Here is a 72089-nt window from a genome sequence, read left to right on the forward strand (position 1 = left end):
TTTCTGAATAATTAAATGTGACTTTTAACAATTTAGGGGAGTTAAAAGAGAAAGAAGAGAGAGAGAAAAAAAGCAACAGGTTAACTGAAAAAAATCATTAATCTTTCAGTCTGTTTTTTTTTTGTCAGTTGTTTTCCAGTTGTTATTTTCTGCAACTCTTTTCAGTGAAATATTTGACCAGTCCATGTCTTCTATTTGATCTAATATTTTGTTTGATCTTATAAATGTCGCAGCAGATTCAAGATCAACTCAATGATTTTAGGACCATCATGGAGAAATATTTTCAATGTAGCAGGAAATAAAAGGTGTACCTTGATTTGATTCTTTTTAAGTTCTTTGATCAAGGGCTGGAAAATTGTTTTTAGAAGTAACAGAAGTTGAGAAATTATTATCAAAACAAACAATATTGTCTTTTATTCTGATAGGTGATTTAGCCCAAGCAGATTTCAGCATTAGCTTTTTGTCTTGAGTAGACAGAAATCTCACAATTACTGGACTAAGTGAAAGACTGTTTGTGGATGAGGCTAGTGATCTGTGTGCCCTTTCAATTCCATATAAAACAGCTTCTGGAAGATCTAATACAGAGGGCAACCAAGAAGTTAAAAACTCACCACATTGTTCTCCTCAATATTATCCAGAAGACCAAAAATCCATACATTATTCCTCTGTGACCTATTTTCCGAGTCATCCAGCTGTTTCTGAAGAAAAGTATTTTGTTTTAGTTAAAAATTCTATTTTATTCTTCCCTTCTTGAAGCTATCCATCTATGTCACTCAAGGATTGCTCAATAACTGAAATCTGAGATTTCTGTAGCTGTAAGTCTTCATGTATCAGCTCCATCTTCTTTGAACATTTCTCTTTGAAGTCATCTATTTTTGTGTCCATTTTGTCTAACTTCAGAGACAGTTCCTGTATATTTGTTAATAGAGAATGAAGTTTTTTCTTGAATGAAGAGTCCAGAGAATTAGACTTAGAATAACTCATCTTTTAGTCAGGATGATGACAGAAAGTTGTCAGGAAGTTGTTTGACAGGAAATATCCAATAAATGTATATAATTTTTTACACAATCCCAGATTATACTTAGAGGAACCAAATTTTAAATAGATAATTCAATTAAGATTCTTTAGGAATATTAAATCCTGTCAGAAATGTTTAAAGTGGCTGAGCTAGAGAAAACTGTTGCTAGTCAGTGCACATCTTGGGCATGCCCCCTCCACTGTAGAATTTTTGTCTGCATGATTGGTCAAGAATTTTGGGAAGGGATCTAGGAAATGGAGGACCACATACCTCTTGACTTTTCTCTTTTCCTAGTGGGCACTTGGTATTTGGAAGAGATCCTTTGTTAAATGTGATAATTCAGTCTCTCATACACAGTGTTCAAAAACAATAAGTGTGGGAGAATTATGAACACTGCTACTGTCTTACACAATAAGCATCCACAGATTCCATCCAACTGAACCTCCTGCAAACTACAGAACAATCTTTGACCTGCTCCTAAATAAAAGAAAAATACTAGTGGTCTCCCAAAAAGAAAAAAAGGTACAGCTGAACTGTGCATAAGCTGACCACCTTCTTGCTCAAAATACAGACTTATACTTAAACTAGCCAACATTTAGCTTAGTACATTGTTGCACTCAAATACACATATTGAATAACCATTATATTTCTGTTTTTATCCTAATCCCACATAAAACATTATTGAGACTGCCATTATAAGTACATCGTATTTTCCTACTTGCTTGGGCATCTTCCCCAGGGAAGCTGGGCTCACCATTTGAGAAACAGTTCTCAACATCATGGAAGCTGGGTGGATTCATGGCCACCTGTCATGATCTTGCTCCTGGAAGTGCCCAGTCACTGGCATGTCAAATGACATATGTGCCACACATCTTCCTCAGCCTTCAGGTTAGCTATCTCAGACTGACAAGGTAAGTAAATCTATAAGTCAGAAGACATATTGTGGGTTTGAGTTCCATCTGAGATGATATAATCTTGTGGCACACATTTGGGTTGCATGGCTAGGCTTATAAAGGCTCTAGTGGTCGTTAGCTTAGTATTCACCTATGAACCTATTCCCAAGGTAAAAACAGTTGTGCATTTATGAGCAGAGGGAGGGAAGACCTTTAGTACAAGATCAAAAGTACAAAGAAAGCTGCATTTCATAAAGAATGCAATTGAATTCAGTTTTAATAAGGCTTGCCTATTTTCCAGCCCTGCCACAAATTACTTAGCCTTCCACAGTCTTGATCAGCTGACCAAAGGAAATCTTTACAAAAGTCAGACCTCCAACAAAAATGGTACTGTTTTATTCTTGGATGAGGTGAGTTGCTATTTTATTATTCATTTTGTGTCTCCTTGGTTCATCTATGTACTTACTTTATACAGCAAAAATGTACCCACAGATAGAGTTGTGAAGGATATTTCTCTGCCATCAATCTCATACTATACTAATGGGCCCATACCTCCTAATTAGGTCTCAACTATCAACAGTGACTTTTTTTATATTTCATATAATAGCTCACACTTCCTTTGCTCATTGTGCAACAAAAGCTCAAAAATCAGGAACAGTTTTTAAATATTACTCAAATTCACTTAAAATGTTAATAGAACACAGGTTTTGTATCAATGTGCATTTCTTGAACAATAAGAAATAAGAAACTCTAACGTCTGGCATTATTGACTGACTGTAATCCTCAATGACTTACCAAAAAATTATCAGGTTTATGACAGAGTAAAACTATAAGGAAAAGAATCAGAGACATTTTGTAAAATCAAAAACAGTTGAGAAGTATGCTTTAATGCAGTGTTTTACAATGCAACATCCAAACCATGACCATACTCCAAGCTAAGTTCCAGCAACTCCTTCTTTCTGCTCTGGGTATATATTAATCATCATTCCCAAAGACTACATTTAGGAGAGGACTGTGCTTATTCCTCATGCAAGCCTGAAGGTTGTGCTAAGCTAATTGCAGCTAGGAATTTATACAGATATTATATCTATATAATACTATATATTCTTTCAAATCATCATCTTTGTTACCAGATATAATGGTAAACATTTGGGGAAATTTTTAATTTACTTTGTACAAATAATAATGATGTGATCCCAATTTTATTATGTATGATAAAAATGCTGTCTGTTTCCATGAGAGCCTACAGTTAACCAAGGCACCAGCTTCATCTCACTACCAGCATTCATGACATCTCCTTAGCCATCACCACCCAGTGGTAGGCAGCTTTATTATCCATCTCCAGGCACCTTTTTATTGATAAACTGTAAAACTCATTCTATACAGTGGTTCTCTATCAAAACAAGAGCTCAGCGATATTATCACAGCAATTAATGAAAGAAAGGTGAAGGGAATAAGAAAAATAGAATAAAACAACAAATCATCTCAGGACCTTGATTTATGGTTCTCAGAAAACAAAATTACGATTTTATGGGGTGAAATCAGGGAATCAATCCTATGATTTTTAAGTGTAATTTCCAGTCACTACTGTGATTTCATTATAATTTTCTAGTGTGCATGTGAATAAAATTAAGAGTGTGCAAAGCACTCAATAAAATTAGAATGACTGCTCTAGCCTAAAATGCCTAAAATGCCAAATTCCATGAAATTTGGCATTTACCTTATTTTTCTTAGAAATAGCTGTGCCCTCCATACCCCTCCTATTTAAATATGTCAATTCCGAGATCGCACTACAGTGCAGAAATTGGCAAATTTGATAATTTCGCCATTGTGTGTTTAGACTAATTTTATTTCAACATCTTGGTCATTGAATATAGTGTGTTCAACCAATTCAGTTCAACCATTTAGCATTCAACATTATGTCGGTAAACCTGTATATATATATATATATATATATATATATATATATATATATATATATATGTGTGGGTGTGTGTGTGTGTGTATATATATATATATATATATATATATAGATATATACATACATATACATATAAAGATAACAAGAAAACATTCTATAAATATTTAAAAAAATCAACAGCTGTTGGTAAAATGTACTGTACCAGCTTATAATACAAGGTTGACGTAACATAGATTACTTGATATCTTAAATTTAAATGTGGACTTAAATAAATTGCAAATAGTAATGTGCTGTCTTCTGTTAACAACTCCTATAAATATCAGTCTAAAACTGAAAACAGAAAAGAATCATCTTCTAATAGTTTCCTCCATTATAGTAGTGCACATCCAGAACACCAGAAAAAATCAGTTATAAAAGGTCAGTTGGTAAGAGCTGCCCGAATGATTACTAACTTTGGGGAATTTCAAATAGAATGTAATTTCTTACGAAGTATGTTTATTAATAAAAATTACCCATCAGTGTTAATAGATAAGTTAATTACAGAAGTAACACAAAAAAGATTAAATGGTCACTTTGTGCCAATTTTACATGGGCGAAATATTAATATTAATACCATAAGTAATGGAGACCAAAATATGACAGGTATTTTTAAGGAGGAAACTATAATAAATTCTATAGCTAATAGTAATTTAAGATTCCAAGATGAAAATGAAAATCAATTTACAAAAGCATTAATCATTACTTTTTCGCAGGAACATCAAATATTAAGGGAAATATTTAAGAATAATTGGGCAATATTAATGAATGATTCTCAATGTAAGAAATATATTGACAATTCCCCTAAAACAGTGTATAGAAAAGGGAAAAGTTTTAAAGAGTTACTAAAATCAAATACTCAAAATACAAAAAATAATAAAGCAATAAATGGAATGAAAAAGTGTGGTACTTGTAACTGGTGCCATAAAATTAAAGTAGGACAATTTTTTCACTTAAGAAATAAAAAAATATTAAAAAAAATATATATATATAACTATAGATCAAAAGCTGTAGTTTATTTAGCTATGTGTGATTCGTGTTCATTATTTTATGTAGGTAAGACAGAGAGAGCTTTGTCTCAAAGAATTTACGAACACGAATACGCTATTAAGAAAAATAAAGCGAATAACGCTTTAGCAAAACACATTAACGAGTATAATAGCCATCAGTTTTATTTTACAGTTATAGACCATGTAGAGATAAAAGATAGAACACCCTGGGGTTTAATACTTGAACAAAAAGAATTACAATGGCAAATTAAATTACAAGCAGATACATGGCCAGGTATAAATGAAAGAAGTACAATAACACCAATATTAAAATTGATGACATTAAATAGAAAGAAAATTAAGGATTAAATAATGTATTTTGAGTATTAATTGTGAACATCTTTTTCCATAATTTATATATTTAAAAATAAACTCATTTAAGAATCAATTTATATATTTGATATTTAATTTTAAATAATAAAAGATATTGGACATAAACTGATTTTTTATAAAAAAAATTTTATAACTTTTGTAAAAAAAATTTTTTATTAATATTGATTAATATATATTTATTTAATAAGATGGAGTTTTTTAGATGTGCATGAATATAAATGGAAATTATGAAAATGTTTTTAATGTACATAATAATAATAATAATAATAATAATAATAAATAAAGAATAATACTTTTTAATATTAATATTTATTGTTTAATTTTTACTAATATATAATTTATTAAGTAATTTAATAATGTTGTTAATATACACATATATATGTTTGTTTATTTTAATTGATCTTTATATTCTCAGATAGGCTGATACCATTCTTAAGCTAATTTTATTAAGATTATTTTTAACTAATTTTAAATTTTATTTAAGTTAAGTTGAAAGGTTATATTATAATATTTTCAGTTAATAATGTTGAAATTTTAATAAAAATTAACTACAGAAAATATTTTATAATATTTTATAATATTTAATATTATAGCTAGTACATTAATCTAAGACCTTTTAATTCCATAAGTTTGTAATCAGTTGTTCCATATATTAGTAAATTCTTGTATAAGTATAAATTCTGGTATTCGCGCAAGATATGAATTTGCAACCACATGATCATTAAGGAAAGTTAAAATATTTTCCAACAGGCATTTTAGTATCAATAGGCATGCGCATGGTGGTGCTGCGGTAGCATTGTCGCCTCACAGTTAGACGTTGCCCATTCGATTCTCAGTTAGAGCGTCTTCTGTGTGGCGACATGCATGAATAGGCGTTCCTTCATTGAAGGTTGTGCGTTAGGCCCGGCAAGCCAGCACGTAAAACTCTATTGCCAATCATTAGCAGACCGGAGTTCCGCTGTGGTGACCCCTAACCCGGAAAAGCCGAAAGACACAAACAAACAAACAAGGCATGCGCGTATTGCATGAGTCATGTGAGCGGGATTTTTTGAAAAAAAGAAAGTTATAAAAGGAAGTGATGCAATTAAACTGACTGTCTGATGAAGTTTAAAACTTTTTAAACAAAAGCGATATCTTGATCATTATTTTTAAAGTTTGTATGTCTGAAGCAGTTTGATCGTTACTTTTTAAAGTTTGTACGTCTAAAGTTCGTTGTTTATAATAAATTTATATCTAATCTGGTTGGTGGCTTTTTGCTTTTGGCAATTCAACAAATAGTAATGTGCTGTCTTCTGTTAACAACTTTTGAAATATCAGTCTAAAATTAGCAGTGTTACAGGAAGGCAATATTTGTTAAACTACTTTACAAAGGGAAAGTTTCTGAGCAATGGTAGTCAAGATCATGGAAAAGATGATGTAAGTTGTGTTACAACATTATTTACTTAATCATGGGCAGGGTGATAATCATCACTGTCATTATCACCATTTTAAGAATTAGAAAAGATCTGTGAAATCCTAGGAAGGAAAATAAAAATAGTGAATCTGACCAAAAAGGTGACTGATTCTTGTATAAGGTAGAATCCAGGAATCATTCCAAGTTATTTCTGTGGAATTATAGACAAACCAGAAGTGTTACTGGAGTGGTTTGTGCAAATGGGAAAAATTAGGGAGGAAAGAAATAAGGTATTAGTAGGTAGGGACTTCAACAAAGTATGTAATTCTGAGAAGGGCAGACTATATCGGGTAAACGAATTTCAAAAAAATAGTCATAAAGTGGTGATGGAAGGAATGTAACAATAAGAGATTTTGGGTGTAAGCAGAAAGATTTCAAAAGACAGGGCTGTAGGCTGAACATACGATTCACAGACAGTGAGACCTGGGTTGGGGTGGCTGATATAACATCTGTACAAAAGGAATATTTTGGATCATGCTACAGTTAAGATGGAATGGTAAGTGAAGGTACAGACCCCTTCAGGGTAAAGGTGGAAACTGGGATATTGGCAGGAGGCAAGAGATATCAGGTGGGCACAGGAGATGATGATTATGATTTAACATAGAAGATGGGAAGGATATTGGACTAAGAGAATGGCACAGGCTAAAAGTGGCTTGAATAGGTAGGATTATGGCAAAGATAGACAGAGAGAAAAGTCAAAGGATAAAGGAGATAAGGAAGATAAAATCAATGTCAGCAAGAGGTTGGGGGGGTTGAAATAGTGTAGTGGGGAGTGAACTACTAGTGATACAAATGCAATAGAAATTAAGGGAGTTGGAAGAATTGAAAATCGAAGCAGAATGCTCAGAATGGTTGCCAGATGGTGGGTAAATCGAGAAATGAAATGGAGGATGTTCGTGTGGAAGATTAAAGATCAAAGGAAAACATTCAGATAAGTGAGCAAGAGGTAGTCAGGAAAGTGATCAGATTTTAGCAGAATATTATGAGGAATTATATCTAAAGGGTGCAGACTAAAAAAATATTTGTTTTCTTTTGATGTTAATAAACTTAAATACGATGGAGAGGAGAAAATAAATAGGAAAGGGTGAAGTTATTGATGCAATCATATATCTGAAGGGAGGGAAAGCAAGTGGCCTATACATATACCCTATTGATTTCAATAACAGGGAGGGTTTTCAACATGGGGATATTTTAGTCAAAGTACTGAACAAAATATTAGAATCAGGTAAATTTGCAGCATCAATGGAGGAAGCTATTATCACACTTTTATTTAAACAAAAAGGGACAGTTATAAGGAATTACAGGATGATCTTGTTATCCAATGAAGATGTGAACAACTTTGCTCAAATTCTCTAAGCAAAGCTAGAAGAGGTTACTACAAAGTTGATAAGGAGAGAAAGTATAATTATGTAAGTAAACTTACCTTAACAGTAGACATTCAAATGATCACTGCTGCAGTAGCCTTAGCTACTGTATATAGGTTATATCCTGAAAAGGATATAACAGATGGGCATTTACCAAAGTTTAATGATACCTTCCATGTGCCCAAACCATTAAGCAGTACAGACATGAAGAAAAAAGAGCAGTCTGGGTACCAAGCTATTCAGAGCTTTCCTGTTAACTGAGAGGGAGGCCAGAGCATTGAAAACATTAATGCTATGAAACTAAAAATAAAAGTTTTCACTCTGCCAGCAAAAAGCATACAAAAATAATGAAGATGGGGGGAAGGAGTGCCCACTGTAGCAGTTATCATTCAACCATCTACTTATGGTAAGTGCACTTACATAACAGTACTACATTCATCATTTGATCACTGCCAAAAAGGTCAAAAGCCTGAACTAAACCATGAACTAAGCTCAGTAAATCACCCCCATCCAAAGTAACAAGAGAAAGGAAATTATAAATGTTTTACTTTCTGCTTCTTTTTAACAGGAATTTCTATAGAAACAGGCCAACTCCTTAGAGCATATCAACCTTGGGGGCAGCTAGGCAAAAAGGCATTACCTGCTCCTTCCTCTGAGATTAAATGAGTGGTCCTCCCTTGCCCACCAAGGACACTCCAACACCGTGCAGAAGATATGTCTAATCCATGGTCCATGATGGCTATAGGTAATACACCAGATGGAGCCAAGGAAAAAAAGTGAATGGCCTGAGGAATCATAAATGTCCACAGCAGAGTTACCCTTCTGTAAAAGAGGTAAATTTGCAGCCTGCTGAAGGGCAAAGGCTGTTTGGAATTTTTTGTGATAATAAGAAAGGAGAACTGAGAAACAAGTATTTTACTTTGTGGTCTATACTCAGCACCCTACAGACTGCTAAGAATTGACCTGCGTCTGGCATACAAGGCATCCTCCAACCCATTATTGATGGATTTAATACACATCAGCAAGTCCAATGGCATCAGAAATACTCGGTTTAGGGATTTAAACCTCTGAAATATCAACAGAATGGTTTGGAGGGACAGTTATATTTTTGTGCGGGATACTGCTGCATGGAACAGACTTCCCATCTATATAAAACAGAGTTCATCACTGGCCATTTTCAAGTACAGCTTAGATCTATAAATGGGAAACAGAAAATTTACTCCAGGACTGCCCTGTGTGCTACCAATGGATAAAGGTAGATCTTAAATATTTTATCCCATGCATGGGTCCCCTCAAATTATTTATGGTATGATCCCAGTTATTCTTATTAGGCATAATGTTTAATTATTGACTATGGGATGGGTAATGCCAATCTATAACCAAATGCATTATGTTATTTCAAGCACAAAAAGAAAAACTAGCTAGGCTTAAAACGGCCTGCAAGGGCAGCTAGCCTAGTACTTGCCTATGAACCTATGGTGAAACCCAAACTTATGCCTGAACCCTGGAGAAGAAAGGCAGCAGTAGTCAGTGTAACAGTTATGTATTAAAAAAGTAAATTTTCCTCCACAAACACAGTAACACACACTTAAAACACTTACCCCAGCCACTAAAAGTAATTTAATTTAACACAAGTTTTAGTCAGGAAAAACTTAGTTTAAATTAGTTTTAACAACTTTTTCCACAAAAAAATAAGAAGTCGTGGTTATTGTACTAAGTAACTGAAAGTCACGTGATAGTCCATGAAAACAATTTTCCTAGGTTAAAATTAATAGTTTTACAGAAAAAGTTCAGTTTTGTCATACTATTTAGGAGTGGAAGTTTTTATTTCCACAAAGGGAATTTATCTGTCCAGAAAACCAATAGCAGACTCTCAATCCTTGAAAGCCCACAAGAGGAAAGTTTATCTGTGGCAGGAAAGCTCTGAAGAGCTTGCAGCCCACACTTTTCTTTTTATTTAGCTCTGCTTGTTCAGCTTAACAGTCTGTTTGTGTGAAAGTTGTTCTTAAGCTTTGGAAACTGGACATCTGTTATATCCTTAGCAGAATATATAACCCATCTAGATAAGGCTACTTCAGAAATGATCAAATAACGTGAATATCAGGTAATTTTTTTTGGGGGGGGTAGGATATCAATGGCTCACTGGAGAAGGGTGTTGTTGAATCTTGTGGATTGGATAGAAAAGAAAGAGAATGGCAGTGCTGGAATAGTTCTTATGGAGATATAAATGGCCTTTGACTGTATGACCTTGGAATATATGGAAAGTGCATTGAAAACAGTCATAAGAAAGGTCATATGATTACAGGGTTCAGAAGCTTAATATAGGGCCTAATGGGTGAAATAATTTGTAAATCATGGGTTACTGGATAAAGTGAAACTGGAAAGGGCATACTCACCAAGGGTACCCCCTATCCCCTGGATTTTTTTCAATGGTTATAGAAAGCCTGCTGTAAAAAGTAAGACAGACTTGGCAGATTCAGGATAGCTGCAGAAGGAAGAATGATATTTATCTCTTTGATGATGAATGTATGTGGATTCTGGTGGATGTAGAAAGGCAGTTACCAGGGATATTACTGCTCTTCAGACCTTTTGAAGAGGAGTCAGAGTTGAAGCTCCATCTAATTAGCAGTTATCACGATTAGTGATAGAGGGTAATGTGGGGCTGCCAATTATGGAAGGTGGGAAAAATGCATAGGATTCAGGTTTGCAGTTCGGTAGCAAGGATAAGGGAAGAGAATTGGATTGATTTGAGGAGTAGAATAGGAAGCATGCTGCATTCATAGGTAGGTTGCTTTAAATTACTGGGGATGATTAGAAATAGTGCAGACCATAGTTCTGCCACATTTAATGTATCTATAACGGTATGTACAGATTAGGGTCCAGGATAAAATTATGGAAGAAATTCAAATGATATGTGACAAACTTATTTGGAAAGGTAAATGGGGAAATATCCATAAAGACAGGTTTTGTACTGACAGAAAAATGGGGGGGGGGGGTCACTCTAGATTTCAGGAGATATATTACCACTTTAAATCTTGCTCAAGGATTCCAAGGGTTAGAATTTACAGACTTTGATTTGGCACTTTAGAAAAATGACTGTAAAGGCAGTGGTTATAGAATGATGGCCAGGATAGAAGGTGACACAGATAGGATGGTGCAATAATATATGAATAGTGAGCTCTAACTAGATAGGCTGGAGGACAGAACTTTAATGGATTTGTGGAATGCTATGCCAGATAATCCGGAAAGAGGAGTAAGGTGGTGGAATGATTTAGATATCTGAAGAGTTGCTGACTTAACAAAATGAGAGCACCATTTACTGGTGTTAATTCACTGAAGTCCAGAAAGGATATGGACTGAGTAAGGAAGACTGGTTGATGTATTGGTGACTCGTGCCATTAATTAAAAGTGGGGAATACTTTATCAGATGAGAAAGTAGCAGTGGTGTAGAAGTGCAAGAGGTACAGGATTGAAGGGAAAGATGGAGACAAATAAAAAAGGTCAGAATATTATATATTTATAGGCAATTAGAAAAAAATGATAGATGCAAACTGCAAACTAAAAATGTAATCTGTTTTGAATAACTGTAAAAACAATAAATATGATAAAGACAAAAATAAGGAGCATTACCTTATAAAGAAAGGCTCAAAACCTTAACTGCATGCATCTTATGCTACAGAAGATTTGGGAGACACTATTAATAACTTCCAATGTTAGAAAGGATGAGTATCTTTGGGAGTGCTTTTGGACTGGCTGTACCAAAAAAAAAAAAAAAAAAAAAAGCAAGTGATGAATAGCATATTAGATTAAAAAAGAACCAGTGGATAGAAACATTAGAATAATAATGCCAAAGTTAGTCAAGCACTAACTCCGTTTAAACATGAAACAAGAAAAACATCTGGTGATTAAAAATGTAATCACTGGTAACAATGAGCTGTAAACCCCTCACTGCGCTTACTCAACATAATATTGTATTGTATTTTATTGTACAGTCATGACTTTCCGCTGTTCTTTTCTTCACTAGGTATCACAACTCACTGCCCCTTCCATACATGCTCACACCTTATGTACCCAACTTTCAGTCAACTGAGCCTCAGCTTCTCTGTGTACAAGGGAAGTCATGTGACACCAACTTCTCTTTCCCCTTCTCTGTCCATTCTTCATTCCACAACACTCGTAGTAATGATAGTGCTCTAGCTAACAAGCAAACTGACTGAATATGACATTGTCACTTTCAGTAACCCCCATGCTGACCACAGCATCACATCAGTCTTCCTTAAATTTACAGGCACACTATAGGCTGCTCTAAGACTACCCACCTGGCTGATGATGCATTTTATTCCACAATAAGTATCATCATGCATATTCACTCTGAAATTATGTAGCCACTGTTATCCAGCCTTTATCTGCACATGATTCCACACCATCAACTAAATCTGACAGGGTGGGATTTTCTGAGGTGCCATCTTGGAACTCCCTTATTACCTCAGCTGTCTTCTCAGCGTCTACATGTATAATGTCCTTTCTGACACTGGTTGCATCAGTTTCTTCTTTTACACCTCTGTTAGTAACCTGTTTACCACTCATCTGAAACTTTATTATTGCTCTCTTGAGGTGCATTTCTCTCCCTTGTGGTAAGTGGTTATTTTTAGAAACCAAAAACATACTGGTCACCTGCATAAACATTCAGTAAGAAAAACAGTGTTTCAATTTCCCTGAATCCTATAAATGAAAAATTGTACAGTGATGTAATTTGCATAGACTTAAGTTTAGCCTTTCATAGGGTCATACTCAAAACACTAATCAATGTATTAGATTAACTGGGTATTAATGTAATCTTGATAAGATGGATAGCAGCATATCTTACACAGAGAACATGGCAAATATTATATAACAGTTGGACAAGTGAAATTCTATGTTATAGTCAGGGTGTCCTGCAGGGTTCTTGTCCTAGGCTTATACTTGTTTAAGTCATATCTTTTAAATCTATCTTTTTCACCTAGGTGTTCTATAGTCTATATGCAGGTACTTGGAAATGGGTAAACTAATCACATCTGTTACAGATAAGGCATGTCTGCAAAAAAAAAAAAAAAAAAAAAAAAAATTTGAGCATAAAAGAGTAATATGCTGATATGTACATTAAAAACTAAGTAGATGAGATTTTGGAGAATAAACTGAATGGTGAATACTTAATATAGCGCACACAGTGGTTGTGAATTCATTAAGGACCTGAGTAGGATTCAGTTTTGTATTTTTCTGATCATATCAAACAATTGGTTAATGACATTTATAAAACTATAGGCTGCATGAAAAAAATATATAAAGTCTATAAAACCAAAACTGATGAAATCACTGTTTGTAAGTTATATTAGATCCAAACCAGAATATATAATAATAATATGGAAACCTTATACGAAAACTAGTATGAATAAGTTGGAAGGAGTACAGCAAAATATGTCAAGAGCATCCATGGATGTGAATGTGTAAGTTATTGCGAAAGATAAAATACTTTTTATGTTATTTTATTTTATCCTTTGTTAACTGGGTTAGTCAAACTAGGCTAGTAGCCTCCTTTCAGGAGAGACCTGAGGTAGTATTTATACTACTTGGGGAAATTTGGCCACAGCACTGCAGAACTTCCCTTACTAGTTGTTGTTGTGAGTGGGACTCATTTGCATGAACGCTTCCTGTTTCGATTCCAGGTGCAGAGATGGCCATGAGAAACAGGGAGACAGAGAGAGGAGATAATGGAGTGGTAAGAGAAATGGAGGAGAAAGCCAATATTAAGACCACAGAATGCATGATATTTCAAAGAAATCTGTTTGATGAAGTTGAGTTGGCAAATGATGAATGTATAATTACAGCTCTGCAGTCAGGAGGGTTGTAGGATGATTTATTTAAAGAAATGATGATGCATGGTGAGCCAGAAAATGAATGAGACATTTCCTGGGGGGACATTATGGAGAAAATACAAAAGGAGGATGCACTGACAATCCTGAGGAATAGTGCTGAGATAGAAAAGAAATTATATACAAAGAAAGTAAAATAAGGCAAAAGGGGAGTAACAGAAAAGAAACAGGCAGAAGAAAATGGAAAATGGAACTACATGGCAAGGATTCAAAGTAAAGAAGACAACAAAATAGACAGGTGTGAAGTATGGGACAATTTAATAACTCCGCTGGGTATAAAAGCACATGGTGTAAAAGCATATATTCGCATTAACAAAGACATTTTATGATATTAAATTTAACGCTGTTTTTTCAATGGAAATTTTTCTTGGAAAATATGAAAAAAGAAAGATTGTAATTTGTGGAATCTTTATGTGATAAAAGCATCTAACAGGGAAACAAAAAAAAAAAGAAAATTAATGTACAATTTTGAACAGAGGTGGAAAGAGAGACTTTGAAAGGACATTTAAAAACATTATGTAAAGACGTACAAAAGTTTATGATGAAATGGGTTTATGGAGGATGTGATGGTAATATTTTGTTAAAAATAGAAAGAGAAAGTATACATATACCAAGCAGTAGAAATAGAAGAAACATTAGATGAGAGAAACAATAAATTGGACATAGAAGAAGGCTCTGAAATACGCAATGAAGAAGACATGAACTGGGAGATAGCAAAAGAAAAAAGAATTATATTGGTAAAATGGTAAAAGACAGAAAAAAGAAAATTTAAATGGAAAGTACAAAAGAAAAAAGAAAGGAAATGAATGAGAATATATACAGCTAATGGTTGAGGGCTGCTATAATAGTCATAGTATGTTACACACACACAAGGTACAGTGCTAGAGTCTCACCTTTGAGAGGGAACTTGGCTAGGCTTAGAATGGCTCATTAAGGCAGCCAGCCTAGTAATTAGCTATGAAGTTCTTAAATCATGAGTCTAAGGAAAGGGGAAAATAACATTTTTAGAGTTCTTTCTGTAAATGTGAATAGAAGAGTAGGAATTTTGGAGTGTTGCAATACATGTAATGTAGATGTAGTTATATTAGAAGACACACAATTTTTAGCAATTGAATAAAGAATACAAACATATAAACTATGGAGAAGAAAGATAAAATGGAGTTTGGTAAAAGACAGCTATTATAGAATAGCCATATTCTATATAAATACAGTAAATATATTAGATGTAACTTTAGCAAAAATGGGAAGATTAACCATTGCAGATTTAAAATGAAAAGAACAAGCGTATAGAATTATAATAGTATACGCTTATACTAATTGTTAAAAGCTAATTTATTCAGATTTCAAGCTATGTAGTGATAAACATGAATGAATATTTTAATAACAGGAGGATTTAATTGTGATGGACGAGGTAAGTGTGAAAAGAAAGGAAATAACATAGGAAAATGTTAGAAGTTATAAGATGTGGTAAATTCAAACTCTGAGGCAAAAATTCATGGACTTACAAAAGGGGTATGTATAGAACTGAAACAGATTATTTTATAGTATCAGAAAGTTTAGTTATAGGAGAATAGGAGGTATTTCAAACAGGATTTTCTGATCATCTTGCAATATGGCTAGAGATAAAGGAAAACAAGGAATACATACAGATAGAAAAAGGAATAAAAAGGATAAATGAGAAAGCATGGAATAAAAAAGGAATAAAGAAGGCAAGAGATTAATAATACAGTTATGGAAAGATATATTACTATGAGAACACTTTATAAAAATTGGTCTGAATGACGGATAATATTTAAGGAAAAATATAAAAAAATGTTCTCTATAGTGACAATATGATGTGAGAAAATTTGAGAAATAAAAATATAAAAGAACATATGATGCATTGGAAGATTTAGAACATAGTAAAGGAAAGTACTTTGACAAAGAAAAATAATTATATGAAAAAATCAAGAAGAAATACAAGAATTGTTATATAAGTAAATATATATTTTTTAAAATGAAAAATAATAGAATTATCAAGTTACTTAAGCAGATTAGTATAGGAAGATGGTAGTGTAATGAGAGAAATAAAAAAACGTAAAAGGAGAAATAGAACTAACTCTGGAAAATGTTATGAATAGTAGAGTACAATAGGTACAAAAATGTTTAAAGAAAAAAGGTACCCTAGGATTCATGAATCTCCGTGCAAGAATAAGCTTATTCTTGCACGGAGAGGTTCATGTCCATGTAGAGCAGCAGTGCACCTTGCATGTTCATGAGGGTGCGCTGCTGAACTCTCTACACAGACACAATCCATGTGTGAGTGCATTGTGCATGTCCGTGCAGTGCATGGACACTAAATACACCCCCTGCACTCAGAAAGTGCTATACGGCACTTCCGAAGCTGTACTGGCATAATATTAGAGTTTAGCTCTAATATTATGCCAGTATTTCAGTGTCTGCTGACACTGAAATGCAAAATAGAGCATTTCAGTGTCCACGGACACTGAAACAAAAACATCACTTGAAAGCAATACAGGAGGTGTGTCACAGCCTCTGTGACACACCCCCTGTATTGCCAAAGCGCTGTATGACACTTCTGCAGTCTGCAGAAGCAGGAAATGTGTGGAAATGCACACATAACAAGGGATAAATCCCCCAAGTGTACACAAGCACAACCCTAGCCCCACAAAATACATAAAGGCCATAAATAATCTTGAAAGCCCAATCATTGCAGTATGTCACAAACACAGTCCCAAGTAGTTGTCACAACACTAAAATACACACCCCATAACCTACAGGAAATAATAATAATATATCCTTGTTTATAATGCCCTAAGGGATGTTTAAGTGTAGTTAAGTGGGTGTGTACATTACAGCTTAAACATCCCATAGGAGTTAAATGAAAATGGATAAGTCAAATGTCCAAGCCATAATAGTGTAGTGGTTAGAGTTGCAGCTTTGCATGCACGTGTTCAGGAGTTGAGTCCCAAGATAGGCAATTTATTATATCATGTGAAAGTAGTGTTAAACCTATTTTATTAAATGTAAATTATGTACCAATTATTTTTGTTAACCTGGGTAGAGTAGCAGTCCCAAAAGTGAGATGTCAGTGTAGAAAAGATGTGAAACCCCCCATATAAACATACGTGCCCCATACAGTATAGTCACACAAAAATATAATGTAATGAAAGCACATAGGGAGATGTCATGGAAGGTAAATGTAAAAGTATAAATGTGTATGTAAATATTTATGTTACATTATACAATGACTGGCCAGTAACATACAAAAAATGAGTATGCTAATTGGCCAGCCTAAACAGAGTGCCCATTGTAAATACGAGAGTATGCAAATGGAAAAAGGTCCGGATGCTCGGACCATTTCCATTTGTATATCACCTGTTTGTATTTCCAGTCTGCAGAGGTAGCAATGGGTAAATGAAGACCTCTGTTGTATTTACAAACATATCTCGCTATGTGTTACAAGTTGAAGAACTCATATAACATAGCAAGATATCATAAAAAATGCAATGGAGGCCTTCCTTTCAACAGGGAAGGGAAGATCTCGGTTGCCTTTTTAATATATCTCACAGTCATAAGATAGATATACATATATTAAATATAATGGAAGGAAAATAATATATATATATATGTATACATATATATATATATATATATATATATATATATGTGTGTGTGTGTATGTATGTATATAACATGCAGTGCAGTTATATCTCCGAACCATCCTTTCCAACCTGTTAGTTCAAGGAGCCTGTACAAAGACCGTAAAATGGGGGGGGTGGGCTACATATATGGACATAGTTAGAAAATCATTGTTACAAGTGAAGACGTGTTACAGCAACAGTGTGTGTTTCAGCAGACAACCACAGAAGGCTATGATGATCGGAACATAAATGTCATGTCATGTATTTACTGACATAAATCCTAGGATCATCACTGTGATTTACCTGACAAATAGAAATAAATTGTGGAACTGAACAAAAGTATGGTCCAAACATCTGGACATTCTGTGGAAAATCTGGCTGTGGAGTGGTATGCCCATAACCCCTTAATGCAATGAATGTGGACCAAGCCTGACAAAGTGGGGGGACAAAGGCATGAAAACAGGGACATGTACAAAATACGTTGGTAGATAAGCTGAGAACGTTCATGTAGTAACAGTGTATGTCCTAACATATATCAACTGAAATATCACAATTCCAGGACTCAATTGCTTCTCATTAGTGACTGATCTCAGTCCCCACATCATCCCATTGATGTGTCATGCATACATAACAGTTATGGGGACCAGACCAAAGATATTGGCCACACAACTGGACATCCTATGAATATGTGGACATAACACAACAGTAGGGAAACTACCTGAGCTACCGAGCAATGTCCAGACTACAATCAGACTGATATAACACTACCCATTCCAGCTCTAGGGCTGTACACATGCAGTAGCAATTATAACAGGCAGCACAGGGATGTAATAATAGTGGAACACAGACAATGGTGTGGAAGTGCATACCCCCAAACAAGTGCACCACAGTAACAGCAACATACCAGTAAGCAAACTGAACATGACAGTATAATACTGTGAGAGCAACCACATACCGTTTGCCACTCACACATTACCCCTACATATACTGCCCCAATTCACAGTGTACTGGGAATCCGGAGGTGTTACATGACATTTCACAGTCAGCCCCTGCAAGCATACGGACCTGATTGTCCACCAGCAGCTGTAGCAGCAAGCAGAGTCAGATAGGTAAAGGATGTATGGCACTCACAGCTGCTACTCTCCCTACCCAGCCTAAAACGCATAAACACACAACACTGCTACATAATCTTGGCAGTCTGTTCACAATGGCTAGACAGACATACTGTCATATGTGCAGATTTCCACAGAATTACCAGGGTGTGGGCACATAACCCTGGCCACCGCTGCATACCATGGCCAGGAGTCTGCCAGGTCATTGTCATGCTAACTGGTGTGCAGTTGGTAATTAATGATATGCCATACCTCTGCACCTCATAGTGCAGGTTATCTGGACAACACATGGCATATGTATGGGACAAGGGGCTGGAAGGAGGGACATATCACACATAATGGTGTTACAAACTGACACAGTAGCTGCTGTTACATGTGTTGTTGTAACACCACATCCCTGTAGGAAATGATGTGTGGAACACCAATGGATGACAACGATGACAACAAGTACTGACTACAATCCTCACATTATCCTACTAACCCCACAAAAACAGATGTTGGTCGAGGAACAGACCAAGCATAATAGGCAAACATCTGGCCATTCTGTGGACAACATGCCAGTTGAGAGCTATGTCAGAGGCATATCACTGTCAGATGTCACATCACCCAGTAAATGCATGTCCAGACAAACCCTGTCAATGTGGCAACCCCCGATGTGTATAACAATGCTAATGACATACAAGCTGTACCAAACTCTGGAGCTTTGTTCCCCATGTTACTGGGCTGTCTCCACATTTCCTGTCTTGTGAGGTATTTCCACCTACTGTCTGTGAAGCTGTAGCCCCCACACCTCCATAATGTCCCCCACACAGGCCAGGTAAATGGACAAGGCCCACATGAAGGGCATCCCATATGGTTGAACTAGCAGCTGTGTCCAGGCCTACAACACATTACAATGTGGGCACCTACATAGCTTTATGGCCTCAGCAATACCCAACAGGACATCAACCCCCTCAAGGTAGGCTGAATGCTTGTGCTGGACAGCAGCAATACACAAACCACAGACTTGGTCCCTAGATTGGCCGTACAGGCCAAATCAGGAGCACACACCAATCTGGCATCAAGTCAGCCTTTGTCTGATCAAGCATATAAGGTCATAGATGGAGTATTGTAAGGCTAACTATGAGTACAAATTGGACACATCCGCCAAGGCCAATCACAAGGCCATCTTCATATATGTCTGCAATCTCTGAGGCCACAAACCAGCCCACCCTGTAATGGTGGCCAATCAGGCCACATATACCCACAACATAGCTGTAGGCAACCTGCTGCAAATAGGTTTAGTGCAAACATCATCCCCTGGCTCAGCAGCACTATAACTGGATATGCACAGCACCCACACCAGTGAGCAGGTACATATTGCCTACTGAAAGGCAACAAATGTAAGTATCCATGGCACCTTATAACATCCCTGTCTATATCCTACATGAACTCAAGCATGTGGAGCCAGCTCCATTACACACTGTAGACACAACAAGGCATGGCACCATCCACACCACATCCACATGGAAGATGCAATGTCATCCCTTGACACAGATATGAATGAGGATTACAGGAGTAGGAAATAAGTAGGCTGCACTGGGGGGAATATGACACCTGAGGGCCAGCAGTGCAATGCAAGCAGATGCAGCGCTGCTATGTTACAGGGGTATGGTGTGGTTGTCAGTGGTGGCTACCGGTATTCAATGTAGATGTGCAGGTTCTGTACATATGGTTGACAAATGTATGAGGTCCTGTGATGTGTCTCCCTTGTTATGTCTCCCAGGTGCAATGTCACATCAGCAAAGGTCAACTTTCTCAGCAGCTCAGAAAAATATAATCATAGAAGCCATATTACACAACCATGCCATAATGTTTGGCTACAGCCAGCAACATCTGCAGGAGAGGACTGGCCTGTGGTAGGACCTTGTCCACAGAGTAAATTATATTGGCCTGCATGCATGTACATACGAGCAGGTCTGGCACTGTGAAAGTGACCTCATATGCCATGCCTGGCAAAGGGCTGCTGCAGTGGCCAGGGACCACACAGCCACAGGTGTGGGCCTGGCCTTGCAGCCCCACTGGCACCCACCAGTTATTTAACATTAATGGAAATAAAACTGTCAGTCCCAACTCTTTAATCCAGGAGCCCGTACACCATAGTCAAAGCACTTAACCACTAAGCCATTCAAGCTGCAAAATATTATGATGTTTTTCTCAACATATCATGCAGTCCAGTTATTTAACATTAATGGAAAAAAAAACATCAGTTCTAAGTCTTGGATCAGGGCCCTGTACACTCTAGTCATAGAACATACCATTGCACCATCTGAACTGTATGAATTGCTCTTGGTTTTTCAAACATATCATGCAATAGAAGCATGCAACAATAGTGAAAAAGCTCTGTGGAAACATTCATGTGTTGTATATAGACATATATACATATCTATATATAAACATATATGTATGTGTGTGTGTGTGTGTGTATTTGTGTTGAAACATATGTATGGAAACATAGCAACACACACACACACACACACACACACACACACACACACATATATATATATATATATATATATATATATATATATATATACTCATTCTAAGGGGATCCAATATCTGTCTGCCTGGGATGACATGAATGACAGACCTTGATGCTTTTCCAGAGATGGCCTACATCTGTCACTCCTGGGCTTCTGGATACTGGTCAAGGCTCTTGCCACCCCTATAGTGCCTTTTTTAGGCAGTGTTCCAAAGACCAAATTACCACCATAACAGCTACAAACAAGTGCACTCTGAGAGGCATGCTGCTCAACGCTAAAAGTTTAAATCTCAAAATGCACTTGCTTCAATCACTCCTTGAAATGGAGAACATCGACATTTGTGCTGTAACAGAGACCTGGTTCAAGGCAACAGAAAGCACCCCTGCACTACTAGGCTATAACTCATTCCACACCTTTCGGCCCCAGAACTTGGACCAAAGCTCCAAATGCAGTGGTCTATCCATATTCATAATGGATGTGCACACCTCCAGAGTGGTAGTGCAACATAATGCATCTGAGATACCTCCAGTGCAGCTAACATTAGGTAAGACAGTGATTCAGGTCGTAGCCTGATACAGGTCCCCAATCATATCCCAAGACACACACTCCATTTTCCTAAGCACCCAGGAGAATAATAGGATCCAAAATAACACTCTCATACTGGGTCACTTCAGCTACCCCTCGTTTAACTGGGAAAACTACTCATGTACCAATACACTTGCCCAACGCTTTCTGGAATTCATAAATTCCAATGTCCTGGACCAGTTTGTTCTTACCCTCACTAGAGATAGCAATATCCTTGACCTGGTCATTACTAACATGGCTGACTGTTGCTCTACACCAATAGTCAACTCCTCCCTGGTTAGATCCGACCACAAACTAATCACCTTGGAAATCCACATCCCTCCCACCACCCATACAAAGGTAACCACCATGGCTAACTTCAAGGCACCCATGCAAATGGAGAATAGTTGCATGACTGCCAAATCATACACCAATGCACTGTACGAACACGTACACAAATGCATGGATCTCGCCATACCCAATAGAACCAAGATGCTGTCCTCAAAAAAAAGGAAGCCAATCTGGTGGTCCCCTGCCGTAAACAAGCTCTACAACAGAAGGAGGAAACTGATGCAGAATAAGGTGAAGTCCCAAAACTGGAAAAACACCCTTATCAGCCTCAACAAAAGGTTGAGATCCCTCATCAAATCCTCTAAATCCAGCTATGAAAACACAATTGCAGCAGATAGTAAAGACAACCACAAGGCCTTCTACAGTTATGTAAAGAATCTCCATGGCAATACCCAGATTTGCTCTGAGCTATTGCACAATGGTACCTCCTAGACCGAGCCAACAGATATTGCCAATATACTGGCTGACAGATTCAGTGCCAACTTTACCCCTCCCCCCCCAAAGAACTAATCACAATACCAGTAGATTGCCAGGCACCCAGTATTACTGCTGCACAGGTTAAATCAGCACTGTGCAAGGCCACGAATACAGCTTCTATGGGACCTGACAATATCCCTGGCAATGTTCTACATAAACTACAGAGTGAACTGGCACCACACCTGTGTGTCCTGTTTAATCACAGCCTCACCTCAGGCTTTGTCTCAACCGAATGGTGCACTGTTACAGTCATCCCTCTCTACAAAGGAGGAGCGACTACAGACACCGGGAACTATCGGCCCATTAACCTGATGAGTCTGATATGCAAAGTTATGGAACGCATCATCATGGACCTCATAAACAAGGATATAGGAAATATCCAAAGTCTGGATCCTACACAGTTTGGTTTTGTGAAGGGTACATCATGTCTGTTCAACATGGTCAACTTCTTTGAGTCAGTCATCAGAGCTGTGGATGAAGGCAAGGTAGTTCATACAGCCTACCTTGATTTGGCCAAGGCCTTTGATACCATTCCCCACTCAGGAATCATAGAAAAACTCACTAAGCTAGGCATCAACCCCTATATCACTAGGTGGGTTTCAAACTGTCTCACAGATAGAACCCACAGTGGGAAAGTAGCTGATTCTAAGTCAGACTGCTGACCAGTCACTGGTGGAGTCCCACATGGTTCAGTCCTGGGTCCTCTCCTGTTTGGTATCTACTTCTCTGAAGTCCAGGCCAACACAAAGGGACTGTGGCTGACAAAGTTTGCAATTGATTGCAAGTTGAGAGCTATTATTAACTCCCCAAGTGATGTTGACATCCTACAGAAAGGCTTCAATGAGACCAACGACTGGTGTCAGAACCATGACCTTAAGCTCAATGCCAAAAAATGTGTCGTCATCCCCCTCGGTAAAAACCCAGTTCCCTTGAATTACCACATTGATGGTAGTCCACTGAACACAGAAGGCATTATAAGAGATCTTGGAACACAGGTTGACAGCAACTTCTCATTTGACCACCACATTGCCACTGTGGTCAGAAAGTCCTTCTATGTGACACATCTCATTACTAAGGGTTTTGCATCCAGGAATAAAGAGGTCATTGTCTTCCTCTACTCTTCCCTCATTAGGCCATTCATTGAGTACAATGCCCCATTTGGCATGTACCTCACTAGACACCTGCAACAACTGGAGAAAAAGTACCCCACAAAGAGGATTCCAGGCCTTAAACACTTGTCCTATATGGACAGAGTCAAAAAACTCCAACGATTCTCTGTCTCATATTACTTACTTAGAGGCGATCTCCACTTGACTTACAAAGCCATGTGTGACCCAGCTCTGTTAGAAATGCTACATTAACAAAAATCCCAATCCCACCAGACAACACCCTTCAGACATCTCAACCTCAGTGCCACAATCAACAGAACATGCTGTAGGGACAGGTTCATAACCCAGAGACTGCCCATGCTCTGGAATAGACTTTCCATACATGTCAAGCAGAGCACCTCACTGGCCATCTTCAAGAAAAATCTTGATGAGTGGATGGTGAATAGAAAATTCACCATGGTGATCACTGCAGTGTCTCTACTTGACAGAGTTACTAGGAACTATGGTCAGGTGGCATGATGCCAGGGTAATCCTATGGGCTAGGCTTGTAAAGGTTCCAGGGCCATTAGCACAAATTTCAGTATTTCAAAATTATAATACCAAGAACCCGGAATCCCGAAAATAAAAAAAAACCGCGAAATTCAAACACACACCTACACTACACAAACACATAACATCCCTCCACAACCACATACACTAACTTAAACCCCCACGCCCCCTTCATATATATATTCTAACTCCGAGATCGCACAACCAGCCACACAAGTGCAAGTCACACACACAATTTTACACTCCCTCGCACACACACTAACACACTTACATCCCAAACAACACACACACATACACAAACAAACACCACACCACTCACTTTACAAAACAACAGAAGCGCTAATTCAAAGTCTCCGTACTTCGAGACTTTGAATTTCCTGCTTCTGCTGGTTCGGGATTCCGGGTTCTTGTTTTGAAATACTGAAATTCGTGATTTTAGTATTTCAAAATTATATAGTGAACCCATATATATATATATATATATATATATATATATATATATATATATATATATATATATATATATATATATATATGGGTCTACCTGACAACGCCGAAAGCTGAGAACACCGACACCAGAAGATCGAAAACTGAGATGACCGACGGATGAAAACCCCGACGCTGAGAACACCGACATGTGAAAAGGCTGTGTAAGTATGCAGTAGTGACGGACGTTAGGGTTAGGGTGCGAGTAAGGTAAGTGTGCGATGTTGGCGGACTCTAGGGATATGGGTGGGTTAAGTGAGTTAGGGTTAGGGCGCGGGTTAGGTGAGTGTGCGATAGTGACAGTCTTTAGGGTTAGGGGCGGGTTAAGTGAGTTAGGGTTAGGGTGCAGGTTAGGTGAGTGTGCGATAGTGACAGTCTTTAGGGTTAGGGGCGGGTTAAGTGAGTTAGGGTTAGGGCACGGGTTAGGTGAGTGTGCGATAGTGACAGTCTTTAGGGTTAGGGGCAGGTTAAGTGAGTTAGGGTTAGGGTGCGGGTTAGGTGAGTGTGTGATAGTGACAGTCTTTAGGGTTGGGGCAGGTTAAGTGAGTTAGGGTTATGGCGCGGGTTAGGTGAGTGTGTGATAGTGATGGACCTTAGGGTTAGGGTTTGGGTTAAGGTTATAGATAGTTGTGTATGTAAGGTTTAGTGTGGGCTTGTAAGGATTTTGGTGTGCTTGTGTTGTGTGTGTGCTTTTTGGACAGGGGATTTGGTTTGTTTGTTGATTGTCGGGATTTTGGTGTGTCGGGCATGTGAGGTTTCGTGTTTGTGAACTTTCGGTTATGTGGTGTCGGTGATTTCGTTGTCGGTGTTGTAGTGCGTCAGTGTTATCAGGTAGACCCATATATATATATATATATATATATATATATATATATATGTGTGTGTGTGTGTGTGTGTGTGTGTGTGTGTGTGTGTGTGTGTGTGTGTACCACCCATACCCCCCATTTTGGAAACCACCGTAAAGAACTTCTCCAAAGCCAACTTCATGCTTCTTAAGACAGAAGTGGCTAACTTCATGACACCCATGCAGATGGAAAATAGAAGTACGACTGCTGAATATTACACCAATGCACTGTATGAACACATACATAAGTGCATGGATTGTGCCATCCCAAATAGAACCAAGATGCTCTCCTCCCAATAAAGGAAGCCAATCTGGTGGTCCCCTGCCATAAAGAAACTATACAACAGAAGGAAGAAACTGTTGCAAAAAAGGAGTAAACTCCCATGATTGTAAGAACACCGTTATCAGCCTCAGTAAGAAGCTGAGATCCCTCATAAATTCCACCAAAGCCAGTTACAAAAACAAAATTGCAACTGATTCTAAAGACAGTCACAAAGCATTCTATAGCTATGTCAAGAATCTCAATGGCAACACTCAGATCTGCTCTGAGTTACAGAACAATGGCAGTAAATATACAGAACCAACTGATATTGCCAACATCCTGGCAGATAGGTTCAGTGCTAACTTTACCCCCTTCTCATGCACTAAAGAGCCCATCTCAATGCTGGATGAATGTAAAGCCCCTGTAATCACGGCCACACAGGTAAAAAACACACTCTCTAAAGCCAAGAATACAGCATCCATGGGACCAGACAGCATCCCAGGCTGTGTTCAGCACAAACTACAGAATGAACTGGCACCCCACCTAAGTACCATCTTCAATCATAGCCTCACTTCAGGCTTTGTGCCTACTCTATGGCACACAGCGACAGTTATCCCACTCCACAAGGGGGGAGCCACCACAGACACTGGGCATCACTGCCCCATCAGCCTGAGAAGCCTGATCTGCAAGGCCATGGAACATATCATCATGGAACTTATAAACAGTGACATAGGTAACCTCCAAACTGTGGACCCCACCCAGTTTGGGTTTGTGAAAGGTACATCATGTCACCTAAACCTGATTGACTTCTTTGAAGCAGTCACCAGAGCCAAGGACAAGACCAAGGTGGTTCCCACAGCCTACCTAGACCTTGCCAAGGCTTTCGACAGCATCCCCCACTCTGGAATTACAGCTTAACTCACTAAACTAGGCATAAATACCTATGTCATGAGATGGATTGCCAACTGGCTTACAGATTAAACCCACATTGTGAAAGTAGCAGACTCCAAATCTGACTCCAGACCAATGACAAGTGGAGTATAACAGGGTTCAGTCCTTGGTCTTCTCCTGTTTGACATCTACTTCTCTGAGGTTCAGGCTAACACAGAGGGTCTATGGCTAACAAAGTTCACAGGAGACTGCAAACTGAGAGCCATCATTGAATCTCGTAAAAATGTGGACGGTCTACAAAAGGGCCTCACTGAGACAGATGCCTGATGTCAAAGTCATAGCCTCAGACTCAACGCCAAATAATGCATTGTCATCCCCTTTGGGTAAAACTCTGTGCCCATGAACTACCACATAGCTGCTAGTATACCTAACACTGAACTTGTGATAACAGACCTAGGTACACAGGTGGACAGTAGTCTCTTCTTTGATAACCACATTGCCACAGTACCCAGGAAATCCTTCTATGTGGCACATCACATCACAATAGGTGTCTCATCCAGAAAAAAGGATATCATTGTTCCTCTCTACTCATCCCTCATTAGACCTATTATACAGTACAATGGCCTGTTTGGTATGTACCTCACAAGACATCTACAACAAATGGAAAGTCCATAGAATTACCTCACAAAGAGGATCATCAGCCTCAAACAGATGCCCTACGCAATCTGTCTCAAAATACACCAGGTTTAATACATTGCATATCACCTACTCAGAGTCGATCTCTGCCTAACATACAAAGCCATGTCAAACCCAGAGCTGTTGGACATGCTACACGTAAAGAAATCCCAGTCCCTCCAAAATACATGTTCCAGGGAGCTAAACCTTGTCACCACAATAGACAGAATATGCTGGAGGGATAGATTACTGCCCATAACACTTCCCATACTCTGGAACAAACTACCCATTTATGTGAAACAGAGCTCCTCATTAGCCTTTTTAAAATAAATATTGACATTTGGATGGTAAATAGGAAATCCACCCCATGATCAACAGGGGCAAAGGAAATTGTCTTGGGTGGCAAACGCCAGGGAATCTTGTTGGCTAGGCTTATATAGGCCCTAGGGCCAATAGCCTAGTATCTACCTATGAACCTATGCACATATATATATATATATATATATATATATATATATATATATATATATATATATATATATATGTGCCATACTTTTGTAAATAAGACCTAACCAGAGAATAAGGCCTAGCAAGGTTTTCCAGGGTGGTCATCATATAAGCCCTACCCCAAAAATAAGCCCCAGTTAAGATCATCAACAACACAAGACAGATGTGTTGAATTATAAAATAATATTATTGACACCCATTGACTGAGGTTATCGTACTCTGCTCACCATTTTTGGACCATTCAGACACCCAACTTCTTCTCTTTGCAGAATGTCATAAGATTCTTTCCCTGGGAGTCCTCCATGATTCTTATTGTAAACCTAATCATCAGTCACACTTGACGGTTGAGATTCTTGGCCCATAAACACTGGCAGGTGTACTTTGATTGGTCAAAGTACAGACAACAGGCGTAAAGTGTGCGGTCTTGATAACAAATGGCTGTGGTTGTCTTCTTAACTGTCGCCATTTTGTGTTGCCACTCCAGTCTCGTAACTCTTCAATTAACCCCTCCCCAAACAAGATGAGTGCAAAAAGAAAGAGGTATTCCGTCAAGTACAAGAAAGGAATCATGGAGGACTCCCAGGGAAAGAATTTGACGGCTTTCTACAAAGGGAAGAAGTTTGATCTCCAAATGGTCCGAAAATGGAGTGCAGCGTACAATAACCTCAGTCAACAGGCCGACGAGACAAATGCTAAGAAGTGCAAGTGTGGATCAGGTCGGCAACCACTATTTCCTGAGCTGGAAGACATCATCTATGAATGGATTGCTAACAGGAGAGCAAAGGCTTTGGTTGTGCGCAGGTCTGATATTCAAGCATTTGCCCTTGCAATGGCACCATGGTTAGAAACGTCCCCAGAAGAATTCAAAGCATCACAACATTGGCTGGATGGCTTTCTTCAGCAATATGTACTGTCATTAAAAAGTTCAACAACACTGTTCAAGCTGGAAGATACTGAAGTTATTAAACACGCACTTGCATTCAAGTCCTTTGTTGATGGCATCGACTTTTCTAAATACCAACTCTCCAACATGATTGCTATGGATGAAACTGCAGTGTTTATGGGCCAAGGTTCTCAAACAACAATTGATCAGAGGGGTGCCACATTAATCTACATTCCCTCCACTGGTTATGAGAGTGCACGTGTTACCTGTATTTTGGCAATTCATCTAGATGGAAAGAAAACCCCATCTTTAATCATTAGTAAAGGCAAGAAAGATAAGATTGAATGTGTTTCAGGCATTTACATTCTTGAAACCAAAAAAGCCTGGTGCACACAAGCAGTTTTAAGGAAGTGGGTCGATGTAATCCTGCCACTTGTTTTGCGAGGTGGTGAAAGAGGTCTGCTAGTCTGGGATTCAGCCAGCACTTACCGCGCTAAAGACATGAAGAAATTCCTTGCATGGAGAAGAATAGATCAAATAATGATTCCCACAAGAATGACTGCCTTTCTCCAGACTCTTTATATTGCAATAAACAAGCCATTCAATGACCATTTGCGCATGCAACTCAATGACTACATTGAAAATAGAATGGAGGAAAATTGGTATGGAAACTTTGTGAAGCCTAGCCTGACTTGGGTGAAAAATTCATGGTATAAAATCACTGACAGATGTGTTTGCCAATGCATTACGAGTAGGCTACTTGGACAAGCAGTGCTCATTTAAGGAGAGCTCTATTGCTAGGCATGACAAATTGGGGCCAACGGTTCTACAGGAAATGGAGTTGCAAGAAATTCAGGCCTGAATTCTGGGGTTGGAGACTTAGGACAATGTTCCAGAAGAAGATGACATGACTGTATTTGAATAACTTTTCTATTATCGGGGCAACCAAATGGATTGCTTCTGCTTTCAGTTTTATTTTCCTCCTCCAATACACGTGTATTGAGATTTTTCTGCACTTTCTGTTAAGCATGAAATATTGCACTGTGAAAGCCAAGGTGTAGATATTCTGAAGATGAAATTTTTGTTGCACTGTTTATGTAGAATTCACACACAACTGTTAACTGTTGCCAAATAACACAAAAGTACCAAATAAATGTCAATTTGTGTACATGAATAAATGTCGATTTTTGTACATGAATAAATGTCAATTTGTATACATGCATAAATGTCAATTTCTGTACATGAATAAATTAATAAATGTAGATTGTTGTATGGGGGGGTAAATAAGGCATCCCCTGATAATAAGCCCTAATGCGTATTTCGGCGGGGGAAGAGTATAAGGCCCAGTCTTATTTTCGGGGAAATATGGTATATATATATATATATATATATATATATATATATATATGTGTGTGTGTGTGTGTGTGTGTATGTAGTCATATAACATGCAGTGCAGACATACCTCAGAATCATACATATCAACCTCTTAGTGTAAGACTAATGAACAAAGGCTGTACAAATTGTGGGAAATATACCACATATATGGACATAATCCCTATATTGCTGTCATAACTGAACAGTTGTACAGCAACAGGGACTGTATCAGCAGAACTGTCTGAATGACATGAGGATGGGAAATGACATGTATGTCAGTCTTCACTGACATAAATCCTTCCATCATAACAGTGTTACCCAGAGAAATGCAAATAAGCTATGTAACAGAAACAAAGTATGGGCCAAACACCTGGACAGTCTTCAAACAGCCTGGCAGTGGAGAGGTATGCTCACAATCCTTTAGTGCAATGAATCTGGAACAAGCCAGACAAAGTGGGGGACAAAGGCATGACAATAGAGACATATCCAAATGATGTGAGTAAATCAGCTGAGTTTGTTTATGACAGGGGACCACCACATTGACTTCTTTGTTTCTGAGGAGAGCATCTTGGTTGTATTGCATATGGCGAGCTATATGCATTTGTGTATGTATTCGTACAGTGCACTGGTGTAAGATTCAGCGGTCATGCGACTAGTCTCCATCTGCATGGGTGCCATGCAGTTAGCCACCTCTGTTTGTAGGTGCCCGACGTTAGCTTTGGAGAAGATTTCATGGTGGTTACCTTTGTGGGGTGGTGGGAGGGATGTGGATTTCCAAGGTGATTAGTTTGTCTTAGTATCTAACCAGGGAGAAGTTGACTATTGGTGTAGAGCAATGTTCGTCCATGTTAGTAATGACCAGGTCAAGAATATTGCTAGTTGTGGGAGTAAGAACAATTATGTCCAGGGCATTGGAATTAATGAATTCCAGAAAGCATTGGCCAAGTGTATTGGTACAAGTAGTTTTTCCAGTTAATGGTGGGGTAATTGATGTCGGCCACTATGAGAGTGCTGAGTTGGAACCTAATATTCCACAGGGTGCTTAGAAATGGAGAGTGTGAGTCTTGGGCCATGTCTGTGGACTTACAACAGGCTATGACTTGTATTGCTGCCTTACTCAATGTTAGCTGAACTTGAAGTATCACAGATGCATTATGTTGTGCTAACAGTCTGTAGGTGTGTGCATCTGTTATGAATATTGAAACACTGCCTTTGCAGCTTCAGTCCAAGTTCTGGGACAAACAGGTGTGGAATGAGTGATAGCTTGGTAGTGCAGATGTGCTTCCTGCTGCCTTGAACCAGTTCTCTGTTACAGCACAAATGTCGATGCTCTCCAGTTTATGTAGGGCTTTGAGCGAGGGCATTTTTAAATGTAGACCTCTAGTGTTGAGCAGCATGATCCTCAGATTACATTTGTTTGTAGCTGTTACAGTGGTAATGTGGTCTTTGGAACACTGCCTAAAAAAGCCACTATAGGGTAGCAAGAGCCTCAGCCAGTATCTGGAAGCCCAGGGGTGACAGATGCAGGCCATCTCTGGCAAAGGATCATGGTCTGTCAAAGATGTCATCCCAGGTACACAGATACTGGATCCCCTTAAAAATGATACCAGAAATGTAGCCAGTTGTTGAAACCAATTGTTTTCAGCTTGTACTGTGGTATCACTCTGGGTGATGGTAGGATGCTGCTCAGGGCTAGAGTCATACCCGTCTGGGCTACATAGTCGAAGAGTTCCTCCATGTCGGTTTCCATATAGTCCAGGGAGGTATGTCTCAGGTCATTCACACCCACATGTACAATGACAGAGTCATATGTGTACCTGCTGTTGAGGGACCTCAGTGTGTGTGTTATGCGGCAGATCCTTGTGCCTGACAGGTGGCTGACTGTCACTTTCTCCTTTTTCAACCTAGTGAGTGGGACATCACTGTTCCTCACTATCAAGTCAGCTATGCCTAGTGTTTTGGCCATGCTGTTTTGCTTTAGGTGCTTTGGTTGACTGGCACACTGTTTTGGAGACATATGTGTCTTGTGATTACTGTTGTGTGGTGGTGGTGGTGGAGTGCAATTCTGCCTTGGATGTCTCTGCTGTTTGTGCAGCTTTTTGAGAGCCTCCACAAAGGTGGGTGTGTGGTTTGTGTTTTTATATGAAGGCAGTGCTGGTGTGTGTTCTGGAGGGCTATGTGTTCCATGTAGTGTGGTGCAAGTGTTGACCATCTCTTCTTGACCGACTATTCTGGTTCTGGCTAGAGAGTGTGTGGGTTCCAATTTGGATATATAAGTGCATCTCTTGCAAGTCTGAGTGTAGAGAGGTAAGTGGTGAGGGTTGTCAGTGTACATGAGGCAGTTGCTACATTTCCTCAGAATGGCCGAGATCAGCAGGTTAATAGGTGAAAGCACAGGGAACTGACCTGTAGACATGCCTGGAGGGGTGGCCATTAATAATAATTACTAGAGATGTTTCCTCGTAGAATGCTTAGTGCTGTTAGCACTTTTGTGTGCTAAAATACTTGCTACAAGACATCTGGTAAAGTGCTAAAGTAATAAGCTAGTGAAAGTGCAGGAGAGGAGAGAACTAGCATATCTAAGTGACAAATTGAGGAGCAGACTTGGATAACACTCAGAAATTAACATACAGTCCTGGATACAGCAAATCTGTATGTGGACTATACTAGTTACTGGAAAGGTAACTAATTAGTACAATTTTAATAGTCAAATATCTGGTATATTATATTTGTCTCCATGGTACTGTAGCTGGTGTACAATGGATGTGTGAGTGCATTTCACATGTGCAACCACCTATGTATACACATGTGTCCCATAAAGTATACTCACACCCCTTGCTACTGTAATGACAGCACATATAGGCATGCTATGTAAAGGAAATAATATACACCTGGCCTGCAACAAAATATTCAGTCCTTGCAGGACTTGAACCTGTACACAATAGTCAAAGCATATAACAACTAAGACATCTGAGCTGTACTATTTTATGATGTTTTCAAACATCGCATGCAGTGCAGTCGGTTTATCATAGGGAAGGAAGACTGTGGAATCAGTACTTGTCAATAACGTGCAACACTGTCAGAGCCAAGAGCACCTTTGCACAATTCTGGACCATGCCAGATGAAGTGGGGGGACCAGTCCATGGACATACAAACACATTGGTAATGATACAAAAGGACCCATGCCACTGACATCTGCTGCCCCCCCTACACAGTACAACTAATAAGTACACAGTACACTCCTCAAAATCAGGATACGCCATACGCAATGGCCAAACATATAACTAAAATGACTGAGGATAATAAAACAACTGACAACTAGCCATCAATACACACAAATGTTTTAATGTGTTTTCCTATCAAGTATTACAACATTACAAAACATAATTGCCTGAAATACAGGAAGCAATTGACAATTATGTACGTTCTTAAACAGCCTCCACTTACACTCCTCAGTTAATCCCCTAGGGGATACAGTATCAAATGATACAATGTAAATTGATTCTTCACATAACAATGGTTCTAAGTGTTTTATGAAACTGGGAAACAGACCTTTTCCAAAAAAGTACATTGTAACCTACTACAGTCCCCATGGTGAAATGTATGACAAGTAACAGCTATAGAACGTTTGTCCATGTAATAACTAATATCGCTCACATGTTCCAACAGACTGATTCTAAGCTATGCCCTACTATTCCACAGACCCACCTCTTGACTGTACAGGGTTCTACATGCTGTCCAGCCTTTGCACTCATATGTATGGCCCCTACCTCCCTTAATGTGTTTTATTCCACAACATCACTGGGATGATAGCAGGAATGTCAGCACTACATACTGATAAACCATACCTATCAACCTTCTACTGCATGACAACTGGACAAGGTATGTCATATAAGTGGAGGTCAGAGGCCCAAACACAGGGCTATATTTGATATATTCATGTTATACACTGAAAAAAGTTGCTGGTGTTACAGAGTTGGATGTAACATCTCTATTCTGAGGGATATGAAGTCAGAAACACATATTGATGTTGCCATTTGCTGGCAGCAATGACTGGAGTATGCCACTGATTTTCCAAGGACAACACCTGTCTGGGTAACACACAAAACATAACAGGCAAACCTCTGGCCATTATGTGGATAGGCCTAAAGTTCAGAGCTATGTAGACACATAACTTTGTCAGACTGACATCCATACAGAAGGAGCATGTACACAGAAAGCCTGTAAAACTAGCAGTATTCAAACCATATAACAGCAATACTCACATTTGGTCCCTAAGTCTGTAACCTTCTCCACCATTTAGTTGCCCTGTCTCCACAAGTCTTGTTGTAAGAGTTATTCCTACCTGCTGTATGTGTAATACTCAGTAGCCATAGACCTCCAGGATGTGTTCCTCACAGCCAAGGAAAAGGGACAATGCCCACATTAAGTACTCAACTATAGGAGTATGTTGCCATGACATTGACCATTGGAAGAACTACCCAGCTGATCTGCATGCAATTAGCAAGTGGGGAACACTAGTTGGTGCACAGGCCATCACCTGGGCAAGAGCATTACCTACAAAGGGCATGCAGATACCTATTGTAAACATATGTCTACCAGTACTCCACATTGGGAAACAGAAAGACGTGGAGCAACCTGCTGATACAACCCAGTGCAGTGTGAAACAATACAAAGACATGTGAAACAAGTCAGCATATAAGTGAATGTAGTATGTGTTTTCTAATAATGGGAAATAGGATTTTGACAAATTTATGTCTGAACGAGACTTGCTGTAGTGATGTCCTGCTAAACAGCACCTATGGCCATAGCATCTGCCTCTCTCTGCTGTGACATAGAACACAGTTCAGGACCCTACCTCACCCCGGGAAAGGACAGCTCACACATGACAAACACTGGAGTTTCTGTCAAACACTATTGACTGTGCCACTGCTAGGCAAGCTCCAGGGACATTGTACATATCCATATGCTACCTGTGAATATGAGTATGATACATATGTTTGTCATGTAAATCGAAGAGAACTATATAGTGTGTATACACCTTCCATAATCAGAGACCTGGCAGATTCCACACATGTGGATGGACAGGGGTGCTCATAGGTGGACTGCTGCCCATCATGGTCCTTCCACAAGTGCCACAGCAGGTGTCACCAAACACATGTTTTGGACTGTCATGGAGGCACAAGCACATGTCACATCTAACACTGGACATATTCTCAGGGTCACAAGTGCAAATCTTCATGCTATGTGTGGCAACATCCTTGATCTTGGAGATGTCCACCATTATGCTGAGGTCAGAGATAGATGGTTGGGCGAGATGGTGGCAATCGTCAACTGTGGGATGTCTGTCCCACAGCATGTGGCGGGAGTTAGGCATCAGCCACGTGGATGTAGGACAGAACATGTGCTGAGAGTACAATGGTGCAAAACTGTAAACCATGGCCACATTTGTCACTCAAACACTCACAGTCAGAATATTGATCTCACAAACACAAACACAAACATACACACTTGGCACAACTGAGATTAGAACCATTACCTACCTAGGTCTTGCTAATCAAATGTTCTGTATTTATTGCACACACACCATGGAGAAAGTAGGGTGAAGTGTGCTCCACAATTCCTCTAAGGTGAACAACTTCCACTGGCCTTGCACAGTATGGCAATGGGAGATGTCTTGGGTGAGAATGGCCAGGAAATACTATCAGCTACAGAAATATACACAATGACCAACACAGATATAGCCATTTACACATTTGCCACACCTGCGGTTAGCAGCCCTGCCTATCTCATCATTCAGTCCATACTGTTACAGAGTTTTGGCACACAGCACATGCCTTATTGGGCTGAAGAGTGTCATCCATTACCTGTATGGTCAATGGGGACAGCGGTCATCGTATAGTGGACCTTGGGACATGTACTAGGGGTACCATGGTGTAAACATATTACACCCAGCACCCCACCCACATTGCATATAGTACTCACTCATACCCATGATAATGCTATGACAAACCCACAATCACACATTTACCAGGAATGAAATTCACACCTTTGCCTGCCTATGTAATTATTGCTATCACACTGATATGCATTTATCGCAAGTGGCACAGAGCTAGTAGGATGAAGATTGTTCCATGGCTCTCCTAAGGTAAGCAACATAACCATCCCTTGTAATGTATGGCACTGTGAAGTGTATTTGGAGAATGGGGCCTCAGAATGATGTCTCCTACAAATATTCACACTCACACACACTTGCAAACACATAAACACACACACACATACTCACATATGCAAGGACTCAAAAGGTAAACCACACCTGTCTACTCATTGGTAGAACAGTGTTATGCTGGTACTGCAAGCTCAAGGTAGACCATAGGGGGAAGGGTGTCACAAGGTACCTTTACAGTGCAGTACAGCAGCAGCCCTTTCTAAGTATAGCATTGGGTGATGTAGTGGGTGAGAAGGTCCTCAAAGTATTTTCAACTACAAGTTTACAAACTCACAAACACTGTTATACTCATTAATGCACACAGACACATTTGTCAGTACTGAGGTCTATTGGTGCAGGAGTCCCTGGGTGTGTACCAGGCTAATGTCCATGAAGATATGAGAAGAGTAGGGCATGTGAGTACACTAGTATCATGGCACCTCACATTGGTCACCATGCCATCTATTGACTACTGCCACTTGAGTGATCCCCAAGGTGACAGTTATATTCACCATCCACTCATCTGGATTTCTCTTGAAGATGGCCAGTGAGGTGCTTTGATTGACATGTATGCAACATATATCACATAATATGGCCATTGTCTGGGTTATGGACCTGTCCCCAAACATGTTCTGTTAAATGTGGCAATGCAGTTGAGGTATCCATGGCATGTGGTGCATACAGATTGCAGTTTTCTAGCTGTGGCATTTGTAACACAGCTGGGCAGATATGACATTGTCAGTCAAGCAGGGATTGCCTGTAAGTAGCGAAAATGTGACCGGGAACACTCAAAGGTTTTGTGCTCTTTCCATATCAGACAGTTGTTTCATGCCTAGGGTCATACATGTCAGGTACACTTGCAGCCTACCCAGTTGTTGATGGTGTCTACTAAGTTACATAGCAAATGGGCTATTGGACCTGCTGACTGGCCTAATGAGCGGGGAGTAGAGGGAGAAATTGACCTCTTCATTCCTGGATGACACACCCTTAGTTATGCAATGTGCCACATGGAAGGACTTTCTGTCCACAGTGGCAGTGTGCTGGTCAGAAGAGAGGTTGCTGTCAAGCTGTGTTCACAGACCTTTTATAAGGACATCTGTCTCCATTGGACTACCACCAATGTGGTCATTTGTGGACAACACATTGATTCAACAGGGGATTGGGACATATTTCTTGACATTGAGACTAAGGTCAATGTTCTGACAACAGGTGGAAGTGTCAGTGGCAACTTTATGCAGGATAACATAATGTGGGGACATAAACAGACCCCCCCCCTAATTAGTAATTGTCTGCAAGCATTGTTAACCACACTTCATTCCTGTTGGGCTCGATATCAGAGCCACACACAACACACAAGACTGGACACAAGACAAGAACCTGTGGTACTCCACACATGACTGTTTGGCAGTCTGACACCACTCATGACTGTTTTGTAGTCTGACATAAAGTCCACTGCTTTCACATTGTGAGATCCATCTGTGAGCCCATTTGCAAACCACTTAGTGACATAGGGATTAATGACTAGATGAGAGTGTGTTTGCCTATGATTCCTGAGTGTGGAATTGTATCACAGGACTACAAGGGCCACTTATCTTGTTTTGGACTCCATATTGTTCTGTAGTAATATCACATGACAAACAGATTATAGGACTGGAGAGCGTCCACAGCTACCACAAAAGTGGGCCCTGTACAGTGGACATTTGGTAGTTTGCTGGGTGGACCACACAAAAGTGCAGCAAAACCCCTCCCCCAATGGATATGGATCACAATATTAATGATACAACTACAAATAGACACACACTTGCCAGGACCAAGCTTCAAATGACTACCTAACTAGTTTACTGCACCATAGTATTATGCATTTATTAGACACACCACAATGCTTACATAGCTGAGTGCTGTCCAAAGGTATCTTTAAAGGTGAGTGACATCAGCAGCAGGGATAAAGGAGGGGAAGGGAAGTGTAGTAAGTACCAATGGGCTCAAAATCTTGTCTCTATAACTACAGACACTCTCACACAAGCACTTTTACATTTGCCAGGACTGAGTTTAGAACTCCTACCTTACTGCACTATAGTATTACGCATTTATCAGATGCACCACAAAGTTTACATATTTGAAATCTGTCCAAAGGTCTATTTAACAGTGAGGGACATCAGCAGCAGTGATAAAGGAGGGGAAAGGGAAGTGTATTAAGTGCAAATGGGCTCAAAATCATGTCTCTATAACTACAGACACACTCACACAAACACTTTTAAATTTGTCAGAACTGAGATTAGAACTCCTCCCTAACTAGTTTATTGCACTATGGCATTGTACATTCATCAGATGCACCATGAAGCTTACATGCTTAAGAATTGTCCAAAGGTATCCTTAATGGTGAGTGACATCAGCAGCAGAGATAACAGAGTGCAATGTAAAAAAGAGTGAATGGGAATGGCCTCAAAATCATTCACTTATGGACACACATACAGACACACCTTTCCATTTGAAAGGACTGTGATTAGGATTGCTACATAAATAGTTATTGGTACCCTACTGTTACACAGTTATCAGAAGCACAGCAGAGCCTATAGGGCTGATGGCTAACAAAAGGAATTTGTACAGTGACTGACTGCAGCACATATTCTGATATTGGGTAATGGGATATGTACTGGGTGGGGATGGAGTAAAACAGCAATTCCTTCACACATACATGCACACCACACACAGTTGCCAGGACTGAGATTCAAAACCCTACCTATCTACTTATTTGCTTTAGTAAGTTATGGATTTACCACATGCACTATTGAGCTTACTGATTTAAAGCTTGTCCAAAGGTACATCTAAGGTGATATACATCAGCAGATAGTGTAGTGTGGAACTATGGGATGTGTACTGGGTGGGAAAGGCTTTATAATGGTACTGTTTCTCTCACCATCTGTCTCTCTTCCCCATGTGTATGTGTGTACTGTCTGTGCCTCTCTTCCCCATGTGTATGTGTATGTATGTTTGAATTATTGTAGTATGTTGACCTTAGATATGTGTGCGTATCACATGAAACAGATGGGGACTTATCACATATCTGCCACCTACAGTTGCCTGTGGGTTTTCCTGTCCAGTGTGTGTGTGTGTGTGTGTGTGTGTGTGTTTGTGTGTGTGTATGTGTGTGTATGAAGTCCAAACAGTTTACATTTTGGTGTGTGTGCACAGACATCTGCAAATAACAGATATCTATGTCCACTAGGTCCACTGTGGTGTCAGACATGGGCTTTATTTTTAAGTGTAGGAGCATGCCCAGTATGACCTTCTATATTGAGTGTGGGGATCCATTCTCTAAGTGTAGGGACATGCCCAGTATGAGCTTCTGTATTGTGTGTAGGGATCCATTCTCTAAGTGTGGGAGCATGCTCAGTATGACCTTCTATATTGCTTGTAGGAATCCATTCCAGGGAGTTGTACTCCAGTCCATGGTTTTGTGTGTTATACCTAGAAAGCTATTTTTTAAGAATATCTGTAGATAGGTTGCCAATATGGAGACACAATTGGTCCAAACATGGGAGATACTGTGTGTAATTACATTTCCTATTACTGTCTGTGTTGCTTATGTAACATGTTCTGTTTTAGCATAGACCTTTGGACATATGTACTGTTTTACAGTGTAATGTATTGTGTCATCAACTACTGACAGATATCATTGTTTGCTCATAGTTGTTTACCAGGGAAATACAAGAGCAATGCAGCAGAGACCAATATTATGAGGCGAAGACTAGACATTGTGGCATAATCCTGATATTGTGGGAGGGGTGGCTACAGACAATTGAGTGATGGGTCTGTGTAAATGGTCCAGCACCTTGGTTCTATGCTGGCTGGGGATCCCCTTCTTGTGAATTTCTCAACTTAACTGAATGGCCATATCCTGCTGTGGACATACCTCTCAGCTGTACAGATTTGGCCAGGATATTCAAAGGCAGGACTTGTATATCTGGTGTATTTCCCTTCACATTGTGGTTTACAAGCAGGTTTGTGGTTATGCATTCATGGGTTTGCAGTCAGAGGGAAGTATAAGCAGACATTTGTGTTTCAGACTTCACACACTCCATGATATCCATGCATTTATGCCCCCCCCCCCCGTAATTCTATCCTTTTCCCAACAGTATGGTAGCAATAGCTTCAATGTTTCCCTTGGAACTAGATACACTTTCAACTTAAGCACCCAAATCATTCACTTCTCATCCCGGCACTTGCCCAAAACTCATAGCAAGCACTAATAAACCTTAGCACCAGACTCCCCCTGTACTGTAGAGAAGGACAAGGCTCTCTATTCAACCTTATCAGCCAATCAGTAAAACAGTTCACTGTACCTATCCAGGCATGTCCAAAGGGCAGTTTCAGGTGTACTCTCCAGTCCAACTGGTGAATCTGGGCATTTTGAGTCAATGTTACAATTGCCTCATGTACACAGACAACCCTCTCCTCCTTCCATCAAACACTAATACATGCGAGAGATGCAGTTATACAGCCAAACTGGAGGCTAAGCTCTCTCAACCCAAGACTGGACCAAGCAATCAAGAGGAGAAGGGAATTACTTGCATCACACCCCCAGTCTCACATAGACCTATGAAACCAGCACCGGTAAAAAACACACATAAATACACAAAAACATACTCAAAGGCTCTAAATAAAAATCTTCAAAAGCAACAGAGACCTCCAAAGCAGACATCCAAGCAACCTCCACCCCCAACACAAACCATAAAACACATACTTCACAAAACCAGTGTGCCACACAATCACGGCCCTTAAGGCAAAATAACATACCCAACACACTAGTAATAGGTGACTCTATAGTCAGGCACACTGACGTCCCACTCACTAGGCTGAACAAGGAGAAGGTTACTGTTAGCTGCCTGTCGGGTACCAGGATCCGCAACATAACACAAGCACTCAGGTCACTCCAGAACAAGTACAAATATGAATCTGTCATTTTCCATGTTGGTGTGAATGACCTGAGCAGTACCTCCCTGGACTACATGAAAAGAGACATGGAGGAACTCTCTGATCACATAGCTCAGGCCGGTATGACCCTGACCCTGAGTAGCATTCTTCCCACACCAAGAATGATACCACGGTATAGAGAAAAAATTATCAATTTCAACAACTGGCTAAGCTTCTGGTGTCATTTAAAGGGGGATCCAGTGTCTGTCAGCCTGGGATGACATGCTTGACAAGCCATGCTGCTTCATTAGAGATGGCTTGCACCTGTCACCCTTAGGCTTTCGAATACTGGCCAATGCTCTTGCCACCCCCATAGTGCCTTTTTTTTAGGCAAGGCTCAAAAGACAAACCCACCACCATAAATAGCACAAGTAACAAAAACCTGAGGGTAATGCTGCTCAATGCCAGAAGTCTAAACCTCAAAATGCACGCACTCGAGGCACTCCTCAGTATGGAGAAAATCAATATATTTGCAGTAACAGAAACCTGATTTAAGGCTCCAGAGAGCACCCCAGCACTACCAGGCTACAACTAATACCATACATTTTGGCCACAAAACCCAGACCGAAATACAAAAGGTGGGGGAGTATCCATATTCATCAAGGATACCCACACCTCCAAGTTAGATGCACAGCACGATGCTTCAGAGATCATCCACATGCAACTGACAATGGGCAAAACTGCTATTCAAATTATAGCTTGCTACTGATCACCCACCATGTCCCAGGACCCCCACTCTGCATTCCTAGAAACACTGGAAAACATAAAGGTCCTACCAAACACCCTGGATCAACTAGTCAACACCCCCACCAGAGGTGACAACATATTGGACCTGGTCGTCACCAACATGGGCGACCGGTGTTCCACACCGGAGGTCAACCCCTCACTGGTTAGATCTGACCATAAACTAATCACTATGGATATCCACATTCCGCCACCACCCCCGGTCAAAGAAACCACCATGAAAAACTTTTCAAAAGCAAACTTCACATTACTTAAGACCAAAGTGGGAAGTTTCAAAGCCCCCATGCTAAAGGATAACGCTGTCCAAGCTGCAAAATCCTTTACTAATGCACTCTACTGGCACCAACAAGAATGCATGGATCGTGCTATCCCAAAGAAAACCAAGAATCACTCCTCCAAGAAAAGGAAACCAGTCTGGTGGACCCCTGCCATAAACAAGCTATGCAATAGAAGGAGGAAACTAGTACAGAAAAGAGTAAAAATCCCAAGAAGGGAAGACATCCCTGATCAGTATCAGCAAGAAACTACGTTTCCTCATAAAATCATCCAAGGCTAGCTTCGAAAGAAAAATTACCATGGACTCCAAAGATAACCACAAGGCATTCTTTAGCTATGTCAAGAATTTAAGTGGCAATTCTCAGATCTGCTCTGAGATAGTGCAGAATGTCACAAAATACACTGAACCGACCGATATAGCCAACATCCTGGCAGACAGGTTCAGTGCAAGCTTCACCCCCTCTCACCCCCAAAAGGGCCCATAACTATACCAGAAGAATGTAGTGCCCCTGAAATCACAGACACTCAGGTTAAAACAGCCCTCTCCAAAGCCAAAAACACAGCATCAATGGGACCGGACGGTGTCCCAGGCTGCGTTCTACACAAGCTCAAAGATGAACTAACCCCTGACCTAAACACACTGTTTAAACTCAGCCTTTCCACAGGCTACATTCCCACAGAGAGGTGCACAGCAATGGTTATTCCGCTCCACAAAGGTGGAGCCACAATGGACCCCGGGAACTATCGCCCTATAAGCCTGACTAGCTTGGTCTGCAAAGCTATGGGGCACATCATCATGGATCTCATTAACAGAGACATGGGAAACCTCCAAACACTGGACCCTACCCAGTTCGGCTTTGTTAAGGGGAGATCATGCCTCCTAAACCTGGTGGATGTCTTTGAGACAGTTACCAAGGCTATAGACAAGGGAAAGGTGGTCCACACAGCCTACCTAGACCTCGCAAAGGTCTTCGACACCATTCCCCACACAGGTATTATAGACAAGCTCACCAGCCTGAACATAAACCCCTATGTCATGAGATGGGTTACCAACTGGCTCACGGGCAGAACCGACATGGTAAGAGTTGCAGGAGCTAGGTCTGACTCTAAACCGGTTACAAGTGGTGTTCCCCAGGGTTCAGTCCTAGAACTCCTCCTGTTTGGCATATACTTCTCAGAGGTACAGGCAAGCACAGGAGGACTATGGCTGACCAAGCTCACAGACGACTGCAAACTAGGGGCTATAATTGACTCTCCGGCTGACACAGACATCCTCGGATCTCACTGAGACAGATACCTGGTGTCAAAACCATGGCCTCAAGCTAAATGCCAAAAAGTGCATAGTCATCCCCTTTGGAGAAAACAAAGTACCCACAAACTACCACATAGGTGGTAGCCCCCTAAATATGAAAGACATAATAAGGGATCTGGGGACCCAAGTAGATAGTAACCTCTCCTTTGATAATCACATTGCCAAAGTGGTTAGAAAATCCTTCTATGTGGCCCACCTAATCACAAATGGGCTTGCATCCAGATCGAAAGAAGTCATTGGTCCCCTCTACACATCACTCATCAGACCCATCGTAGAGTACAATGCCCCATTTGGGATGTACCTGACAAGACATCTGCAACAACTGGAAAGACCACAGACGTTCCTCACCAAGAGGATCACTGGCCTCAAGCAGATGCCCTATGCAGCTCGACTGAAGAAACTCCAGCTGTACTCAATTGCATACTGCCTACTCAGAGGTGATCTCTGCCTGACATACAAGGCCATGTCCAACCCAGAATTGATGGACATGCTCCACCTAAAGAAAACCATATGCCCTCAAGCCATATGCTCCAGGGATCTAAACCTCACCACAACAATAAATAGGATGTGCTGGAGGGATAGATTCCTGTCCCAGAGACTTCCCATGCTCTGGAACAAGATTCCAGTCTACATTAGGCAGAGCTCTTTGCTAACCCTCTTCAAGAGAAACCTTGACGAGTGGATGGGAAACAGAAAGTTTACCCCAGGGATCACTTCAATGGCTCTGCTGGACAGAGGCACAGGGAACTAATCTAAGGGGGCAACGAAAGCCAACACATTCTGGCTAGGCTTATAAATGCCTTTTGGCATATAGCCTAGTACCTACATATGAACCTATGAACCTATGTATTTCTATAGTTTGACCTTTATCACAGCAGTATTTATGTCTTGGCCCACAATTCTTGCATTAGGACATGGAGAGGCATGCTACTGGCATTTGTCAGCATGGCCTTGCATTTGTTTTCTGCTTAATGTGTTATGTTTTTAGTTAGGACCCTATGCCATTCTGTATGATGGCACTATGGGTGAGCCATGGGCATTTGTCAGAGGGCTGTAGGCCACATGAGAGTGATGCAGGCCACTGCATTTTATCGCTCATACGTTACCAGGCTGCAAGCCAGTGGATTTCTCTGGGGTGACATGGGTAAGTGGGGGAGGTATTCCTGGCACTCCTTCTAGTTCATAGTGATGCATCTGTCTGGATGTGTGCAGGGTGCTGCCTATGGCTAGGGACACACCTGCATGGGATGCCATGTCAGCATGCTGCATCCTATGTGTATTCCATAAAAGACGTGCTGATTCTGACATCATTCCCAACAGCAAGGATATGACTGATAAAATACCCATGGCTGTTGTGGGGGGTGGTGGACTGAGTGCATGTGTGATATGGAAGCTTATGGCACCTGACTCACAAATATGACTGCGACCTTCTCCTTCTCCTGGCTTGTATGTGGACATCAGCAGTGTGTCATTAATTTATAACTGTGGTTTATGTGGGCTGCCTGTGATTTTGCAGACAAGCAGTATTCCATATTAGACAGACAACATATGTGATGCTAACCTCCTTATTTAATTCCAAAGGTGCGTGCAGTTCATAGTTACTTTCTAGGCAGTGCATAGAGTTCTTTCACCTGTGTACTGTTTCTATGTATGGACCCCTGTTCATAGCCTGTCCAGCTTTCTGACAGTAACACATATTGACATCTGGACAGTGAGTGAGTACAACTAGTAACATAGGTGTAGCTGAGAAGCAGATTGGTTGGCACTGCAGTTGTTGGAACATGGCCCTGTCAAACACAGTACTGTACCTAGGTCATTGAGACACAACATCCAGGCCTACATGCTGTCCACTTCCAGACAATATTAAACACTCACAAAAGATTAGCACACTGACCACTGCATATAGTGGACATACACCAATTATCATGTTGATTGGGACAGCTCAGGCAATCTCTGCTCCACTGATATTACTCTACAAATGTACATGTTACTGCCATTTATATATGGGGTTGGGGAGCACACCTGACAACTTTCCACATTTGCACTGACTACACTGGTATTTCAGTTATAACTCTGTTTGCTTCCATTTAGTATTGTATTGTGCCCTATCTTGCTGATTGGAGGCATATCAGTGGAGTACTCAAGTTAGATTGTAATGGCATATATTTCAGTTTTAGACATCTTACTCTTCAGAACTATACTGCAACTGCCAGACCTGTTGTGGTATGTCTGTGTAGGTCTTTAGGGGGGCTATTCACCACTGCCAGCATTTGTGGAGGTTTGCCTGACCTTTATTTCCGGTCATCTACACCTGTCCTGTTGGGTGAGGCTGGGGGGTGGGAATGGGAACGCTCATTGACATCCATGTGTGTGACCTGTGGACACCCACAGTTAGTCGAGCCACCGCATGTACTGCAATGAGAGTTGTCACCCTGAGTACTACTGCCTAGTATGGGGACACCAGTATTGGTTATGGATTTCATGCTGTCTCATATAGCTGTCAGCTATCTGCTGCTATCTCACTTGGCTGACCAATTCCCTTGCATGCTTGCATCCATAGCATAGATATAACTATCAGAATACAGTACTCCATTCAGTAACTGATAGTAAGGGTGACATACCTTGTGCCTGGGGTGGTATTGAGGATGGTGCTGGAGGGCTGATTATGTGGGACGCATGGAGCACACTCCCTCTACATGGTAAAGCACAGGTAGTGTCATATTTGGCATCCCTTTTACTGTATGTGCAAGTCAGAGAAAGGTATCAATCCCTGGGTCCCTACAGTGCCAGTGTGTGTGCTATGCATTGCCTCTTTACCAAGGCATAGGCATACAGGGCACACCTCTGTCTCTAGGGACAGGTTCAGGAAGTCCTTCCTCCAAGTCTCTCTGTGCCTGTGGTGACCTTGGCAATGGTGGTGGGCTGTGTGTCCCCTCCTTGTGTAGTTCCTGCTGCGGCTGTTTCCACAGGATCATACTGTGTAGCATGGCACATACTGTGAACATTTGTCCACATGTAGCTTGACAGTACTGCAAGGCTCCATCGGATATGTCAAGGCAGTGGAACCATGATTTGAGCATCTCAAACACACACTCTATAATGATCCTGGTCTGTGCATGTACCTCATTATGGCATTCTTCTTTGGAGGTGTGTGCATTTCTGATGGGTGTCATCAGCCCCAGCTCCAGTGCATAGCCAGCATCCCCCACTAAATGGCCAATTGGGATGTCCTCCCTAGGAAACCCCTGATACAGCTGTGAGGGATTCCAGATGTGGGAGTCATGATAGCTTCCAGGGCTGCCAGCACACACTTGCATGATAATGCCCTGGGCATTGCCACAACCTGGCAGTTGATGGGAGGAAAGCACTTGAGGTTGATGTAGACCCTACCCCGCTCACCGGGTGGTGCTTTGATGTGAATGTGCGTGTGGTCTATGGCACCCTGTACCTGCAGGTATTCAGCTACATGGTGGAAGAAACACATATTACTGGGGAATTCCTCACAGGTGTTAGGGAAATGAATGTGTTCACGGACATGTGGTAGCATGGAATCCAGGAACTGATGGAGTACTCTGGATGCAGATGCCTGGGACACCCTCATGATATCCTCAGTAGGTGTCTGGACAGTACCTGTAGCTAGTATTCTTAAGGCTACACATATCTTAGTATCCACTGGGATGGGTTCCCCTCTGTTTGTTCTGGATGGTAGGCGATGCTGGCACAGTTTTCTGACATATGTCCCTGTCCACCCTGTAATGCTCTACAATCTCTAGGTCATATAGCCCCTGATAGGTCACCCTGGGTCTGAACACTCTCCTCCTCCTCCTGGGTCTGCGGCAGTTGGCAGCATTATCCTCCTCACCACCGCCAGCCTCCAGCACATGGTGATGTTTTCGAGCAATGGTAACCCCTAACATTTTGTCAGTTTAAATTACCATGTTTACTAGGAAAGTGCACAGTTTGTGGGGAAACACAGACTGAGGGGTGTTTCCATACTTTATAGTGGTGTGATGGTATTGCTGCTTGTCAGATTGACTTGTTTCTGATTCTTTCCAGATGCCAGCTTACTTGCATGGCTTGGATTTAACCACTGTGAGTGTTAGACACATTACCGGTGATTTGTGGATGGCTGCCTTTATTCTGCTGTTGCCCATTTTGTAATTGATTTTTACTTGCATCTCCTCATATTTACAGCTCTGCAGCTACCTGCCAGCTGTATTATATTTTCAGGGCCCATTCTGAGTTGCAAGACTCCCATAGTACTGATTTCTACATCAGTTCACCTTTATTTTGTGCTGTTGCCCTTTCAATCTATTTTACATGTCCTCCCATCTTCAGCTCTGCAGCCACCTGTCAGCTTATTATTTGAGTGCTTTCATTGGCCAATTGTGGGTTGCAGACTCCCATATTGTTGGTTTGTACAGTATTTCCCTTGTTCTGATACTTCCTTTGCCTTTTCCTTCTACCCTTCCTCTTCCAGACTGTTGGTAATGTAAACAGCAAGATATGTCCCTCCCCTGCATGTGCACACTCTCTTCAGTTCATGAAGTATGAGTACACAGTCTCAGACACACCCACTCTCCTAGATGTTCTTAGCTAAGCAGACACCAGGCAACAGGGCTCCAATGTGCTTCCAGCAAGCATGACACACCCCCTTTTCATGTTCCTTGCTCCTTCTACCTACACATTGGTGTTAGAGCACCTACATGGTTAGGTGCAGTCTGACACTTACCCCCGGATTCAGCAAGCTCTGCACGGAATGCAGGAATAGTCCAAGAGCTGTTGCAAGCAATATGGCTAATGAGCGAGCCAGGAACGAGCTCCCGGGACGAGCACTAGTGCTCCTACACCATTCCTGCACAGACACCACTGCTATATACTAATTACCTCATTTGCTGGTGAAAACCATGCAAATGAGGTGAAATAGCGATCCAGGAAGCAGGCAGGCATCTGTGCAGGAATAGTGTAACCTGCAGAAATGAACTCGGTTACTAACCGAATACATTTCTGCAAATTACAAAACGGAGGCATGACAGCTCCAAAGAAAGCATGTATTCAATGTAGTAGGCTTGTCAATGGCCAAATATAATGCAACTGGCGTGAAAAATAGTTGCAAAATTATAAAAAATAACTTTTATTTTTTTTGGCCGATTACGGCTGTTTAAACATAGGGCAGCAGTGCACAAACGGGATCGGCCCGAAAATAAGAAAAAAAGTTGGAAATAAGCTTTTAAATCCAAATCAGCATTTTGACATAATAGTCAATGGCATGCATAAGACAACAATACCAGGGAATAGTGGTTGCTAAGGGGGAAGGCTGAATGTGAGTGCGGTAACTATGAATTAGCATTCTGTTTTATGCAAATGAGGGGATTGATACTGAATCACAGATTTCCTCTCAGTGGTAGCTTGCACCCAACCATGTAGGTGCAGCAACACCATTGTATAAGTCTAAGAGGTAGATAACCTCATAAGGGGTAGAGTCATGCATGCTGTAAGCTTATTGGAGCTCTGTGGCCTGTGTTTGCCCTTAGCTAAGCACAGCAAAGGAAGGGGTGTGTCTGAGGATGCCTACCAGTGTTTACATTGCCTAAACAGGTGTGCGCACTGCACACCGGGTTTTAAGCAAAACAAAACAAAACAGGAAATACCAGCTTTGTTCATATCTGAGCACTAGGTATGCGCGCTGCTCCTTGGGGCTTAAACGGGAAAGCAATGGGAAGAGAAAACTGCAGTAGAAAGGCAATCAAGGAGAACTAGCATAGCTGGCAGGTGAAATGCATAATAATCAGCCAATTACACATGGAACAGCCTAGCATACTACTATAAACTATGCAAACACCTTCCAGTCTGTTTTTTCCCACAAACTCTACACCACCGATGTACACAGATGGGGAAATTTTACCAGAAAAAACTAACAAAATGTTAAGGGCTGCTGTTGCTCTCATACATCAATATGTGCAAGAGGCTGAGGGTGGTGAGGATGAGAATGCTGATGACCAACCCACAGTGAGGAGAAGGAGAAGAGTGTACAGACCCAGGGTAACCTACCAGGGGTTACATGAGCTGGAGATAGTGGAGCACTACAGGGTGGACAGGGACATTCTACAGCAAATTGTTGTGCTGTGCCGGTCACACCTCACACACAGAACCAATAGAGGGGAATCCATCCCAGTGGATAGCAAAGTATGTGTAGGCTTAAGAATACTAGCCACAGGTACCTTCCAAAGGGCAACTGGGGATATCATGTGGCTCTCACAGGCATCAGCATCCAGGGTACTCCACCAGTTCCTGGATGCCATGTCAGCACATGCCGGTGAGCACATATATGTCCTCAACACCCGTGCGGCATTGACCAGCAATATGCATCTCTTCCACCAAATAGCAGAATACCCTAAGATAGTGGGTGCTACAGACTGCATGCACATACACATCAAAGCACCACCCAGTGAGCGGGGTAGGGTCTACATAAACCACAAGGGCTTCCACTCCATCAACTACCAGGTCATGTGTGATGCCCAGGGCATTATCTTGAATGTGTGTGCTGGCAGCCCTGGAAGCTATCACAACTCCCACATCTGGCATATCACATAGCTGTACCAGTCATTTGCCACTGGGGACATCTCATATGGCCACCAAGTGGGGGATGCTGGTTATGGACTGGAGCCGTGGCTAATGAAACCCATCAGAAATGCGCACACACCCAAACAAGAACTCCATAATGATGCATACGCATAAACCAGAATCATAATAGAGTGTGTGTTTGGGATGCTCAAGTCACGGTTCCACTGCCTGGACATATAGACAAGGTGACAAATCCCACTGCAGTACATGTGGTGGCCCAAATGTGTGACCATAGGACACACACATGCATGTTAGAGAGGCACACATACCCACCACCAGCCTCAGCCAGCAGGACAGGTGTAGATGACCATAAAGAAAGGCTGGACTAAGGTCTCCAATTGATGGCAGTGGTTAATGGCCCCCCTCCAGACCTACATAGACAGACTACAACAGGTCTGCCAGTTGTATGTTATTTTTGAAGGGTAAGAAGTCTGAAACTGAAATGTAGTCCAATAAAACCTAAGATCTGTACTACACTGATATGCCTCCAATCTGCATGATAGGTCAGAATACAAAATGAAATGGAAGCCAACACTGTACCTGAAATACCAGTACAGTCATAGCAAATGTTTAAAGTCATCAGGTGCCCCCCCATAATCCTATGTAGAAATTAATATGTACGTGTGGGTTTAATAACAGTGGAGCCCAGATTACCTGAGCTGGCCCAATCTACAGGATAGATTGTTACATGTGTACAATATGCAGGGGTCCATGTTTTAGGTTGTTGTGTGTTCAATATTGTCTAGAAGTGGTCAGCATGTAGGCATGGAGGGTTGTGTCTCGGTGGCCTATGGCCAGTACTGTTGATGATAGGGCCATGTTCTAACAACTGCAGTACCAACCACAACGCTTCTCAGCAATACCCATGTCAGCAGTCACCCATACTCACTGTCCAGATGTCAATATATGTCATCTTCTGAAAGATGGGCATGTCATGAATGTGGGCACAGACATACACACAGTACATAGGTGGAATTACCCTAGACAGAGTAAATAAAATGTAACTGTCAACTGCACACACCTTGGGAAGTGTACATACAGGTTAGCAGCACATTAGTTGTCTGAGTAGTATGGAATACTGATGTAGTCTGGCCAATCAGTGTGGCAGACCACAAAAGGCACAGTTATGAAGTACTGAGAGACTGCCTATGTCCCTGCACAAGGCACCATAAGGGGAATGTCCCATGTATTTATGTGAGTCAGCTGCAAGAAGTTTCCATACCACACATGCACTCAGCTCACCCCACCATCAGCCACAGGTTTATCACAGGTCATATCCTTGCTGTTGGGAATGAGTACAGTATGACCCCCACTTCTGTATGGGAATACCCACAGAATGCAGCATGCTGAAGAGGTGTCCCATGCAGGAGTGTCCCTAGCTGTAAGCAGCACCCTGCCAGTATCCAGACCAATGGATCAATATGGACAGGAACTGTTGCCATTAACACCTCACACACTTACCCTATCACCTCAGGGGGAATCCAGTGTTTCGCAGCCTGGGAATATAGGAGTGACAGAATGCACTGGCCTGCTACAGATGGCCTGCATCACTATCAAATGGCCTACAGTCCTCTCTTAAAGGCCTGTGCCTCACCCGTAGTGCTAATGTATGTTATCTCATGGGGTCCCAACTAACAGCATAACACAGTCAACAGAACACAGATGCAAGGCCATGTCGACAAATCCCAGTAGCATGCCCACCATGTCCTACTGCATGAACAGTGGACCAAGCTCTAAATACCGCTGGGATGAAGGGATAACTATAAGGATACTTCTCAGATATGGCTCACATGTTAGGAAAAAGATAGAATAACAGAGTGGGGGTGTGTAGAAGCATGGATGTCAGGATGTCATGGAGTTTATGAAGTCTGAAACTCTGATGTGTGCCCATACTACCCTTATCTGCAAACCCAGTAATGGGTTGCTACAAACCTGCTCGTAAACCACAATGTGAAGGGGAACTGACCAGGTATATGAGCCCTGTCTCTGGGTAACTTGGGTGAATCTGTACAGCTGAGAGATATGGCCACAGCAGGATAAGGCCATTCTGTTATGTTGATATATGTACAAGAAGGGGATCCTGAGCCACCATAGTACCAAGGTGCTGGACCATTTACACAGACCCATCAGCAAGTGTCTGCAGCTACTCTTCCAGAATGGCATGAGTGTGCAAGAATATGTAAGCTGCAGACCATCATGCATATCATTGCTGGAACCTGTGTCTAACAGAGCTCTTTTCAAACTATCTGGAAATATACAGAGATAAGTATATTTTTTGGTTCTTCAGAATTGTGTACTGTAAATTGTTGCTGGACTAATTTTATTCACATTTGTGCACTTTTTTTTTTTTTGATTCATTGTATAGTTTTTCAGATCTCTGCTGAAAGTGTTTTTTCCCACCTATCCTCCCTATTTCTGGTTTGTTGTTTAAATTTGGAGGCTGTTGCAGTTGCCCACCCACTGTAGATTTGATCTGGGAAACTCCCCCCAGTCCTATCGCTTTACCACATTCTACCTAATACACTCCTTTTGCACTTGTTCTTAGTCATTTTTAATTTAATTGCATTTTTTTAAACTGTGTTTGGTCTAATATTGCTACACACTCAAGTGTGCTAGCTTGCACTGCATTTGAATTGTTTTTACTGCTGTTTTAGCTACTCTTCTGTAAAAAAAAAGCAAACAAAAAAAACTGTAAGCCTGTTTCCTACCTTTCCTGTAACTAGTGTAGTCCAGATACGTATTTGCTGTATCTAGGACTGTATGTAACCTTCTGAGCCCCCCCCCCCAAGCCTTTCTGTGTTGGAGGGAAGCCTTCTAGCTTGTCAGTGGGAGTGGTAAGCACTAGGTAACCTGTCTACCATATAAGGAGTGGTTCTGGCCCAGAAATTGTAGTTATTGGCCGTCTGGGCAATTTTTTCCATCTCTCTCAACTTTCTGATTTAAAAACCCAAATTTGCACTTGTTTCTTTCCTGTATCTAGTCTAGTGCAGATACAGATTCTTAGTTTTAGCACTTGAATTTGATTATTCGTGCTCAGCACTTGTTCAGAACTTGTAAGCACTAAATAAGCTACTAAATACTATAGCACTTAACCTTCCTCATTACCTAGAGGAAACAGTTTTTGCACTTACTTTCCTCACTTGCTTAGAGAAAAACAGCTCTTGTACTCACTTTCCTCACTTATCTAGAGGAAAATAGTTTTTTTATTCAGGCATGTCCAAGGGTCAGCTCCCAGTGTTCTCTCCTGTCTATCTGATGAATCTGGGCATCTTGGGGCAATGTAGAAATTGCCTCATGTACACAGACAACCCTCTCCTCCTACCACCCAACACTACAACCTGTGAGAGATGCACTTATTTTGCCAAACTGGAGGGAAAGCTCTCTCCAATCAAGACTGAACTTGACATTCAAGAGAAGGTAAACACTTGCACCACACCACACTTCTCACATAGTCTCACTAAATCTACACCACAAAAATCCACACATAGAAACACAAAAACATTCACAGAGGCTCTCAATAATAATCTGCCCAAGCAACAGAAACCTCCAAGGCAGAAACGCAAGCAACTTCCACCTCCAACACAACCTAAGTGACACATAGCCCACAGACTCAGTGTGCCAACCAACAACAGCCAATAAGCCAAAACAACATATCCAACACACTAGTCATAGGTGACTCTATAATCAGACACACTGATGTCCCACTCACCAGGCTAAACAAGAAGAAGGTTGCTGTCAGCTGCCTGTTGGGGGCCAGGATCCACCACATAATCCATGCACTCAGGTAACTCCACAACAAGTACAAATATGACTCTGTCATTGTCCATGTTGGTGTGAATGACCTGAGACGTACCTCCCTGGACTACATGAAAAGAGACATGGAAGAGCTCTCCGATCTTGTAGCCCAGGCAGGTATGACCCTAGCCCTGAGTAGCATTCTGCCATCACCCAGAATGATACTGCAGTACAAGGACAAAATGATTGACTTCAACAATTGGCTAAGCTTCTGGTGTCATTCTAAGAGGATCCAGTATCTGTCTGCTTGGGATGACATGGTCGACAGACCACGATGCTTTGCCAGAGATGGCCTGCACCTGTCGCCCCTGGGATTCCGGATACTGGTTAAGGCTCTTGCCGCCCCTATAGTGCCTTTCTTAAGCAAAGTTCAAATGACAAATTCACCACCGTAACAGGAACAGGCAAGCAAAAACTGAGGGTAATGCTACTCAATGCTAGAAGTCTAAATCTCAAAATGCACTCACTCGAGGCACTCCTTAAAATGGAGAACATCGATATCTGTGCAGTGACTGAGACCTGGTTCAAGACTCCAGAGAGCACCCCTGCACTACCAGGCTATAACTCATACCACACTTTTCAGCCATGTAACCTGGACCGGAACACCAAAGGCAGAGGTGTGTCCATATTCATTAAGGATATCCACACCTCCAGGCTAGTTGCTCAGCATAATGCATCTGAGGTTATCCAAGTGCAACTAACTCTGGGCAAAACTGCAATCCAAATTGTAGCTTGCTACAGATCCCTCACCATGCCCCAGGATTCCCATTCCTCTTTTCTTGATGTACTGGAAAATATTAGGGTTCAACCAAACACCATAATAATGGGCGATTTCAACTACCCCACCATTAACTGGGAAAACTACTCATGTACCAACTCCTTCAAACAACGCTTTCTGGAATTCATAAACTCCAATGCCCTGGATGAACTTATCCACACCCCCACCAGTGGCAACAATATCCTAGATCTAGTCATTACACACCTGAAGTCAACTCCTCGTTGGTCCGATCCAATGATAAGCTAATCACCCTTGATATCCACATCCCGCCCCCACCCCCATTAAGCAAACCATGGTAAAAGATTTCTCCAAAGCCGACTTCATGCTTCTTAAGACAGAAGTGGTGAACTTCATGACACCCATGCAGATGGACAATACAGTTACGACTGCTGAATCTTACACAAATGCTCTCTATAAGCACTTACACAAGTGCATGGATCATGCTATCCCAAACAGAACCAAGATGCTATCCTCCAAAAAAAGGAAGCCAATCTAGGTGGTCCCCTGCCATAAACAAACTGTACAACAGAAGGAAGAAATTGTTGCAAAAAAGAGTAAAATCCCATGAGTGAAGGAGCTCCCTGGTCAGCCTCAGTAGGAAGCTGAGATCCCTTATAAGATCCTCCAAAACTAGATATGAAAACACAATTGCCACTGATTCTAAGGACAACCACAAAGCATTCTATAGCTATGTCAAGAATCTCAGTGACAACACCCAGATCTGCTCTGAGTTACAGCACAACAGAATGAAAATTACAGAACCAACTGATATTGCCAACATCCTGGCAGATAGGTTCAGTGCTAACTTTACCCCCCCCCCCTCACCCCCTAAAGAGCCCATATCTGTACAGGAAGAATGCAGAGCCCCTGTAATCACAACTACGTAGGTAAAAGCTGCACTCTCTAAAGCCAAAAACACAGCATCCATGGGACCGGACAACATGCCAGGCTGCATTTTACACGAACTTCAGAATGAACTGGCTCCCCACCTAAGCACCATGTTCAGTCATAGCCTCACATCAGGCTTTGTGCCCACTGAATAGCGTACAGCAACAGTTATCCCACTCCACAAAGGGGGAGCCACCACTGATCCCGGGAACTATCGCCCTATTAGCCTGATGAGCCTGGTCTGCAAGGCCATGGAATGTATCTTCATGGAACTCATAAACAAAGACATTGGTAACCTCCAAACTCTGGATCCCACCCAGTTCGGGTTTGTGAAAGGCAGATCATGCCTCCTGAACATGATTGACTTCTTTGAGGCAGTCACCAAAGCCTTAGATGAGGGTAAAGTGGTTCACACAGCCTATCTTGACCTTGCCAAGGCTTTCAACACCATCCCCCATTCTGGAATTATAGCTAAACTCACTAAATTAGGTATAAATCCCTATGTCACAAGATGGGTTTCCAACTGGCTCACTGACAGAACCCGCACTGTAAAAGTTGCACACTCCAAATCTGACCTCAAACCAGTGACAATTTAAGTACCATAGGATTCAGTCCTGGGACATCTCCTGTTTGGTATCTACTTCTCTGAAGTACAGGCTAACACAAAAGGCCTCTGGCTAATGAAGTTCACAGATGACTGCAAACTAGGAGCCATAGTCAAGTCCCCAAATGATGTGGAAATCTTACAGAAGGGCCTCGCTGAGACAGATGCCTGGCATCAGAGCCATGGCCTCAAGCTCAATGCCAGAAAGTGCATTATCATCCCCTTTGGTAAAAACTCTGTACCCATGAGCTACTACAATGACAGCAGTCTACTTAACACCTAATGTGTGATAAGAGACATTGGGACCCAGGTGGACAGTAGTCTGTCCATTGATAGTCACATCACCACAGTAGTCAGGAAGTCCTTCTAAATGGCACACCTCATCATAAAAGGGTTCTCATCCAGGAAAAAAGAGATCATTGTTCCCCTCTACTTGACACTAATTAGACCCATTATAGAGTACACCTCCCCTTTTGGAATGTACCTCACAAGACATCTGCAGCAGCTTGAAAGGCCACAGAAGTACCTCACGTAGAGGATTACTGGCCGCAAACAGATGCCCTACACTGACCATCTCAAAAAACTCCAGCTATACTCTGTAGCATATCGCCTACTCCGAGGTGATCTCTGCCTAACATATAAAGCTATGTCAAACCCAGAGCTGTTGGACATGCTACACCTAAAGAAATCCCAATTCCACCGAGCTACACACTCTAGGGACCTAAACCTTGTCACCACAATAAACAGGACATGCTGGAGGTATAGATTCCTGTCCCAGAGACTTCCCATACTCTGGAGCAGGCTACCCATCTATGTCAAGCAAAGATCTAAATTAGCACTCTTCACGAAAAATCTTGATGAGTGGATGGGAAATAGGAAATACACCCCGGGGATTACTTCTGTATCTCTGCTCTACAGTGGCACAGGAAAATAACTTTCTTGGGTGGCATAAGCCAGGGAACCTTGTTGGCTAGGCTTACATAGGCCCTTGGGCCGATAGCCTAGTACCTACCTATGACCTTATGAACCTATGAACCACAATACTGGATACAGCCTCATTCATATTGTATTTCCCAGGAAATGACTGTGAGCAAATAAGTATATCTGTCAGTAGTTGATGACATAATACATCACAGAGTATAACAGTACATATGTCTGAAAATCTCTGCTAACACCAACCATGTAACACAAGCAGTACATACACAATAGTTACAGTATCCCACTATCTGTCACCCATTATGACTCCATATTGTCAACCTATCTACAGACATCCTGCAGAAACAGGTTGCTAGCTGTAGGTGTAAAACACCAAACCCTGGACTGGAATGCAACCTACCTGGAATGGATTCACACACTCAATACAGTAGGTCATAGTGGGCATGCTCCTACACTTAGAGAAATGAATCCCATCTCTGACAGCACAGTGGACTATACATATCTGTCAGTCACAGATGTCTGTGCAAACACACCACATTGTACACCGTTCATACTTTGCACACACATTGGATAGGAATACTCACACATATCCAAGGCCAACACACTATAATTTTATTAGTTTATTTTATTTTTATTTTACATTTGTTGATCGGGCTAGTCTAACTGGATATATGTCCATTTTCAGTAGAGGCCCGGGGAGAAAAGCTCCAAACAAACAACAGTAATAACAAAGGTTAAATATTACAGTAAAGATAAACAAACAAAAACAGTAAGTAACCAGGTAGTAGTTTACAATAAAATAGTATATAGCAGTTATTTCAAATACAGTGTATTGTACATAAAATAACAATGAAGATAATTCAGGACATGATCTTCAGAGGAATTAAATACTTAAATGTTACAGTAGTTTTACAGTTCGCACTTTCATTCATGCTAAACAACATTGTCTAGTTTGAAAGTAGAAACTAGGAAGTACAGTTATCGCAAGTGTCATGGAGCTAACAGAGTGGAGATCTGTGCCAAGGTACTGTGTAATGCTATAGTGTAGCATACTAGTTAGGTAAGAATTCTAATCCAAGACATGGCAACTATGAAACTGTGTGTGTTTGTGTATGAGAGTGTGTGCGTCTTTGATGATACCTGATTTTATGGACATTCACACTTACTACTCTCCCCTTACCCCTCCTTTAGCACTGCTGCTGATGTTAGTCACCTTCAAAAATACCTTGGCACAGCTCTCCAACATATAAGCTCTGTGGCAATTCTGATAACTGCATAATACTATAGTGTAGTATCCTAGTTAGGTAGGAGTTCTAATCCCAGATATGGCAAGTGTGAAATTGTGTGTATTTGTGTGAGAGAGTGTGTGTGTGTCTTTGATGATTCATGATTCTATGGACATTGACACTTACTACTCTCCCCTTACCCTTCCTTTAGCACTGCTGCTGATGTTAGTCAGCTTTAAAGATATGATGGCGCAGCTCTCCAACATGTACGCTCCATGGTGCATGCCATAGATGCGGAACAATGTAATAGTAGTAACTACATAGGTATGGATTTGAATCTCATCTGTGGCACGTGTTTGTGTGTGTACATATATCTACATATGTATGTCTGTACCTCAAAGATTTTGGCCCAATTTACACCCAGTACACATCTCAGAGCCTGTCATTAGCAGTCCTGCAGATATAATTCACCTTAGAAGTACCTGTTGCCAACCCTAAACCATGTAAAGTCAGTGGTGCATGTGGTAAATACATAACATAATGGTTGGTAAAGATTGTTAGATAGAGCTTTGAACCTCACCCCTGGCAAATGTAAATGTGTGTGTGGGGTAAAATTATTTTTGGGATCTCTCACCCACTACATCACCCAATGCCAGTATTTACAAGGGCTGGTGATGTTCCTCACCTTAGAAGTTCCTTGGGACAACATCCATCCTATTAGCTCCATGGCGCATGCGGTACAGTATAGTAGCAATAGATAGCAAGGTAGGGGCTGGAATCTCAGTACTGGCAAGTGTGTGTGTGTGTCTGTCTGTCATCAGTATCCTGTGTGGAGGTTGCTGTGACTGTGTAATAACAAGATCCATTGTGGGATGGGTTTTGCTAAATTATTATGTTGAGGACCTAGTATATATCACAATGTCCACCTTACAAGGATACAGATGTCTGTTTTGCATATGCAGCAGCTTGACTTTTGTAGGTAATGCTCATGATCAGCTGATGGCCTGTGCATGAATTGGAGTCCCCCACTTGCTAATTTTATGTGGAACAGCTGTGGTATCATTCCTATAGCCAATTGCATGGAAACACACTCCTATAACTAAGTACTTCATGTGGGTATTGGCCCTTTTCCTTCTCTGTGAACAGGACTTTATGTGGATGTCTGACAAACAGCATCACAGAGGGTAGTTGGAAATACCTCTTACAACATACACTGTGGAGACAGGCCAACAAACAGGAGGGGGATGTTTCAGACATGGGGACAGAATGTAAGTACTGCTGTTCTACATCTGAAGTAATGTTGGTTTAACAGGGTGTGGGTGGATATGGCTGTTCAACATGATTTAAAGTCTGGCATGACACTGTTATGTGTTTGAGGAAACTCTCACCTGTAGGGCTATCTGCAGACTGGCCAGAGTTTTGAGTCTTAGATGTGGTGTGTTACTCACACATTTCTTATCTTTGGAAATGCAGTAGTGTACTCTGATGATTGCAGTCAGTACCTGGTGACATCCATTTGTGTTACTGACTTCATATCCTTCAGAAGAGATATGTCACAACAAACCCTGTTACACCAGGAATTTTCTCAGTTTATCACAGCAATATGTAAATATTGGCCCTGTGTTTTTGCCTCTGCCCCCCAAGTCTGTCACCCTTTGTCCATATGTCATGCAGTAAGAGGTGCAGATGTACAGTATATCATTATTTACTGACATCATTCCTAATAACAAGCCAGTGATATATCAGACTGCTAGACATGTTATGTATAGTAGGCCTTATATTTCAGGACAAAACCTGGACATTCTGTTGTTGTCTGTACAGTAGTGAGGTCTGTGTACTTATAGTGATTGTTGACAGAGTGTCAGTATTATGTAGCAGTGTATTGTAAATATGGTACTTGGCCTGTGTACAGACTGTGATAGATGTCAGAGTTCTTGGTCCTGTTCTGACACTGCATGCTGCTCCAGTTTCTGGTACCCTATCACCGTATATGTTTATAAGGCCAGACTGAGACTTGTCCCATACCACAGTCAGGCATCAGACTACACTGTGAATTGGGCTAGTATATGTAGGGTTAGTTTGTGAGTGGCAAATATGAGGATGGGTTTGTTCACACAGTCCATATACTGTACTATTAATTAGGCTTACCATGATGTGACTGTGACTGTGTTGAGATTGGTTGTGGGTATGCACTTTCACACTGGTGTCTGTTACTCCGTGCTGTTACATGCCTGTAGTGCCTGCTATATTTGCAAGTATATGTATTCCCCCATAGGAAAATTGGGTCAGTGTTGTGGCAGTCTGACTGCAGTTTACACAGTGCTTTGTGACATGCCTAGCAGCTCAGTGTATTTACCTAGTGTGATGTTATGTCCAGATATTTGTCAGATGTACTGTTGCCTGGCCACCATACGTGTTGTGTATTTCTGAAAAAGCAGTGGGATGCTGTGAAGATGTATGTCACTAACTAGTGGGAAGTATGTGGGCTTGGAACCTCTGCTCCTCCAATTAATATGTGTAATTAATATGTGTTAGGACAGTCAGGAGGGTGTGAATGCATCAACTGTATGAGCTTATCTATTCCAGTCTTTGTGTGATAACCCATTTTCATGGCTGTAAACATCCCCTTTGTCAGGCTTGGTCCACACGTCTTGCACTAAGGAGTTCTGTGTATACCTCTGGACTGACTAGATAGTTTCAGACTGTGCACATTCATTGGTCATATATCTGCTGTATTCCACAGGATCATTAATGTGATCTGTGTGGTACTTCACTATGATGATTTTATGATGTCTGTCAGTAACTGATGGCATACATGTCAGTATCAGAAGAGATTTCCTACACAACATGTCTCTTAACACAACCCCTGTTAATGTAGCAATATCCTACATTTATAACTGCAATACTTACATTACATTCCCTTGCACTAAAAGGTTGTGACTGATGGTGCTGAGGTATGACTCCACTACATGTTATGGGCATATGTTATATATACATACATTATATATATGTATATATATATATATATATATATATATATATATATATATACATATACATATATATATATATATATATATATATATATATATATATATATATATATACATATATATATATATATATATATATATATATATATATATATATATATCCTTGTTATGTGTAAACATGAGTGTTGTATATACCTTCTCAGATATATCCCACCATATTTATCTATGTGTATATTTAGATAAAAAAATGACTGATTCAACATTATTTTCACTTGTTCACTACTATTCAGTACATGTACTGAATGATATATTTGAACAAGCAAAAAACATTTGTACAGCTCAGATGGCTTACTGGTTAATAGTCTAATAGACTATAGTCTAGAGGGTCAGTATATTATACTATGTATTGTTCACTAACATCCAGTACATATTACCATATTGTACAGGGCTGGGTGATTTTCTTCACTTAACAAGAAGCTCGGGACACACCTCACCCTAAAAGCTCTGTGGTGTGTGCAATTAAAGCCAGACACATTAGTAGCAATAAGTACCTAGGTAGGGGCTCTACTTTCAGTGTTGCCAAGTAAGTGTGTGTGTATGTGAAGGAATCTACTTCAGTTTGCAGAAATATATTTCCCAGGAGATCATTTGTCCAAGAACTAACTGGCTAAAGTTAACATTTCAAAGGAATAATCTTGTGGAAATACATTCAAGCAAACCTAGTGGTTGATGTGTAAATGCCCTCTTCCCCACTCTTCAGCTGCACAGCAATACTGGAGTTGGTATATATACATGGATGTGGTTGTTGTGGCCACAGCCACCCACATTTGGGTTATTGTTGTGGGTATCCCCCCGCTTAGTGTGCTGTTATACTGTAGTTTCTGTTAACAGGTTAAGTAGTTGTTAATCACACTATGTGTGGTTCTACACCACTCCACACCATCCAAAGTAGGGGGTTGTGCCACCCACACCAGCACACCTATGTTTACCAACTCCAGGATTGCACTACATTGGGGAAGAGGGCATATACCCTGGCAGTACCATCGTCAATGACATTAAACTGGCTAACTGATTATTTCCTGATGTGATGTTTTGGCAATTTGGTCTGAGTGGAATTACATAGGCCAAAATGAGTTCACCGTAAAATGAAGTACATCCATGTGAACTGTATTCTCTGTGTATTGCATCAACACCAATGCCTCTGTTGTATGCCACCTAGTACACTTACAATTGTCCACTGTAGAAGAGCTGCTGACATCAGCCACCTTGGACTCACCTGTATACACCCCTCAGACCTATCAGCCATGTGGCACATGCAGTAACTGTTATACAGACCAGTTACCTGTGTTCAGCTGTACCCGGGATATGACACAGTCAAGGTGTCACCATAGTGCTACACCCCTTGTATGACAGGACAGCAGATCAACATCCTGCTGACACATAGACACCTAGAACACAAACAGAATACATTATGGAGACCACAATCAGTCAGTGTTAATAACAGCTATAATGCATCATGGCTGGACAGCTACACACCCTGACATGTAAGCATTAATAATTCTAGCTGGAAACATGTTAAACAGCATTACATTGCTAAATCTTAGGACAGGGATATGGCACAGGTATCATCATATGCACAGGGTTTGTTGCGGGTTTGCTAGAGGCCTAGGCTGAGCCGTTTGGTTGACATCATGTGTGTGGGTTAGGGGGTGATTTATTAAATGGGCTGTGCAGAGGTGGTGTGTGTAGGTATGGAGGTACCCTAGCTGTGTTGGTGAAGTGTGCGTGTATGTATGCACAAATGTCTGCCATGTGGCTGCCCTATATAGGGGTTTGTTGGACAGCTGCAGACCGTACATGGCAGGGTATTACAGTTCACTGTCTCCAGCCACGGAGACATGAACTGTGCCTGCCAGGGGCTGCATGGGCACTACCAGGCAGAAGCCCAGATATGGTCCTCTCCCCTGATGATAATTGTCCACTGGATCCATGTCCCTGTTGGGACCGGCCAGGACCACGTGCACATGGCCTGCTGTGGTGTGGTGTGGACAGCACCCCCTGTAGTGCTGGTGCTGGTACTGCTACTACGGGAGCAGCCATGAGTTGTTGCACATCCATGTAGACCTCCACCTGTTGGTGTTTCTGACCTATGTCCACGTGGCCGCCGCCCTACTCCCACCACATGCAATACCACAGACACCACACGGTTGATGATTTCCACCATCTCACCCAACCGTCTATCCAGGACCTCTGCAAAATAATGGTGGGCACCTGCAAGATCATGGATGTTGTCAGGTACAGCAGAATTAGTAGCCCTCTGAAGCCTCAGACTCTCTCTCTGGTGTAACGTTCCATACATGCCTGTGCCTCCATGATGGCCTGAAACATAGGTCTGTTGACACCTGCTGTGGCACTTCTGCCAGGTGCATGATGGCCAGCAGCCCTCCTACGAGCATCCCTGTACATCTGCCTGTGTAGTACCTCACCGGTCATCCGGCTATGGCTGCTGTGTACAGACACACTTGCCATAGTACCCACACTGTCCTGTCCCATGCCACCACCTGCCAACTGTCCCTCATCTAAGGCCCTTGGTGATGGGGTATGTATGGGCATTGTGACTGTGTGCAGGGATGGGTTGGATAAAAGCGGGATGTCAACTGATGGCACAGCATCAGCCCCTGACAACTTTTCTTGTGCCTCACCATGCCTATTATCATTGTTAGAGTTTGTATGGACACTAAAATGAGTTTGCCTGCAGGAGGGACCCTGACCCACCTCGCCACCTGTGAGGGGCAAACAAAAAAATGTAATTTAAGACCTATATGTTATGGTTTACCTACACACACACACACACACACACACACACACACACACACACTTACAGGTGAGGTGGCACAAAGATATTACACAGACCTCTCATTAACGAACAGTCAGCATGCATGACATATGGCACTCAACAGCATGCACTGCAGCCATACATCAATCCTTGTTACCAACATTATACATCTCTGTGATGCATGAGTTGTGTTAGTAGGTGATGCCCCTTCCCCCTGGAACACACTGCACCCATGTACACAGTATTGCTGTGGACCTGTACAGCACACTGGCATGTACTGTGCAGCATACCTCAAGAGTGTACACACCATTACTAAATGGGTATATGTGTGGCAGTTATGTTTGCTCTGTTGCTCACAGCCCCTATGTACTTGTCTGACACACACCTGGGATGATATGAGGATTGATGTCAATAGTTAATGCTTGACCTCTGATTTGCATATCTCATCATCAACAGTGCATATATGAGCAATAAAATATGATTAGACTGACAACCTTCAAAGCTTAATGTGGATATGAGGAGTGTACACACCCTTGTTGTCATGCCAGCCTCTTCCATGATATGCAATGGGGCCACAATACTGCATATGTTAACATTATACACACCTGATATGTGACATATGACCTGTGCAGTTCAATGCAGTATCATAAAATTGTGTTAGTTGTGCCACTGCTGAATGACATGCATACAATATGTGGATTGCATAAGTGTGCACACCCTTATCACAATGGTTTGTTGCAGCACCTGTTAAGTGAACTACAGCAGTCACTATGCCTGGAAGGGGTATACTAACATGGCCCATCTTCACTTGCCATTATTTGCTCACTCTGCCCTACAAATGTCCCAAGACTCCGCCAGATTGTAAGGTCAGCTCATGTGCATAGCCCTTGGAGGTCACACAGTGCCTTCACTATTGCTGTGGAATCAGGGTTATGTCTGGCACAATTCTTGACCTTGACTGTGTTCAGATACAGCCATTCTTAACGAGCTTTGGATGCATGCTTCAGTTCACTGTTGTGTTTCAGGATGACATCCCTCCCCAACCTCAGCCTTATTGCAGATGCTTGACAACTATGGGCCACACAAGTGTTATTTTGCAGTGTTCCAAATTCCAAATGCCATGTCTACCAGCCTAGTTCCTGCTAATGAACAGCAAACCTAAAGGTGTACTCTGGCACCAGCAAGGTAAAAATGGGGATGGTGGCCCTGAGGTGGAGTGAGGTGTTGCTTGTGCACCACATGTATCTTTATGAATACTGTCTATAGGTTTCAGCCTTGGTCTCATGACACCATTACACATTGCAACACATGCCTTTGGGAGACTTGATGTTATGCATATGCTACCTGTAGAGAGCCCTGGATGATGTTTCCTGTGGAACAACTCTTCCGTCTGATTACCCTAACCCACAGGCCACACTTATGCAGATTCTAGGTGATTAAAAACAAACTGTAGATCGGAGAAAAACTGTGATAAAGAGAAGACAGGTGGAAAGTCTCCAGTAACCCACCAGTAGCTGACAGTCTTGTACAAATCACTCAAAATGTGGAAAACAAACCACATGTTTATTTAAGCTCAAAATTCTAGCTTTTCGTCAGTTACAAAAAACAACTTCCTCAGAACGGATACAATGTCATATCATTTAAACACCTTCTTATAGTGTAGCTTTAAACCCCTTCTTATAGTGTAGCTTTAAACCCCTTCTTATAGTGTAGCTTTTTAATCGGTTTGAAGATATTTTGGGATCACAACAGAGCCTAAGGGCTAATATTTCCAGTTCTTCCAATGGAAACAATGCTGAGGCGAATGATGTAAGTGGCTCCACAGTATGGCCTACAGGGGCTGTGGGATCCACAGTTACCTGTAATGAATTCCAACATCACATGAGAGTAAATGAGGTTGTAGGAGCCGGGATTAATGATGAACAACTAATGGATGGTGCACGAATGCAGGGGGTTACACCTTTCCAGCCTTCAAGGGTATCCATGACTGTGAATCATCCCCAAGCAACTTGTAATCTGAATCAGTGGCTGAATCATTCTTTTTCCTTTCATGATAACAAAGGTAGAAATACTGCAGAACAAGGTATGTCAATTGAAACTGATTTGCCTACTAAATTAAACTTGTTTGACCAGAAGCTGATGAGATTAAGGAAAATCAAGTTGGAGATAGCATACTTTGGAGAATGCAAGCAATCCAAAGTAGTTCCTAAAGGCCTGAGGACTTGGCAATACCCTACGGGGTTAGTAGAGTGATCAGCATTCCATATGGAGTTAATCCAATTATTTGACAGACATGGATTTGAACTTTTAAAATTTGATGTGTAAACACTATCAATTGGCTGATGATGGTCTGATCACCAATATCAACAAACTGGATGAGGAGATAAAAAATTATTCTAATTTTTTGAGGTATAGGTTTGATTATGAACGGACTTTTAGTAGTATTGATCAATATATATCTAAAATCACGTCTAATAAGATTAAGAAAATACAAAGGGATGTAAAAGCTTATAAAGAGGGCTTGGCTCATCCAAAGCCTCCAACATCTCAAGGGAATTTTTTGGCTTTTACTACACACCAATCTGATGGAGCAAACACAGCTGGCTCGGGATCTGGCACGAGTACCAGTGGTATGGAGAACCTACCTGCAGATTCTATAGATCTGTTTGAACCGGTCCGACATAGTGAACGTTTGGCATCCCAGTATAGGTCAAACAATCCCACAGAGGAGGTGGAGGGTTCAAATTTTCGGAACCCAGTCTCGTCTCAACCCCTACATCAAGTTCAGAAGCCCAGGAACAGGTCAAGTAACAGGAGAAATTAGACTTGACCATTGCTGGCAACGTTCAAGTTCCTTTGAATCCATGTAACATTATAATGAACATTGGCTTGGACTTTAAAATTTACAATTTTTCTGATTTTGTTTTTACTAATGCATGGGTGGAAGTATTAGCAAAAGGGCTTTCTTTCATGCCTTCTAGGAGGGCAGACTTGGCTAAAACTATAATCGACTTGAAATTATTCGTTAGAAAACAAAATTTACAGTTATTATTGGGTAATCTAATGAGAGACAAGGGTGATTTTTTTTGTATCTAGTACTTATAATCCTCCTTTATATCCCTCGTTTGAACTCTTTGAACAGATGTGTGATCCTGACATACGTCATTTGTTGAGCCGACCTATTTCAAAACAAACATCTAAATTTAACATCAGTAAGGAAGAGAGGTCCTTATTAGATTCACTATGTAACTCTCCTGTCAGGGTGATGCAACCTGACAAGGGAGGTGGGTTAGTAGTGATGAATGAAGAGGACTACAACAGGAGAATGGAGGACATTTTAGTTTCAGAGACATATGGAAGTGTTGAGAAATTAATTGAATATAGGTCTATCTAGGGTATCTTCATATTTCAATGATATGTTTATAGACAATGTGATAGATTTAGATTTATTCAATTTCATGCCCTTACCAGCTACAAGAGTTCCTGTTATATTTGGGTCCCCAAAAATCCATAAGAACCTTGTGGACCCCCCTATGCGACCTCTAGTCAGTGCCAGGGGTAGTATCACCTATGCCAGTGCTAAAGTGGTAGATACAATCTTGAAAAAATACGTGGTGAGTGAACCTCAAATATCTAAAGATTCTTGGTCCTTCTTGTCTAGGGTTAATAAAGTACCATACAGTGTAGATAGTCATTTCTTGACTATAGACGTGAAGGATTTGTACTCTTCCATTCCCCATTCAGTGGATTTAGAATGGATCCCGGCCATGATGATGACCAAGCAAGCTCCAGCTGAAGAGATTCAATTGGTTAGTGAATTATTAGACATTATCTTGTCTTGTAATTATGTGACATTCAACAGAAGATACTTTTTACAGTTGATAGGTGTTCCCATGGGGTCTCCTTGTGGAGCTAGTGTGGCCAATTTGGTCGTGGCCTATTGGGAAAGGGAGAATGTACTAGCTACCTCTTTTGTTCAAGACAGGGTGTTGATGTACACGCGTTTTTTGGATGATATATTTATCATCCTTAAAGGAGATGAGGAGGTAGCTAATTCACTCCTAGAGTTCTTCAATTCCTCTACTGATTTTTTCAGGTTCACTTCTTGCTTTGCATTGGACAAGATAGCATATTTAGATGTAGATTTGGCGAAAGATAGGGACAATGGTCGTTTTTATAGCCAGAATACATCAAAAGGAAACCTTTTCCAACAGCAATTTACAGTTCAATAGTTGTCATCCCTTTTCACAGAAGAGGTCTATCATAAAAGGTCAATTGATCAGAGCAGCTAGGATGGTGACTAGGGACAGTGATTTCTTGGAGGAATGCAACTTCATGACAGGGCTCTTTCTCAACAGAGGTTATCCGGAAGGGCTCATTTCAGATCTCTTGAAGGGAGTACGAAATAAGAGTTAGACAGGTTTTTATCTACCTATTTTAAACCAAACCAGTGTAACCCAGGAAAATTTCAGTTCTAGCCCAGTTCTAAGAGTATTCAATCCTTGTAGTTTCATCTTGACTTACAGTTTGGATGCAAAGGGGATTATTTCTATCATCCAGAAAAACTGGAACTTGGTGATACAGGATAGTTCCACTCGGAAGAAATTGACGGAATATCCAAGGATGGTTTTTAAAAGAGGTTATAATCTCAAAAGCATCCTTGAGAGGAAAGCTAGGGTTCCTAACTCTAGAGTGGGCATGCATAAATGTAATATGTGCTGATATTGCAAGTACATCAAAGTGGGCTCTACCTTTGAAGTAAGGGGTACAAAGTATGGTCTTCAGGGTAGATTCAACTGTAATAGTTCCCAAGTAGTTTATTTGGCCAAGTGTTCCCAATGCCCGGTTTTCTATATTGGGAAAACAGATAGAAAACTACAGGAACGCATGTACGAACACCTGTACGCTATAAGAAAGGCTAAGTTGGAGAACGCTTTGGCGAAACATGTCATGGAGAATCCTCAACATGAATTTTCATTCTTAGTAATTGATCAAGTACAGTCGGATGGGAGGGGGGACCTGATTCACTCATCTTGGAGAATAGGGAATTGGTATGGCAGCTAAAGTTAGATGCTTGCCATTACCCTGGCATAAATGGCATGTCATCGATCACATGTTTATTAAAACTTAAAAGTTTAAATAGATGAAGTTTAGGTTTAATCTTACCTATGTTCTCATATATATTTCGTTGGCATATTGCAGTTTTGGTCACAAGTCATTTACGATTAAGGGTTGTTCCATCTTAAAAGTAGTAGGACCATGAGGATGGGGCCAATATTACCATTTTTAAGTAGTATTTTAAAATGCTATATATATATTATAATGAGAATACGTAGGGTTTGCATGTTATAAGTTATGAGTTTTAATTTGAGCAGTCCTGTGATGGTAATGAGTCACGTTATTGTGTTTCAAAGTCTGATTTTTACAGATTGTGTACAGTTACTTTGATAAAGGCTTCCTTTGCACATCTATATGCATATATATATATATATATATATATATATATATATATCACAGAAATTTGACACTTTTTGATGTTTTAAATGTGTCTGAAAAGTATGTTAAGCATTCCCCGGGATTCATGAACCTTGCGCCAGGCGCCCGCATAGCGTCGGCGTTATAAAGCCAAATATGGCCACCGAGCGATTCAGGTATGAAGCAATCCCGTGCACTACCGGCATGCGGACCTGCGCCGCCCGCGTAGGTATGCTAATCACACTGTGTGCGGTATTGCACCATGCAAATGAAGGCAAATAGCGATCCACGGTTGGGCAGGCGTAAGGGCACGGCAATGTAAACCAAAAACGGTTTACATTTACCCAAACATGACCAAGGAGTAATGGAAGGCTGTCAACGTCAGGTATCATACAGGTGCAATATGCCAATGGCGAAAGGCACCGAGAATGTCCAAAGAAAACATGGCCAAACTGTAAATAATGACATAAATGTTATGTACGCAGAAACCACAGCAGAACCCCCGGATATGTGCACAGAAGGTGCAAAACAATTAAATAATATGAGAATGTCCTAAAAGAGCAGTATAATACACATCAGATGCACAGCCACCACACACCATAGTATGTATGGAAAGCCTCAACCCCAGCGCAAGGGTTGTCAAGGAGTGGCGGCAGTGTTCGGCACCGTAACCATGTATTAGCAGTCAATGCCATGCAAATGAGGCAGATAATAGTGAATCGCAAAACCGGCGCCAGTGTAAGGATGGAGCAAACGGCGCAGCGGTAGTACACCGAGGAGTGGCCTACACGGGATACATGTCAATCGCAGAGGGGTGTGCCACTGTAGGAGGAAGCACATTGGAGGCCAGCAGACATGGGCTGTACAATGCACATCACAGCAGCAGGATTGGCGTGTGAGGAAATAGATGCGCTGAGAGTACATAATGCCTGCATAGATGCATGTGCACGAGGATGACTACGTTCCCCAACCCAGTCATGTGACGGCCTCCCTGTCAACAACCACGGATATAGGAAGGTAATGCGGAGAATATGAGGAAATGCGGAAGCAGTGTAATTGGAGCCGTAATGAGCAATCAACACCAATCAATCCAGGAAGGGCAAACGGCGGCAGCTGACAACTCTGCATGCAGACTCCTGCAAACGGGAAAGGGAGGCATAGGAATGCAAAGATAGTAGGGGATGTAGTAGAAATGCAAAGAGCAAAGAACCAAAATAGCACAGCCAAGTACAGAGGTAGCATAACGGCGGCAGACAAAATGCATCATATGCCATGTTCCTGCAGGATGCACTGCAGGCAATAGTAGGTGCAACGTGCAGAAACAGTAATGTAAGATGCAAAGCTAAGCCAATGCAGGCAACTGTAATGTAACACTACAGGCAATACCGTTGCAGTTGCAACGGTAAAACACCGAAGATAATCCACAGATACGGCTGCACAGACACACCCAATGACATCACCGGGTATACAGCACAACAGTATAAAGTGTGAATGCACACAACACACAGCACGATTTCCCAAATGCCGCACCGTAGGGTGTAAACACACGGGGAACTTTTAAGATGTATATGTTGGGTGCCGTGGCCGTGATGCATAGGTATGTGTCAGAGACAGACGGAGTTGCGGAGGAGGGTGCCGACAACCACCGTGAGGCCTCATAGGAGAAGGAGAGTGTTCAGACCAAGGGTGACCTACCAGGGGCTGCAAGACCTGGAGATAGTAGAGCGCTACAGGGTGGACAGGGACACGTTACAGCAAATAGTGGAGCTGTGCCGGCCATGCCTGAGAACAAGAGACAACAGAGGGGAGCCCATCCCAGTGGACACAAAGGTATGTGTGAGCTTGCGAATACTGGCTACAGGTACCTTTCAAAGGCCAACCGGGGATATAATGGGTATCTCACAGGCATCAGCATCCAAGGGTACTACACCAGTTCCTGGATGCCATGTTACGACATGCCCATGAGTATATAAACTTCCCCAGATCTCAGGAGAAGTTGGCTAGCAATATGCGCCACTTCCACCGTGTGGCACAATACCCGGAGGTACTGGGTGCGATAGACTGTACGCACATAGAAATCAAGTCACCGCCCGGGGAGCAGGGTAGACACTACATAAACCGCAAGGGATACCCCTCCATCAATTGCCAGGTCGTGTGCAATGCGCAGGGCATTATCATGGATGTGTGTGTT

The sequence above is a fragment of the Protopterus annectens genome, chromosome 4.part1 (assembly GCF_019279795.1).
Source record: "Protopterus annectens isolate FY-2018-M chromosome 4.part1, PAN1.0, whole genome shotgun sequence".
In the NCBI taxonomy this organism is placed as follows: domain Eukaryota; kingdom Metazoa; phylum Chordata; order Ceratodontiformes; family Protopteridae; genus Protopterus; species Protopterus annectens.